The 60,870-nt window shown below is 43.7% G+C and overlaps 2 protein-coding genes across 4 annotated transcripts; both read right to left on the bottom strand.

The window, feature by feature from the left end:
• Nucleotides 1-4,435: 4,435 nt before the first annotated feature.
• Nucleotides 4,436-45,979, bottom strand: LOC120055035 (AP-1 complex subunit mu-2-like). The gene is made up of 12 exons (XM_039002887.1): nucleotides 45,851-45,979; nucleotides 36,716-36,872; nucleotides 36,323-36,390; nucleotides 32,926-33,056; nucleotides 25,943-26,090; nucleotides 16,451-16,577; nucleotides 12,493-12,635; nucleotides 12,230-12,301; nucleotides 11,796-11,954; nucleotides 8,953-9,078; nucleotides 5,892-5,967; nucleotides 4,436-5,426 (listed from the first exon to the last, which is right to left on the bottom strand). Exons 1-12 carry the CDS (start codon nucleotides 45,890-45,892, stop codon nucleotides 5,404-5,406), a joined length of 1,272 nt encoding a protein of 423 aa, XP_038858815.1. The 5' UTR covers nucleotides 45,893-45,979; the 3' UTR covers nucleotides 4,436-5,403.
• Nucleotides 45,980-46,273: 294 nt separating this feature from the next.
• On the bottom strand, nucleotides 46,274-52,400 carry LOC120055036 (leucine-rich repeat-containing protein 19-like). 3 transcript variants are annotated; one of them, XM_039002889.1, is made up of 4 exons: nucleotides 52,255-52,400; nucleotides 48,349-48,473; nucleotides 47,331-47,841; nucleotides 46,274-47,144 (listed from the first exon to the last, which is right to left on the bottom strand). In XM_039002889.1, the coding sequence occupies exons 2-4, from the start codon at nucleotides 48,457-48,459 to the stop codon at nucleotides 46,732-46,734; spliced, it is 1,035 nt and encodes a 344-aa protein (XP_038858817.1). In that variant the 5' UTR covers nucleotides 48,460-48,473; nucleotides 52,255-52,400; the 3' UTR covers nucleotides 46,274-46,731. The 3 variants fall into 3 exon arrangements, with proteins under 3 accessions (XP_038858817.1, XP_038858816.1, XP_038858818.1); XM_039002888.1 differs by lacking the exon at nucleotides 52,255-52,400 and adding an exon at nucleotides 51,901-52,086; XM_039002890.1 differs by lacking the exon at nucleotides 52,255-52,400 and adding an exon at nucleotides 51,782-51,888.
• Nucleotides 52,401-60,870: the final 8,470 nt, after the last annotated feature.

The following is a 60,870-nucleotide window of genomic DNA, read 5'->3' on the forward strand; positions in this document are numbered from 1 at the left end:
ATCTTTTTACGTTGCATGTTGGAATTTACAAGGCTTGAATTACTCTGCTTTTGGGCTAAAGAGCAGAAACCCAGATTTCCTGAAAGAAATTGATGATGTTGATATTCTAGTACTACAGGAAAATGGTGCAGAGGTGATGTTTCCACTGGCTGTCCACTAGGTTATAGGGAGATAATTGTACCATCCACCAACTTAAAAGGAATCACAGTGCAGAGACTCAGGGGGAATGCTAATATGGTATAAATCTGAACTAACTAATTCAATTGAATTGATCAAAACAGGAGAATTCTTATCTGGTTAAAAATCAACAAAGAGGCTATCTTAACAGATAAAAACGTCTTCCTCTGTGTCTCATATTTTCCCCTCAGTCACCTTACTTCAATGAAGAGAGTTTCTCCATTCTAGAGGGGGAGATTAGTCACGTTCAGGCCCAAGGCAACGTACTGGTCTGTGGAGACCTGAATGCTAGAACAGCAGAAGAACAAGACACGATTAACAGTCATGGGGACAAACACCTACCAGGAAGCAACAACCTTTCCCTCCCCACATACCCCCACAGAAACAACTATGACAAAGTGAAAAACAAAAATGGAGTACAGCTCCTGAAGCTCTGTAAATTACTGTGTCTGTACATAGTCAATGGTAGGCTAAGAGGGGACTCTTTTGGTAGGTACACCTACAGCTCATCCCTTGGCAGCAGTACTGTAGACTACTTCCTCACCGACCTAAATCCAGAGTCTCTCAGAGCCTTCACAGTCAGCCCACTAACACCTCTCTCAGACCACAGTAAAATCACAGTGTATCTGAGAAGAGCGAAACCCAACCATGAAGCATCACGGCCCAATAAATTACATGGTACTAAACAGGCCTATAGATGAAGTGCAAACAGTACAGAAATCTACCAAAAAGCAATTAGTAGCCAAAATGGCTAATCTAATGAAGCATAAGAGCAAACCAAAAAGAAAAGATCATGAAAATGGGTTGATAATGATTGGAGAAATCTCAGAAAGTTATTAAAAAAAACAGAATCAGACAACAAAAATATTCGCCGTCAATATGGGGAAACAGTGAAGCAATACAAACACACCCTAAGAACAAAAAAGGAACAGCACATTAGAAATCAGCTGGATGTAATTGAGGAATCCATAGAATCAAACCACTTCTGGGAGAATTGGAATAAATTAAACCTCCGAATAATTTTGGATAACCGAATTGGCTATCCAAAATGGGGATATGTGGAGAAATCACTTTGCCCAGAACAACAATATATACAAGAAAAATTACAAATCCTTGAATCAGCAGTCAGACTATCAGAATCCTGTGGATACCCCAATTACAGAAGACATTTTTGGGGGAAAACTATGCACTCTAACCCAAAAAGGCCTGTGGAGCTGACGGTACTTTAAATGAAATGATCAAATATACAGACCACAAATTCAAATTGTTATACTCAAACTCTTCAACATTATCCTCACTACAGGTATTTTCCCCAATATTTGGAACCAAGATCACACCAATCTATAAAAATGGAGACAAATTTGACCCAAATAATTACAGAGAAATTTGCATTAACAGCAACTTGGGGAAAATTTTCTGCAGTATCATAAATAGCAGACTACATAATTTCGTACAAATGTACAGCAGACCACATTTACACCCTCCACACTAATAGACAAACAAGTAAACCAAAACAAAGGCAAAATATACTTGTGTTTTGTAGACTTCAAGAAAGCATTTGATTCAGTTTGGCAGGAAGGTCATTTTTTATAAACTAATAGAAAGTGGTATTGGAGGGAGAACATGATGTTATTAAATCAATGTACACTAAAAACAAATGTGCGGTTAAAATTGGCAACAAGCAAACAGACTTCTTCTCTCAGGGACTTGGAGTGAAACAGGGCTGCCCAATAAGTCCAACACTATTTAACATCTACATTAATGAATTGGCAAAAACATTAGAAGAATCGGCAGCACCTGGTCTCACCCTCTACAACACTGAAATCAAGTGTCTACTGTATGTAGATGACCTGGTGCTGCTGTCTCCCACTAAGGAGGGTCTGCTGTACGCAGATGACCTGGTGCTACTGTCTCCCACTAAGGAGGGTCTGCTGTACGCAGATGACCTGGTGCTACTGTCTCCCACTAGGGAGGGGTTACAGCAGCATCTAGATCATATGCACAGGTTCTGTCGGACCTGGGCTCTGACCGTTAATCTAAAAAATAACTAATATAATGATATTCCAAAAAAGATCTGGAAATCAGGATGACAAATATAAATCCTATTAGGACACAGTTCTATTAGAACACACCAAAAACTACACGTATCTAGAACTAAATATCAGCAACACAGGTAGCTTTCACATGGCTGTGAATGAGCTGAGAGACAAAGCAAGAAGAGCATCCTATGCCATTGAAAGAAACATTAAAATTGAAATTCCAATTAGAATCTGGCTCAAAATGTTCCAATCAGTTATAGAACCAATTGCTCTATATGGCAGCGAAGTATGGGGTCCGCTGTCTAATAATGAATTTACTAAATGGGACAAACATCCAATCCAAATACTGCATGCTGAGTTTTGCAAGAATGTATTGCAAGTGCAAAGAAAACCTTCAAATAACGCATGTAGAGCAGAATTGGGCAAAAAAAAACTCCTTGCTCGAATAGATAAAGAGCCATCAAATTTTACAACTATTCCATCACACAGCTACAATGTCAAGAGATGAAAAAAGAGAAGAGTCCCCTCAGCCAGCTGGTTCTGAGGCTCAGTTCACAAACCCAAACCAACTCCATAGAGCCTGAAGACATCACTCAGAAAATCTGGCCCAACCAAATCATCACAAAGCAAAAATAAAAATATATCACCTATTGGAAAGACACCACAAAAAAATCTAAGTAAACTTCAATGCTATTTGGCTCTAAACAGACAGTACATGGTGGCAGACTTTCTGAACACTGTGACTGATAGAAAACTGAGGAAAACACTCACTAGGTACAGACTCAGTGAGCACAGTCTGGCTATAGAGACCGGTCGTCACAGACAAACCTGGCTGCCCAGAGAGGACAGGCTGTGCTCACTCTGCTCCAGGGGAGAGGTAGAGACAGAGCTGCATTTCCTATTACACTGTGACAAATACTCAGACCTAAAGATAATTTTTCTTTCCCAAAATTATCATTCAGTACAAAGAATTTGAAACTCTAAAAGATGAAGGAAAAATAAAAAATATTTATTGGGTGAAAAGCCAAAATGTGCAGTTTTGGCAGCCAAATATGTGTCCTCCTGCCACAACCTGTGAAAAGTGCAATGTAATGTCAATAATATTTCCAATTTAGTTTTGTTTTGGCTTTCATACCATGTCATGTGGCTTCTCAGTCATGTTGAGACTGGTCTACTACCATTGCTTTAATGTATTGTTATTCTCATTAATATTGTTGTTGTAGTTGCTGTTAATGGTAATCCCATTTCCACTACTACTATTATTATTGCTGTTGGTCCCACCCTTTTTGCTATATGTATACTTTGACAATGTAAGTCATTAATCTTGCCATGTCAATAAAGTCTATTGAATTGAATTGAGAGAGAGAGAGCCCTCAGGTCCAGTTCCCTGACTTTCATTTGATAACATCTCACTGATAGAGATGGAAATAACCAGTGAAGATAGTAAGGTACAAAGTTATTTATTTCTATCTAGATCCCTTTGTCCCCCATTGACATACAGAGGTTAATAAATAAGATATTAATAGATTGTGTTTTTCAATCATTAAAAACCCCACTGGAGAGAATATCTGGCAGAGTGTAGTCATATTTGTCCTGTTCCTCATAATCAACCATTTTACATGGATGGTTTAATATGAGATTATCAGACCTGGGTTCACATACTATTTAGTATTAAGTATTTAGATATGTTTTATTTGAAAAAACAAGTAGTTGAATATATTTGGAAATACACTTGGAAAGTATTTTAAAATATTCAAATAGACTGTCTCAAATATACTCCCATGCATCTATCCCAGGTATTTGAAAATAGTATTTTGAAAAAAAGTTTTGATTCACCACATTTGAAAATACTCAAATATACAGAAAATTTGTATTTAAATAACAAATACTCAAATAAACATGTATTTGAAACCAGGTCTGGATTTCATACAGTAGGCCTACAAACAGCAAACCAGAGCTATTCCCCTGGCAGAGAGAACCAGAGCTATTCCCCTGGCAGAGAGAACCAGAGCTATTCCCCTGGCAGAGAGAACCAGAGCTATTCCCCTGGCAGAGAGAGAACCAGAGCTATTCCCCTGGCAGAGAGAACCAGAGCTATTCCCCTGGCAGAGAGAACCAGAGCTATTCCCCTGGCAGAGAGAGAACCAGAGCTATTCCCCTGGCAGAGAGAGAACCAGAGCTATTCCCCTGGCAGAGAGAGAACCAGAGCTATTCCCCTGGCAGAGAGAGAACCAGAGCTATTCCCCTGGCAGAGAGAGAACCAGAGCTATTCCCCTGGCAGAGAGAGAACCAGAGCTATTCCCCTGGCAGAGAGAGAACCAGAACTGATATTGAGGGGTGGTGCATTGCACGCACAACAGACTACTGTAACCATACCAACCAATAGCTGCTTTGGAAAAGTTGGGTGTATGTTTGGTGGGGACACATTGACATAGATATGTCCACTTTGTTTCCTATCTAAACAACATTCTCTTCATTTCGGACCACCTGTATTATTGGTTTACTTATTTTGATCATGGCTTTTTCTCAAGGCGATAAATGTGTCTGTATCACAAGACTGTTAGAAACACTACATAATTGTAATTTGCACACAGAGAATTCCTTCAGTCTTTTCCTCGTAGTTGTCAGCTGAGTACAAGCACATGTCTAGGAACTGTGACGACAATATGGTAATACACAGCTGCTGATATTATGCAGGCCTATTCATTATCTTAGTGTTCATCTCATTGGACACAGTGGGGATTATATGCTTACAGCTGGCCCCAAGATAACATGAACTGCTAGCATCCACACCAACCAGATATCATTTTATATCAGTGCTGTACACAGGTTTCAACATTCACACTTCAGAGATCATAAATGTCCTGAATTCTTCCAGCTTTAAGAAGAAAATACAACTATACAAATGTTTACAATGTGACCAATAAGAAAACCACTAGGTTCATTATTCTAAAGAGATAAAACATGTTTCTCCAGATGATGTAACACAGCAAAGGTCAAAGGTGACAACAGTCGAGTTCTGAAGGGAAATTGAGTCTTGAAGGTCCTCATGTCTGCAAGATGACTACTTGGTCCTTTGAGAATTGACAGTGGTGAAAGTTGTTCCCCTTTCCTTGTCCTCTGTTGTCCCTCACTCCCAGAGAGAGGGAGAGAGTGACGATCTATTCGTCTAGCAGCAGGCTCGCCCTTAGTTTGTCCGGAGTTGATAATCTGCCAAGAAGAGAAGACGTAACAACAATACATTAACACTCTTCTAACCATCATCACATTACCCCTGTACTGTGGCGTCACATTAACATTCAAATTAGCATTGGGGCTCTGGGTGACTGAGATACACATTGGGGTCAGGGTAGTAGTTATTATGGCTTTACAATAACTTTAGTCTTTCACTTTTCCCCCCCCCCCCCCCCCCCCCTTATCAATAAGTCAACACTGCTCTCTCTCTCACTCTATTTCTCTACCTCTTTCCCTTCCTTTCACTCTCTCTCGTTCTCTCCCTACCTCTGCTGATCACAATGAAAAGGTGATAGCCACCTTGGCATGCAGAGCAGTGTCACAGAGAACCTAATGACAGTAAGGCATCATTCAAATCCCCCTTGCCCCAGCTTCAGGAGAGAGGTAATAGATATGATAGCTGGGTTCACTGCCGGGCCGAATGGTGTGTGTGTGTCTCACCTCCACTCTGCGTTATATAGCGTACCCATGGTAAGGCCTCATAGCCACTTTTCTCAATGATCTTCAGATAGCGTACCTGAGGAGGAGCAAATAACAGTTTCAGCACATACACCACACACACACACCAGGGCCGACGTTATGGGCAGGCCTTAGGGGCCCTGGCCCGCCCTACCGGGGCCCTGGCCCACCCTACCGGGGCCCTGGCCCGCCCTTTGAAGGAGACCCGCACCGACAGAAAGTTCTCTCTGAATTTTTTTTCCGTTAATTTAATCTAATTGTCATAAGGTTCCATGACTTTGTCCACACAGGGCATCTGGACACACAAAATACATTTTGATGATTTTCATTACATTTTGGGTGTTTTATTTAACTTTTGTACACCTGTGGTGTTCCCGGTCAAAAATGACAGGTCATTAAAAATGAATTGGTGAGACTACAATTAGTGTATAAAATTGAGTTCAGGCACATGCCCATTCATCAGATGGACACACTTCCTCTCCCAGACCCCCACATGCATGTGTGTTTGAGCACACACACACCCCCCCCCCCCTCTTCTTGGCTTCCATGGCAACCCCAAACGGGAACCTTTCCCAATAGAATCTTTCGACCACGGGAACCACACCTGTTGGCATTCTCACAAACAATCGCAACATTGTTTCAATAATATATAGAACTTTTCTAGCAGCTCTGGTATATAAAGCTTTTTTGAGGCCTTGCTCACAATTCATTCTGTGGCAGCAGAATTTTTTACTCAAAAACGAGTTGTATGAGCTCAGGTCAATGAGGCCTACAGGCCATAAATAGCAAATAGAAGTTCAAAACTTGTAATGTTCACAAGATCTTAAGTTGATAAAAAGATCGAACACAACATTAGTGATAATATATGTATTATTATGGATTTATAATCATCAATAATGGGGCGGTATTTTGGACCGGGAACACAGAATTAATTAACATGAAACGAACACAACAGGAGGGTTAAAGCATCCGAGCGAGCGAAACAGCGCCCCTCTGTCTCAGTATGTGTAGACCATGTATCTGATACTGTGTGGACCAAAAGAGTAAGGCATGTCATACTATTTCTGTCCAGACAGCATCAGACACATTTATTTTTATTTATTTTATTTTTTATTTCACCTTTATTTAACCAGGTAGGCTAGTTGAGATAAAATTCTAATTTACAACTGCGACCTGGCCAAGATAAAGCAAAGCAGTGCGGCACAAACAACACAGAGTTACACATGGAATAAACAAACATACAGTCAATAATACAATAGAAAGAAAAAAAACATGGTCTAAACATAATGAGACAGAGGGAAACCATGTGTTTGATGCATTTGATACCATTTCACTCCAGCCATTACCACGAGCCCGTTCTCCTTAATTAAGGTGCCAACCAACCTCCTGTGATGCAGACCTAAGCTTGTCATCTGCCTTCCCGCCTTTAGGACAAAGACTCCCATTGTTAGGGTGGAGACATCAGCATCTCCTCATTACATACAGATCTCAGGTTTCAGCCTCTTGCGAATTGGAAAGGAAAGTTGGCAGGTACACAGTGCCCTGTTAGGACGCTGGATTGCCCTAAAGTAAATTGATGTTTGGACAAAATTATGTATTTACACCTGTAAATAAAACCATTCATAATACTTCACCGGGGAGCATGACTTAGCCACAGAGGATCATTAGCTTATTTTAGAAAAATAGCTGTGGATTGTTTTAAAATCACCAGTGAGTTTGGGAAGGCCGCAATATGGCTAGTGAACGTAACAATAGATCTAGCTGACTGAGTTGCAGCTGTCAGTGAAAAGGGTCTAAAATATGTGTGAAAATAATGTGTCTTGAGTATAATAAAAAATGTTGCATCAATTGGCGCAGCGGTCAAAGGCACCTCAGTGCTAGAGGCGTCACTACAGACCCTGGTTCGATTCCAGGCTGTATCTCAACCGGCCGTGATTGGGAGTCACATAAGGCGGCGCACAATTTGCCCAGCGATTTGCCCGGGGTTAGGCCTTCATTGTAAATAAGAATGTGTTCTCAACTGACTTGCCTAGTTAAATAAAGGTTAAATTAAACAAATATAAAAGAAGTGGATGGGTGTGAGGCGAAGATATGGCGCTTCTCTCTCCATAATACATGCATATGTAGGAAAGTGCACATTTGGCAATGTTGATTTTCTGATTGTCTTAACTCACCACATACACCACTAACAAGCTGAGTTTCAAAGTAATGTTTTCTTTGCCTCACACAAGTCAACGAAGTCAGTTTTATTTAAGTTTTTTACATCCATTGCAATGATAATTCCTCAGTATTTGAAAAATCTTTCCAACACCTCGATAATTGCCAAGACTCGGTGTGAAAGAACAAAATATCATGATCTGATGATCCCATATATCCAGTGGAAATTTAATTTACATTTTTTTTTAAAAACAGCTTTAGGCCAATGCATTTTACTTAGTTGACGATGGACGTTAAAGGCCTACTGCTGCATTTGCCAATAAGCTATCCCTGATTTCTATGCTCTCATTTCTTTAGCCGCCAATTGATCACAGTATATTAAATGTGCCCATATGGCAGAGGCTAGTGCTCTCGCCATAGTTGAATTTGAAATTGTACATTTGTATCATTTTACTTCAGATTTTTATGATTAACCACCTGACTATGATATTGAGAAACAAAAAACTTTATTATTGCAATGAAACTGTTCCACGAAAATGTGCATATATAAAAATAATCATAACTGGCACCCAGATCGGTAAAAATGGTAGGATAAATTGTAAGCTTCCCCAAACTTTAAACTCACAAGCTGCCTATTGCATTTCCTATTACACCCCTTGAAAAAATGGTAAAACGCAAGCGCGTGCACACAGGGGTTCCCGTAAAAAAACATGCATGCCTATGGAAATCAAAGGCCCGTCCAACTGATTCGTTCTGGGGCACGCTCTGACACACGCACACGTGAGTCAGCTCCTTCCAGCCTATATGCACTATTCGATGGAACTCATACCTGGCTCTACAAGGCTCCACTTTGATAAACATAGATTTAAGGGATCGGTTAGCTTACCTGGATACCAGATACAGTGAAATAGGGGATCTCAAAGTTGACAGTGATGGGCCTTCTCCCCTCCAACTCAGTACTCTCCACACTAGGCAGACCAAAGTGAGCCCTCATCATGTACTCTTTCCCCCCCTGTTCAAACATAGAAACACACACAGGTATGAGGTTTATTGGAAAACTGGAGCATTTCTCTTCGTTAAGGTTCTTTGTTATGTTGTGAACTACACTACATTCCCCACTTTGCTGCTATAACAGCCTCCACTTTCTGGGAAGGCGTTCCACTAGATGTTTGAACATTGCTGCGGGGACTTGCTTCCATTCAGCCACAAGAGCATTAGTGAGGTCAGGCAATTAGGCCTGGCTCGCAGTCGGCGTTCCAATTCATCCCAAAGGTGTTCGATGGGGTTGAGGTCAGGGCTCTGTGCAGGCCAGTCAGTCAAGTTCTTCCACACCGATCTCAACAAAACAATTCTGTATGTACCTCGCTTTGTGCATGGGGGCATTGTCATGCTGAAACAGGAAAGGGCCTTCTCCAAACTGTTGCCACAAAGTTGGAAGCACAGAATTGTGTAGAATGTTATGTATGCTGTAGCGTTAAGATTTCCCTTCACTGGAACTAAGGGGCCCGAACCATGAAAAACAACCCAGACCATTATTCTTCCTCCACCAAACATTACAGTTGGCACTATGCATTCAGGCAGGTAGTGTTCTCCTGGCATCCGCCAAACCCAGATTCGTCTGTCAGACTGCCAGATGATGAAGCGTGAATCATCAATCCAGAGAACGCGTTTCCACTACTCCAGAGTCCAATGGCGGCGACCTTTGCACCACTCCAGCCGACGCTTGGCATTGCGCATGGTGATCTTAGGCTTGTGTGCGGCTGCTCGGCCATGGAAACCCATTTCATGAAACTCCTGATGAACAGTTATTGTGCTGACGTTACTTCCAGTGGCAGTTTGGAACACGGTAGTGAGTGTTGCTTCAGCACTCGGCGGTCCCGTTCTGTGAGATTGTGTAGCCTACCATTTCGCGGCTGAGCTGTTGTTGCTCCTAAACGTTTCCACTTCACAATAACAGCACTTACAGTTGACCAGGGCAGCTCTAGCAGGGCAGACATTTGATTAACTGACTTGTTGGAAAGGTTGCATCCTATGACGGTGCCACATTGAAAGTCACTGAGCTCTTCAGTAAGGCCATTCTACTGCCAAATGTTTGTCTGTGGAGATTGCATGGCTGTGTGCTCGATTTTATACACCTGTTAGCAACAGGTGTGCCTGAAGTAGCCGAGTCCACTAATTTGAAGGAGTGTCCACATACTTTTGTATATATAGTGTACTTTATAGTGCACTGTAAACCGAACAAATGGCCCGTTGAAGCCAAACCCCTCCCTACCTGATCTTATCACAATAAAGCTAGCCAGGCCATGCAGTCATATTAAAACACTCCTCACGTCTGTACTGGTGCAGGATACATCAACAGTGCACTTCCTTGTTAGGTAAACAACTACAAGATGACCTGAATGGAGGTACAAATCACATGATTGTGGGAGCACCTCCTCTAAGAGTATGAATTAGGCTGTTTGAGAAGGTTGGAATCCCAAGCAACCTGCCAACACACAGTTTGAAGTACAATATCAACACAGCTACTGTAGTAGGTCAAAGCTGTGTGGTGGAAAACCTTGGTAGAGCATGGTTGGAATAGTCATTGTGGTGCTCATGTGAATTTCCTTTCTTTTTCAGCTTCAGACCAATGCCTACTTCTCACTTAAAAAACATATTTTTTTGTTTTTAATAAACACAGTCTCCTGCGACACATCACCAATACCACCTCCACACACAGTTATTTGTTTAAACTGTCCATGCGGCTCTTTTGTTTCTCAGAGGCAGGAAGGATGTGGTTTTACAGCAGCAGAGAGAGTTGACAGAGTCATGCTGAATGTAATGTTAATATTTAGGCCATGGGGTTGAGTAAAGAATGCTTGTCAGTCTTTATCAATATGAAGTGTTTTCTCTAGCTGTTATCAGACATAACTCGTCTAACCTCCCCGGGATTCTTCTGGTGGCGGTGTAAAAACATCAGAAAATGTGCTGCTTCCTGTGAGAATACTGTAGCCTTCAGAATCTGTTAATGGATAAGACCGCATGTTTACCATTTAGTTACTATTTAGTCAATAACAGAGAAGGCTGGTGTGAGGAGCTATAGGAGGAAGACGGGCTCATTGTAATGGCTGGAATGGAATCAATGGAACGGCATATGGAAATCGCGTTTGACTCCATTCCATTTACTCCATTCCAGCTATTACAATGAGCTCGTCCTCCAATAGCTCCTCCCACCAGCCGCTCCTGGTCAATAATTACCATAGTATGGTTTTGAAGAGTACAACTGTGTGAGGGTGGATTGAACAAAATAGTATCTTAAACACATGGCTACTGTTACATGGGTGGTATGGGTGGTCCCAGCGGGAATCGAACCCACAACCCTTAGTATTTCAAGCGCCATGCTCTACCGACTAAGCCACACAGGACCTATGCTATGGATTTCACATGACTGCATCTGTTGGTCACAGATACCTTTAAAAAAAAATGGGCCTCACAATGGACCTCAGAAGTTGGTGGCAGCTTATGGTAGAGAAATTAACATTAAATTCTCTGGCAACAGCTCTGGTGGACATTCCTGGTGGACAGGGATGTAAACAAATTTGTGCACAAAATATGAGAGAAATTAGCTTTTTGTGGGAATGAAACATTTCTGGGATCTTTTATTTCACCTCATGAAACATGAGACCAACACTTTACATTTTTGTTCAGGGTAGTAATGTTTAGTTCATCTCAGTGACATTAGCTACTTACAGGGAAGGATTTGATGTTCCACTGCACCACGCTCTTCTCAGGAAGATACTTGCAGCTGCCTGTGCTCGTCTTGAATTTGGGCGAGTCGGCATCGCTGGGCACAGGTACCATGATGGCCACATTGTTGGCAGTGGAGCGACTCTTAAACTGACTCCTGGCCTGTAGGGTGGAGGTGAAAGGTCAAAAGGTCACAGGGTTACCAGCAGAGACGTGCAATGCTAGTGATGGAAAGAAAGGATACAGTCATCAAGAAGAAACACAGAGGTTATTGTATGAAGACTTCCTTGCTCAATGATTAACTCATAGCATCTAAAGTTAAAGGTTGAGGAAACAGTCCCAACCCAAACATTGTCCCACATTGCAGCCAGGGTTCATAGGAAAGCCAATGTTGGAGCCATGCTAAAACACAGCGGATGATGGTGGACATCCTTTACCTTAACCTTGATCTCCACTCGGCTGTGGGAGAACTTCTCAATCACACTCTCAATCCATATCAGAGGCTTCACCTGGCAGACAGAGAAGAGGAGAGAAGGTTAACATGGAGCAAAGGAGATGTGTGTGTGTGCGTGTGTGTGTGTGTGTGTGTGTGTGTGTGTGTGTGTGTGTGTGTGTGTGTGTGTGTGTGTGTGTGTGTGTGTGTGTGTGTGTGTGTGTGTGTGTGTGTGTGTGTGTGTGTGTGTGTGTGTGTTCTGCTGACCGTGGTGTTGAGGCGGTAGGACATGAGCTCGGACTCTCCGTCGGGGGGGATGAAGGAGATGGTGCGGTCGTTCTCGAAGCGGGACAGACGGACACATTGATGGAACTTGACATCCTCCAGCTCTACCGTCTTACATTTCTCTCCTGACAGGACAGGTAAGGGGGCGGGGTTATTGTAAAGGCTATGTCCTAATACACAACGCCTGACAGGTGCACAGGTGCAAAATATCCATAGCAGTCCATAGAAGTTTTCCAGTCTCAGTTCAAGTGCTGTACAGTCTTATTATCTCGGATACTAAATAGTGTCCTGTAGGTTCCATTGTCATCCTTCCTGATCAGAAAACACACAGTGACACTGTACACACCACTGTTTCTTCTGCGTAGGTACTTTATAAAGAGTTCAATCGATCATAGCTGTTATAAGAGAAAGTTTTGGAAGAACATCCACTTCAGGAGTGGGTTAGAAAACAATGACCTGGCAATGTGGCTGTGTACTGTGGTGAGCAAGCCTAATGTTCCCGTTGTTTTCCTGAATACATAGAAAAAGGCCCAGCAGAGCTGCTGTTAAAAGCTCTTCATGACTCTGGGCCCCACATGAACCCAGGTAGAATGAACCCTGTCCACACCAAGGTGACTGAGTTTGACCGAGTGTGTGTGTGTGTGTGTGTGTGTGTGTGTGTGTGTGTGTGTGTGTGTGTGTGTGTGTGTGTGTGTGTGTGTGTGTGTGTGTGTGTGTGTGTGTGTGTGTGTGTGTGTGTGGGTGGGTGTGTGTGTGTGTGTGTGGGTGGGTGTATGTGTGTGTGTGCGTGACATTTCAACGCACACAAAGCCCCATCCTCCAGGGAGAGCTAGCGTCTAGTCTTTGGAGATCAGAGACCTAGCAGGCCTATCAGATCATTACATCCCAGCAGGTTAGCCCTTTGGAGCGCTACTCTCCCCAATATACTGTAAGTGTGGTCCCCCTGGTAGCATCATTACTGAGAGATTGTGGAACGGTCAAAAAGGAGGCACAGTCGGTCATGTTCGGGCTCTAAGGGGGTGGAGGGAGAGAGAGATGCCAGACGTAGAAGGGTTTAGGTTATCACACTGTCCCCTGTGGTTCACAATCTCCCGAACATGGCAACAGAACAGTCATGTGTCCATATCACAGAAATTAATCCTGTGTTTTATTCGTTTTCACAATTTGATCTGTTTCAGCTCTCATATCTCTCAAAGCCTACTTCAAAACTCTCCCTGTAAGCTGTAAGCTCATGTGATTTTCTTTCCTTTATGTATCATTAGCATGATTTCCCTATACCCAGATTTGACTGCCCTGACTCTCCAACAGTATCTTCTTCATGTGTAGTGACATTAACAGGCTTTGACCAGAAGAGGGTGCTGTTTAACCCACACAAGGCTGTTTACATGTAGCAAGCCAGGACAGACACATTAATAAAGATGACTTCGTAATCAAAACACACCTTTATGGTTAGGAATTACTTGTCCCAAATTTAGATTTTAGTAGGATCCCTTGAGGGCATACATACATATGCATGTTATGCAAAAACAAAGTGCAATATACATTTTGGGAGAATAGTTAATGTCACTTCTTCCTCTGATTATGGGAAAGAGAAAGGGGGATACCTAGTCAGTTGTCCAACTGAATGTATTCAACTGAAATGTGTCTTCTGCATTTAACCCAAACCCTCTGAATCAGAGAGGTGCAGAGGTGCAGCCTTAATCCACATCCATGGTGCCCAGGGAACAGTGGGTTAACTGCCTTCCTCAGGGGCAGAATTACAGATTTTTACCTTGTCAGCTCGAGGATTCAACCCAGCAACCTTCCGGTTACTGGCCCAACACTCTAACCACTAAGCTACCTGCCGCAATTTTATTTATTTTTATTTATTTAACTAGGCAAGTCAGTTAAGAACAAATTCATATTTTCAATGACGGCCTAGGAACAGTGGGTTAACTGCCTTGTTCAGGGGCAGAATGACAGATTTTCACCTCGTCAGCTCGGGGATTCGATCTTGCAACCTTCCAACGCTCTAACCACTACGCTACCTGCCACCCCAATAGGGAGAGTGCAGAAGCCCATTTTGCATTCTCATGTTTATCTATCCATTATTTGTAGGAGTATTTTTATTTTCCAGACATGCCACTTCACTTCCAGGCCGTAGGCTGCATGTGAGGAGCCGTTCATCTTTCATCTGCCGAAAGCAGCAGTAGCCTGGGGGAGGGATTAGCACCGGGGCCAGACCAGGGAAGAGTAATCCACCAGACGCCCCACAACCAGGGCACATGAGGGGGGAGACCAGGGACGGAGAATGGGGGCAGTGGAGGCAGAGGGGTGGAGGTAGGGATGGGAGGCAGGAGGTATGGAGTTAGTTGGGCAGGATTGGGAACAAACTAAGATATTGAAGGGTGAGGATTTGGGCATGGAAGGTAATTGTCCATATTACCTGTGACCACATCTCTCCAGAGATGAAGAGTCCAATTATTTGGGTTGGGGACCTTGCACTGGCTATGATTGTCCTTACCTTTTGGTGTGTGTCTGTGTACTTGTGAGTCAGTTTGTGTGTATACTGTGTACAGCATAGCCACGGGAAGATATTGAGTTGGGTGTATAAAAATCCCTTTATAATAACGTATTCTATTATCCTATTTGCCTAGTGGCATACAGTTCAGAAGAAGACTTTTTAGGATGGGGCAAAAATCTTAGCAGGGTCCGGAAAATATGGCCTTTTATAAAAGCATTTCAAGAGACTTTTGTAACACTGCTAGCTTAGTTTAAAGTTTTTTAACTCCAAGCACAGATAGGACATTAATTATGCAAACACATCTCTTTTTTTATTGTGGCATGGCGTCAGTGAGATTCAAAACCTGATCTTCTGCTCTCTATACATGGAATTAGTCCACTGTGCCACTAGCATGGAGCTAGCCTGCCATGTTTTCTTAACTCATACATAGCTGTTAATTTTTGTCTATTCAAACAGACCCCATTTCAAAGGAAACAAGCACTCATTAAGATCAGGTGTGGCCAACACACATAGCATTCTTAGAACGTTCTTTGAATGTTACTAAAGTTTTCTTAATGTTCTGAGAACAGGACTTTAAATTGCACCGTGAAGAAACCTGCAGAAAATGTTATACTAAAATTCCAACAGAAGAACGTTTTTTCTTAACGTTCTCTGAACAGTTTGAGAACATTACTTTAAAACGAACCATGACAAAACCTGTAGGAAACGTTATGGGAAGGTTGTATGCAAAATAACCATTGGACAATCACGCTCTCACCAAGCTCTAAGAAACATATCGTTTTCAGAACGTTATGTGCTAGCTGGGTTCTATGGATTCTATTTCTATGGTCACAATGCAACAAACTGTTTATTTGAAATCAAAGACTCAATCATGGACACTCTTACTGACAGTTGTGGCTGCTTTGTGTGATGTATTGTTGTCTCTACCTTCTTGCCCTTTGTGCTGTTGTCTGTGCCCAATAATGTTTGTACCATGTTTTGTACTGCTAGCATGTTGTGTTGCTACCATGTTGTTATGTTGCTACCATGCTGTGTTGTTGTCTTAGGTCTCTCTTTATGTAGTGTTGTTGTCTCTCTTGTTGTGATGTGTTTTGTCCTATATTTATATTGTATTTATTTACATTTTTAATCCCAGGCCCCCGTCCCTGCAGGAGGCCTTTTGCCTTTTGGTAGTCTGTCATTGTAAATAAGAATTTGTTCTTTACTGACTTGCCTAGTTAAATAGATGTTAAATAAAATACAAAATAAATAAAATGTTGGTGCATGTGCTGCCCAGATTCAGTCAGTGTTCAGACAGGTGTAATTATTCAATTTTGAAAACATTATTTAAATGTATTGTGTGGGGGGGGGGGGGGGGGGGGGGGGGGGGATACTGCACCACCCCTACTGCCCACGGCTATGGTGTACAGACATTATACTGGAGGTGTTTATACTCACGTCCTGTGATTTCAAAGAGCACTTTGTCGTTGAGGCCCAGTCTGAGTTCAGGCATCCCAGACAGGACCACCTTGAGCTTGATGCTGCCAACGATCTCACTACGCAGGACACTGCCGGTAGCACTCACCTACAGAGATGGTTACAGACAGGGAAAAACGTGACAATATATTTTTCAACTCTAAACTAGCTGTTATTGGCAGAGAGTTTTGGAACTCTCTTTGTTAATAGAGTCTATTTACTAATTTACCACTGGTGATGTCACCAGGCAGGCCAAAACTTAATCCCACTAAAACAGGCTGAAAATGAAGGGGGTCTTTTCAAAGAGCTCTTCCACTAAAGGACATTATCATTATTTTCACAATTTCACAGTATTATTCCAACCTCATTGTTTGGAAATATACACTACCTTTCAAAAGTCTGGGGTCACTTAGAAATGTCTTTGTTTTTAAAAGAAAAGCACATTTTTTGTCCATTAAAATAACATCAAATTGATCAGAAATACAGTGTAGACATTGTAAATGTTATAAATGACTATTGTAGCTGGAAACGGCTGATTTTATTGCTTCTTTTAACAGTTTTCAGCTGTACTAACATACAGCAAAAGGGTTTTCTAATGATCAATTAGCCTTTTAAAATTATAAATTTGGATTAGCTAACACAACGTGCCATTGGAACACAGGAGTGATGGTTGCTGATAATGGGCCTGTCACGATCGTCTTGACTTTGTAGAGAGGACCAAAACGCAGCGTGTGAGAAATACATTCTTCTTTTATTTGAGAAGAGCAACGAACTAAACAAAACAACAAACTGACGACCGTGAAGCTATATAAACAGAAATGGTGCTTACACTGACCACTACACACTGACATAGACAATTACCCACAAATGCATGATGCCCATGGCTGCCTTAAATATGGCTCCCAATCAGAGACAAACGAAAGACATCTGTCTCTGATTGAGAACCACTCAGGCAACCATAGACATACCTAGACACATTCACTCAACCATAAACATACCTAGAAACATTAACTCAACCATAGACATATCTAGAAACATTCACTCAACACAAACTCATACACTACACCCAACACCCCCTTTACCATATAACCACCCAAAACGACAAAACACAAACATTCCCCATGTCACACCCTGACCTAACTAAAATAATAAAGAAAACAAAGAATACTAAGGCCAGGGCGTGACATAACCCCCCCCTTAAGGTGCGAACTCCGGGCGCACCAGCATAAAGTCTAAGGGAGGGTCTGGGTGGGCGTCTGTCCACGGTGGCGGCTCTGGCACTGGTCGTGGTCCCCACCCCACCATAGTCACTACCCGCTTTCGTAGCCTCCTCCAAATGGCCACCCTCCACATTAACCCCACTGGATTAAGGGGCAGCACCGGACTAAGGGGCAGCACCGGACTAAGGGGCAGCACCGGACTAAGGGGCAGCACCGGACAAAGGGGCAGCACCGGACTAAGGGGCAGCACCAGGATAAGGGGCAGCACCAGGATAAGGGGCAGCACCAGGATAAGGGGCAGCTCCGGACTGAGGGACGGCAGCTCCGGACTGAGGGACGGCAGCTCCGGACTGAGGGACGGATCCTGGCTGGATGACGGCTCTGGCGGATCCTGGCTGGACGGCTCTGGCGGATCCTGGCTGGACGGCTCATGGCTGGCTGACGGATCTGGCTGCTCATGGCTGGCTGACGGATCTGGCTGCTCATGGCTGGCTGACGGATCTGGCTGCTCATGGCTGGCTGACGGATCTGGCTGCTCATGGCTGGCTGACGGATCTGGCCGCTCATGGCTGGCTGACGGATCTGGCCGCTCATGGCTGGCTGACGGATCTGGCCGCTCATGGCTGGCTGACGGATCTGGCCGCTCATGGCTGGCTGACGGATCTGGACGCTCATAGCTGGCTGACGGATCTGGACGCTCATGGCTGGCTGACGGCTCTGGACGCTCATGGCTGGCTGACGGCTCTGGCAGATCCTGTCTGGCTGGCGGCTCTGGCAGATCCTGTCTGGTTGGCGGCTCTGGCAGATCCTGTCTGGTTGGCGGCTCTGGCAGATCCTGTCTGGTTGGCGGCTCTGGCAGATCCTGTCTGGTTGGCGGCTCTGGCAGATCCTGTCTGGTTGGCGGCTCTGGCAGATCCTGTCTGGTTGGCGGCTCTGGCAGATCCTGTCTGGTTGGCGGCTCTGGCAGATCCTGACTGACGAACGGCTCTAGCGGCTCCTGACTGACTAACGGCTCTGACGGCTCGGGACAGACGGGCGGCTCTAATGGCTCGGGACAGACGGATGGCTCAGACGGCGCTGGGCAGACGGATGGCTCAGACGGCGCTGGGGAGACGGATGGCTCAGACGGCGCTGGGGAGACGGATGGCTCAGACGGCGCTGGGGAGACGGATGGCTCAGACGGCGCTGGGGAGACGGATGGCTCAGACGGCGCTGGGGAGACGGATGGCTCAGACGGCGCTGGGGAGACGGATGGCTCAGACGGCGCTGGGGAGACGGATGGCTCAGACGGCGCTGGGGAGACGGATGGCTCAGATGGCGCTGGGCAGACGGATGGCTCTGGCCGGATGAGGCGCACTGTAGGCCTGGTGCATGGTGCCGGAACTGGAGGCACCGGGCTAAGGACACGCACCTTCAGGCTAGTGCGGGGAGAAGGAACAGGGCATACTGGACCCTGGGGACGCACATTAGGCCTAGTGCGTGGTGCCGGAACTGGTGGTACCGGGCTGGGGACACGCATCTCAGGGCTAGTGTGGGGAGCAGCAACAGGATGCACAGGACTCTGGAGACGCACAGGAGGCTTGGTGCGTGGTGCCGGAATTGGTGGTACCGGGCTGGAGACACGCACCATAGGGCGAGTGCGTGGAGGAGGAACAGGGCTCTGGAGACACACTGGAAGCCTGTTGCGTGGTGTAGGCACTGGTGGAACTGGACTGGGGCGGGGAGGTGGCGCCGGAAATACCGGACCGTGCAGGCGTACTGGCTCCCTTGAGCACCGAGCCTGCCCAACCTTACCTGGTTGAATGCTCCCCGTCGCCCGACCAGTGCGGGGAGGTGGAATAACCCGCACCGGGCTGTGTAGGCGAACCGAGAACACCATGCGTAAGGCTGGTGCCATGTATGCCGGCCCGAGGAGACGCACTGGAGACCAGACGCGTTGAGCCGGCTTCATGGCACCTGGCTCAATGCCCAATCTAGCCCTACCAGTGCGGGGAGGTGGAATAACCCGCACCGGGCTATGAACACGTACAGGAGACACCGTGCGCTCTACTGCGTAACACGGTGTTCGCCCGTACTCCCGCTCTCCACGGTTAGCCTGGGAAGTGGGCGCAGGTCTCCTACCTGCCCTCGGCCCACTACCTCTAAGCCCCCCCCCAAGAATTTTTTTGGGCTGACTCACAGGCTTCCTACCGCGTCGTCGTGCTGCCTCCATTCGCCGGTATCCCTCCTCGCACTGCGCCAGAGAATCCGGCACTCGCCCTGGGTCGATCGCCCACCTGTCGATCTCCTCCCACGTAGTGTAGTCCAGATTACGCTCCCATTGCCATTCCTCCTTGCGCTGCTCCTGTTGCCGCTTATCACGCTGCTTGATCCCGCATTGGTGGGTAATTCTGTCACGATCGTCTTGACTTTGTAGAGAGGACCAAAACGCAGCGTGTGAGAAATACATTCTTCTTTTATTTGAGAAGAGCAACGAACGAAACAAAACAACAAACTGACGACCGTGAAGCTATATAAACAGAAATGGTGCTTACACTGACCACTACACACTGACATAGACAATTACCCACAAATGCATGATGCCCATGGCTGCCTTAAATATGGCTCCCAATCAGAGACAAATTTTATTTATTTTTTTATTTTTTATTTCACCTTTATTTAACCAGGTAGGCAAATTGAGAACACGTTCTCATTTACAATTGCGACCTGGCCAAGATAAAGCAAAGCAGTTCGATACATACAACAACACATAGTTACACATGGAGTAGAACAAACATACAGTCAATAATACAGTGAAAAAATAAGTCTATATACAATGTGAGCAAGTGAGGTGAGATAAGGGAGGTGAAGGCAAACAAAATATATATAAAAATAAATAAAAATATAAAAAGGCCATGGTGGCGAAGTAAATACAATATAGCAAGTTAAAAAAACACTGGAATGGTTGGTTTGCAGTGGAAGAAAGTGCAAAGTAGAGATAGAAATAATGGGGTGCAAAGGAGCAAAAATAAATAAATGAATACAGTAGGTAAAGAGGTAGTTGTTTGGGCTAAATTATAGATAGGCTATGTACAGGTGCAGTAATCTATGAGCTGCTCTGACAGCTGGTGCTTAAAGCTAGTGAGGGAGATAAGTGTTTCCAATTTCAGAGATTTTTGTAGTTCGTTCCAGTCATTGGCAGCAGAGAACTGGAATGAGAGGCGGCCAAAGGAAGAATTGGTTTTGGGGGTGACCAGAGAGATATACCTGCTGGAGCGCGTGCTACATGTAGGTGCTGCTATGGTGACCAGCGAGCTGAGATAAGGGGGGACTTTACCTAGCAGGGTCTTGTAGATGACCTGGAGCCAGTGGGTTTGGCGACGAGTATGAAGCGAGGGCCAGCCAACGAGAGTGTACAGGTCGCAGTGGTGGGTAGTGTAAGGGGCTTTGGTGACAAAACGGATGGCACTGTGATAGACTGCATCCAATTTATTGAGTAGGGTATTGGAGGCTATTTTGTAAATGACATCACCGAAGTCGAGGATTGGTAGGATGGTCAGTTTTACAAGGGTATGTTTGGCAGCATGAGTGAAGGATGCTTTGTTGCGGAATAGGAAGCCAATTCTAGATTTAACTTTGGATTGGAGATGTTTGATGTGAGTCTGGAAGGAGAGTTTACAGTCTAACCAGACACCTAGGTATTTGTAGTTGTCCACATATTCTAAGTCAAAGCCGTCTAGAGTAGTGATGTTGGACAGGCGGGCAGGTGCAGGCAGCGATCGGTTGAAGAGCATGCATTTAGTTTTACTTGTATTTAAGAGCAATTGGAGGCCACGGAAGGAGAGTTGTATGGCATTGAAGCTCGCCTGGAGGGTTGTTAACACAGTGTCAAAAGAAGGGCCAGAAGTATACAGAATAGTGTCGTCTGCGTAGAGGTGGATCAGAGACTCACCAGCAGCAAGAGCGACATCATTGATGTATACAGAGAAGAGAGTCGGTCCAAGAATTGAACCCTGTGGCACCCCCATAGAGACTGCCAGAGGCCCGGACAACAGACCCTCCGATTTGACACACTGAACTCGATCAGAGAAGTAGTTGGTGAACCAGGCGAGGCAATCATTAGAGAAACCAAGGCTGTCGAGTCTGCCGATGAGGATGTGGTGATTGACAGAGTCAAAAGCCTTGGCCAGGTCAATGAATACGGCTGCACAGTATTGTTTCCTATCGATGGCGGTTAAGATATCGTTTATGACCTTGAGCGTGGCTGAGGTGCACCCATGACCAGCTCTGAAACCAGATTGCATAGCGGAGAAGGTATGGTGGGATTCGAAATGGTCGGTAATCTGTTTGTTAACTTGGCTTTCGAAGACCTTAGAAAGGCAGGGTAGGATAGATATGGGTCTGTAGCTGTTTGGGTTAAGAGTGTCCCCCCCTTTGAAGAGGGGGATAACCGCAGCTGCTTTCCAATCTTTGGGAATCTCAGACGACACGAAAGAGAGGTTGAAAAGGCTAGTAATAGGGGTGGCAACAATTTCAGCAGATAGTTTTAGAAAGAAAGGGTCCAGATTATCTAGCCCAGCTGATTTGTAAGGGTCCAGATTTTGCAGCTCTTTCAGAACATCAGCTGACTGTATTTGGGAGAAAGAGAAATGGGGAAGGCTTGGGCGAGTTGCTGTGGGGGGTGCAGTGCTGTTGACCGGGGTAGGGGTAGCCAGGTGGAAAGCATGACCAGCCGTAGAAAAATGCTTATTGAAATTCTCAATTATAGTGGATTTGTCGGTGGTGACAGTGTTTCCTATCTTCAGTGCAGTTGGAAGCTGGGAGGAGGTGTTCTTATTCTCCATGGACTTTACAGTGTCCCAGAACTTTTTTGAGTTTGTGTTGCAGGAAGCAAATTTCTGCTTGAAAAAGCTAGCCTTGGCTTTTCTAACTGCCTGTGTATATTGGTTCCTAGCTTCCCTGAAAAGTTGCATATCACGGGGGCTGTTCGATGCTAATGCAGAACGCCATAGGATGTTTTTCTGTTGGTTAAGGGCAGTCAGGTCAGGAGAGAACCAAGGGCTATATCTGTTCCTGGTTCTAAATTTCTTGAATGGGGCATGCTTATTCAAGATGGTGAGGAAGGCATTTAAAAAAAATATCCAGGCATCCTCTACTGACGGGATAAGATCAATATCCTTCCAGGATACCTCGGCCAGGTCGATTAGAAAGGCCTGCTCGCTGAAGTGTTTCAGGGAGCGTTTGACAGTGATGAGTGGAGGTCGTTTGACCGCTGACCCATTACGGATGCAGGCAATGAGGCAGTGATCGCTGAGATCTTGGTTGAAAACAGCAGAGGTGTATTTGGAGGGCAAGTTGGTTAGGATGATATCTATGAGGGTACCCGTGTTTACGGAATTGGGGTGGTACCTGGTAGGTTCATTGATAATTTGTGTGAGATTGAGGGCATCAAGCTTAGATTGTAGGATGGCTGGGGTGTTAAGCATGTTCCAATTTAGGTCGCCTAGCAGCACGAGCTCTGAAGATAGATGGGGGGCAATCAGTTCACATATGGTGTCCAGAGCACAGCTGGGGGCAGAGGGTGGTCTATAGCAGGCGGCAACGGTGAGAGACTTGTTTTTAGAGAGGTGGATTTTTAAAAGTAGAAGTTCAAATTGTTTGGGAACAGACCTGGATAGTAAAACAGAACTCTGCAGGCAATCTTTGCAGTAGATTGCAACACCGCCCCCTTTGGCCGTTCTATCTTGTCTGAAAATGTTGTAATTAGGGATGAAAATGTCAGAATTTTTGGTGGTCTTCCTAAGCCAGGATTCAGACACGGCTAAAACATCCGGGTTGGCAGAGTGTGCTAAAGCAGTGAACAAAACAAACTTAGGGAGGAGGCTTCTAATGTTAACATGCATGAAACCAAGGCTATTACGGTTACAGAAGTCATCAAAAGAGAGCGCCTGGGGAATAGGAGTGGAGCTAGGTACTGCAGGGCCTGGGTTCACCTCTACATCACCAGAGGAACAGAGGAGAAGTAGGATAAGGGTACGGCTAAAAGCTATGAGAATTGGTCGTCTAGAACGTCTAGAACAGAGAGTAAAAGGAAGTTTCTGGGGGCGATAAAATAGCTTCAAGGAATAATGTACAGACAAAGGTATGGCAGGATGTGAATACAGTGGAGGTAAACCTAGGTATTGAGTGATGATGAGAGAGATATTGTCTCTAGAAACATCATTGAAACCAGGTGATGTCATCGCATATGTGGGTGGTGGAACTGAAAGGTTGGATATGGTATAGTGAACAGGGCTAGAGGCTCTACAGTGAAATAAGCCAATAAACACTAAACAGAACAGCAATGGACAAGGCATATTTACATTAAGGAGAGGCATGCTTAATCGAGTGATCATAAGGGTCCAGTGAGTAGAGGTTGGTTGGGGTCACGGCGATCCAGACAGCTGGCCGGGTAGATGGCTATCGGTAGTAAGATAGCATAGGATGGAAGTCTATTTTTTTAATTTTTTTTTAGACACCTCGTGCGTTTCCGTCGGTAGATTAGTGGGGTTCCGTGTAGTAGAGGGGATCAATCCAATTGGCAAAATAGATATAGTGACCCAAGAAAAATTGTCCGATATACTTATTCAGATAGCAGCCGATAAGACAGCTAACGATTAGCGGGCCCCAGATGAGCGTTCAGGTAACGTTGCGATGGAGGTGCCAGTTGGATAACTCCCTCGGGCAGATAATGTCGGCAGTCAGTCGTGAAGGCCCGATGGGGCTCCGCATCTGCAGCAACAACAACAACAAAAAAAACGGGTCCGGATAGGTGACTGTAGCCCAGGAATGGCTGATGGAACTCCTCAGCTGGCTAGCTTCGGAATAATTTAAGTTTGCTCCGGGATCGACGTAAGCCAATAGTCACACGGTTTGCAGCTAGCTAGCTGCGAAATCAAGGTGCAAACGTCCAGAGCCTGCGGCTGAAATCCGGGGACACTGAGAAAAATAGGCCCGGTATGCTCCGGTCCGAGTCGCGTTGCACAAAAGTGTCGATAGATTATCGAGCTGAAGGAATAGCTGAAGACCACAACGTGGGCAGCTGAAACACCAACGCTAGCCAGCAAACCGGCTAACTTCTGGGCAGCTTCAGATCAGCTACTGGCTAGCTTCTAGTTAGCTTCTGGGTAGCTTCCGGCTAGCTTCTGGCTAGTTTCGGCCGGCTTCTGGTTAGCCTCTGGCTAGCTACCACTGTGGATTTTCAGATTTGAGGTAAATAATACTTTTTTTTGTAATTGGTGAGGCGGGTTGCAGGAAAGCTTTTGTAGTTGAGTTCTTGGATAATAAAATATATAAAGATATGCGAAGAAAGGTGTAAATATATATGTATACAGGACACGACAATACGAGGACAAAAAAAGACGTCTGAACTGCTATGCCATCTTGGAACGGATGAAAGACATCTGTCTCTGATTGAGAACCACTCAGGCAACCATAGACATACCTAGACACATTCACTCAACCATAGACATACCTAGAAACATTAACTCAACCATAGACATATCTAGAAACATTCACTCAACACAAACTCATACACTACACCCAACACCCCCTTTACCATATAACCACCCAAAACGACAAAACACAAACATTCCCCATGTCACACCCTGACCTAACTAAAATAATAAAGAAAACAAAGAATACTAAGGCCAGGGCGTGACAGGGCCTCTGTATGCCTATGTAGATATTCCATAAAAAATCAGCCGTTTACAGCTGCAATAGTCATTTACAACATTAACAATGTCTACACTGTATTTCTGATCAATTCAATGTTATTTTAATGGACAAAAAAATGTGCTTTTCTTTCAAAAACAAGGACATTTCTAAGTGACCCCAAACTTTTGAAAGGTAGTGTATATAAAACACAGGGAATTCTAGTTTTTGACTGGACTGGGCCTTTAATCTATTGTATGTTCGTCTTACCCTGCACACAAATCAGTTATGCCACACAAAGCCAGACCAGCTGTTTTATAATCATACTACTGTCCCAACTAGTCACTCTCATTTGTTACCTGTCATCAGTACTCTATACAGTTAGATCACACATTCAAAGGGTTAAAAGATGTGTGGAAACTTATGGCTTGGCTAGTGTTCTTTAATAATTATTGTTTACTAGAGGTGTCCCCTGTTGTTTTTCTATTTAGCAGTTTGTTACTTTGGAGTTGCCATGACTTTATCTTCACAGTGAACAGGTAGAATAGTAACAAAACGAGATCCCATTAAAGAGGCTTCTTACCAGTAGGTTGACGGACTCGATGACGTCCATGAACACCTCGTTCTTCCTGTACTTGATGCCCTCCGACCTCCAGGACACAGCGTTGGTGACGGTGGCGGGGGGTCGAGGGGCGCCCACATCCAGTTTGTGACCCTGTTGGGTGATGTACCTGCAGAGAGGGGGACAGGAGAGGAGAGAGGGACAGAGGGACCGGGGAAAGCAGAGAGGGGACAGAAGAGAGGGGGAGAGAGATGACAGATACCATGTAGGCTTGTTCAGAGGGGGACAAATACCGGCATCACCACCTCACTTTCCACCTATGTGCAAAAACAGAGGAGCAAGCACAAGATGAAAAGGAACTCTAGGAAGGACAGTGGAAGTTATTTTATGAAGATATTTGTTTTCTAGGTGATATCATACCTTGTATTTATTCATTATTGATGAAAGAGCTTATGATACCCCAGAATAGAAAGTTAATTTTATTAAACCTCTTGACTGGAGTAGATAGATTATTGAAAGGATTTGTCTTGGGTTGTGAGCTTGGTAACCATGGTTGTAATTGGAACAAGGGGGTTTACATTGTAATTGTAACCAAAAGACTCAGACTGCGCTAAACTAAACTCTGAGCTCAAATCATTATTTTGTACCTATAGTACATCTTGTGTGCTCATTAAATCGGTACAATCTACAATTGCTAAAAGCAATCAAGTTGACCTCATAGACTGTCAGGCCTTGCACCCATAGCTCCGCGAGAGTGGTTACATGTCACTAGCCCGATCCCATTGTGCCTTTAAACACAGCAGACCTTGTATGACTATCGTCTACTACTGGCTGTACTATCAGTACCGTATGCTGCAGTGCTGAGTTGTACAACAGGCAGAGATATATGTATGTGTAATGTTTACTGTTAATTTTTATTGTTTATTTCACTTTTGTATATTATCTACCTCACTTGCTTTGGCAATGTTAACACATGTTTCCCATGCCAATAAAGCCCCTTGAATTGAATTGATATACTGTCCTGAGAGAGGCTTGTTGTCCTCCAGGGAGGACTGGGTGTCTGAAGGGAGGATGTGATGAGATGGGGTGTGGGTAGGAGGGAGATGATGTACCTCCAGTATGCAAACGTGACCATCTGTGGGACACCTGCCCTTGCCTCTCTTTATATCTCACTGACAAACAACCAGGTGACAGACAGCAACACCATCTACTTCCTCAAATACACACACACACACACACACACACACACACACACACACACACACACACACACACACACACACACACACACACACACACACACACACACACACACACACACACACACACACACACCTGTAATCCCCCCTGATAGATCTCTTCTGCCTGCATCTCTCCATGCTCCCCCTGGGGTAATGAGACAGATTGATCCATTCTCCACCATGGACCCTTCTTTTTTTTTTTTTTTTTTTTTTTTTTTTTACCCCATTTTCTCCCCAATTTTCGTGGTATCCAATCGCTAGTAATTACTATCTTGTCTCATCGCTACAACTCCCGTACGGGCTCGGGAGAGACGAAGGTCGAAAGCCATGCGTCCTCCGAAGCACAACCCAACCAAGCCGCACTGCTTCTTAACACAGCGCGCCTCCAACCCGGAAGCCAGCCGCACCAATGTGTCGGAGGAAACACCGTGTACCTGGCCCCCTTGGTTAGCGCGCACTGCGCCCGGCCCGCCACAGGAGTCGCTGGAGCGCGATGAGACAAGGATATCCCTACCGGCCAAACCCTCCCTAACCCGGACGACGCTATGCCAATTGTGCGTCGCCCCACGGACCTCCCGGTCGCGGCCGGCTGCGACAGAGCCTGGGCGCGAACCCAGAGACTCTGGTGGCGCAGTTAGCACTGCGATGCAGTGCCCTAGACCACTGCGCCACCCGGGAGGCCTACCATGGACCCTTCTGATGCTTGCCGACCTTTTCTCCTCCACTAAACCTTCTCTGGGCTCGTCTGAGAAACCCCCTCTCCTTTACTAAACCGTCTCTGGGCTCGTCTGAGAAACCCCCTCTCCTTTACTAAACCTTCTCTGGGCTCGTCTGACAAACCCCCTCTCCTTTACTATGTCCCTCCTAAACCTTCTCTGGGCTCGTCTGAGAAACCCCCTCTCCTTTACTAAACCTTCTCTGGGCTCGTCTGACAAACCCCCTCTCCTTTACTAAACCGTCTCTGGGCTCGTCTGAGAAACCCCCTCTCCTTTACTAAACCTTCTCTGGGCTCGTCTGACAAACCCCCTCTCCTTTACTAAACCTTCTCTGGGCTCATCTGAGAAACCCCCTCTCCTCCACTAAACCTTCTCTGGGCTCATCTGAGAAACCCCCTCTCCTCCACTAAACCTTCTCTGGGCTCGTCTGAGAAACCCCCTCTCCTTTACTAAACCTTCTCTGGGCTCGTCTGACAAACCCCCTCTCCTTTACTAAACCGTCTCTGGGCTCGTCTGAGAAACCCCCTCTCCTTTACTAAACCTTCTCTGGGCTCGTCTGACAAACCCCCTCTCCTTTACTAAACCTTCTCTGGGCTCGTCTGAGAAACCCCCTCTCCTTTACTAAACCTTCTCTGGGCTCGTCTGACAAACCCCCTCTCCTTTACTAAACCGTCTCTGGGCTCGTCTGAGAAACCCCCTCTCCTTTACTAAACCTTCTCTGGGCTCGTCTGACAAACCCCCTCTCCTTTACTAAACCTTCTCTGGGCTCATCTGAGAAACCCCCTCTCCTCCACTAAACCTTCTCTGGGCTCATCTGAGAAACCCCCTCTCCTCCACTAAACCTTCTCTGGGCTCGTCTGAGAAACCCCCTCTCCTTTACTAAACCTTCTCTGGGCTCAGGCACCGAAAGATGACCCCCAAAATTGACCAAGAAATGACAAAACACTGGTTTGATTTCACCACCACACTGTGTTTTACGATAACCCCTCCTCATGCAGGGAGATCATTTCATCTCAACACCTCATCTCAACGCCTCATCACGACTCACAGAGAGTGGAAAGAGATGAAAGACAAGTGGGCTTGTTTTGTTTGGTCCTGATTCTTCTCAGAAATGCTAATGAGTCTATCCGAGAGCAGAGTTGGCGGCAAATCGACAGATTAGCATAAGAATGTCATGTCAGTCATACTACGAAACAACACACACAAACACACTCATTGTCTCACACACACGCAGGGGAAGAAAAGGGAATGGTTGGCAGGTCAGGTGGGTAGTGTTTTAAGGGGGGGAGGTTGTGGAAGAGCCTGATTGGGGGGAGAACAGGGCGAGGATGGAAGAACGCCGGGATGAGGTGGGGCGGGGGGTCTCCTTGGTAAAACGAGGATCGGAACAGAGCTCGTCTGTCTGGAGTGTCGAGTGCAGCCAGCTGACGGTGGTATTGTGTGTGTATGTGTGTGTGTGTGTGTGTGTGTGTGTGTGTGTGTGTGTGTGTGTGTGTGTGTGTGTGTGTGTGTGTGTGTGTGTGTGTGTGTCAATGGAAGACGGTCTAGCGATGATCAGCCCTATTCAGGCCCATGGACACAGACAACACAGACATCACACTGATAAAGGCCTCATCAAACCTCAGGGCAAAATCTTCACATGTCTACATCAGACAGTCACCATATTATCACAGTAAACAGTCTGTTTGAGCAATTATAAAAAAAATACTAAATTATAGTATGATGTTACAAGCAGGCTTTCAATTGTAAGTGTAAGAAGATGTAACTCTTGAAGCTAGGGGGCAGAATTTTTATGTTTGGAAAAATAACGTTCCCATTGTAAGCTGCCTATTTCTCAGGTCCAGATGCTAGAATATGCATATAATTGACAGAGTAGGATAGAAAACACTAAAGTTTCCAAAACTGTCAAAATATTGTCTGTGAGTATAACAGAACTGATTTTGCAGGCGAAAACCTGAGGAAATCCAACCCGGAAGTGACTTCTATTTTGAAAAATCACTGTTCCATTACCTGCCTTTCATCAATTTAAAGGGGTATCAACCAGATTCCTTTTCCTGTGGCTTCCTCAGGGTGTGAACAGTCTTTAGACATAGTTTCAAGCTTTTATTTTGAAAAATGAGCGAGATTTATCAAAACGCGTCAGTGGATACACGTATGTCCCTCCTAAACCTTCTCTGGGCTCGTCTGAGAAACCCCCTCTCCTTTACTAAACCTTCTCTGGGCTCGTCTGACAAACCCCCTCTCCTTTACTAAACCGTCTCTGGGCTCGTCTGAGAAACCCCCTCTCCTTTACTAAACCTTCTCTGGGCTCGTCTGACAAACCCCCTCTCCTTTACTAAACCTTCTCTGGGCTCATCTGCTCATCTGCTAGAATATGCATATAATTGACAGAGTAGGATAGAAAACACTAAAGTTTCCAAAACTGTCAAAATATTGTCTGTGAGTATAACAGAACTGATTTTGCAGGCGAAAACCTGAGGAAATCCAACCCGGAAGTGACTTCTATTTTGAAAAATCACTGTTCCATTACCTGCCTTTCATCAATTTAAAGGGGTATCAACCAGATTCCTTTTCCTGTGGCTTCCTCAGGGTGTGAACAGTCTTTAGACATAGTTTCAAGCTTTTATTTTGAAAAATGAGCGAGATTTATCAAAACGCGTCAGTGGATACACGTATGTCCCTCCATTAGTTGTTGCTCGTTCCTCTACATTTTCTTTCTCTCCAGTATTGAATAGTTTACAGTCCGGTTGAAATATTATCGATTATTGATGTTAAAAACAACCTGAGGATTGATTATTAAAAACGTTTGACATGTTTCTACGACCTTTACGGATACTATATGGAATTTTCGTCAAGCCTTGATGACTTGCCTAAGGCTGTGAAATACTGAACATAACACGCCAAACAAATGGAGGTATTTTGATATTTAAAAAATCTTTATCGAACAAAAGGAACATTTATTGTGTAACTGGGAGTCTAGTGAGTGCAAACATCCGAAGATCATCAAAGGTAAGCGATTAATTGTATTGCTTTTCTGGCTTTCGTGACCAATCTACATGGCTGCTAGGTGTTCTTACTGTTTTGTCTAGTGATCGATAAACTCACAAACGCTTGGATTGCTTTCGCTGTAAAGCATATTTTCAAAATCTGACACGATAGGTGGATTAACAACAAGCTAAACTGTGTTTTGGTATATTTCACTTGTGATTTCATGAAAATAAATATTTTTAGTATTTTTTTTAAAAATTTGGCGCTCTGCAATTCAGCGGTTGTTTCCCGCTAAAGGGATCCGTGCGTCAAGAAGTTAAGGAGACATATTTAGCCCGTAGCCGTGGTAGCCTGGCCCTAATTAAGTTAATGCTGAACCTTCTGCCAGAACATGGCACCTTTCCCAGGAGCAAAACAGGAAAACAAATTCCTGTTAACGAGCTAAACCCTCTGAATCCTGTAGGCTATTGTATACTGTCACTAGCCTGGATGCAAGTATGCTGGCAAGCCATCTATTAGAAAGGTGTGCAGACAGAGGTGTTGACTAACTGACTCCACTCACTCTTTAGCAGAGAAGAAAACACAAAAATAAAGTATTGTTAACAAGCTAAAGCATTTGGACCCTATATACTGTAGTTTACGTAGCACTGTGGTAGTATGTTGGATATCAGTCTGTTGCATATCATTCTGTTGGATATCAGTCTGTTGAATATCAGTAAGTTTAGTAGTCTGTTGGATATCAGTCAGCTGGATATTAGTCAGCTGGATATCAGTCAGTTTGGTACTATGTTGGATATCAGTCTGTTGGATATCAGTCTGTTGGATATCAGTCTGCAGGATATCAGTAAGTTTGGTAGTCTGTTGGATATTAGTCTGTTGGATATCAGTCTGTTGGATATCAGTCAGCTGGATATCAGTCAGTTTGGTAGTAAGTTGAATTTCAGTCAGTTGGATATCAGTCTGTTTGGTAGTCAGTTGGATATCAGTAAGTTTGGTAGTCTGCTGGATATCAATCAGTATGGTAGTATGTTAAAGAAAACACAAAAATGAAGTATTGTTAACAAGCTAAAGCGTTTGTACCCTATATACTGTAGTTTACATAGCACTGTGGTAGTCTGTTGGATATCAGTCAGCTGGATATCAGTCAGTTTGGTACTATGTTGGATATCAGTCTGTTGGATATCAGTCTGTTGGATATCAGTCAGTTTGGTACTATGTTGGATATCAGTCTGTTGGATATCAGTCTGTTGGATATCAGTCAGTTTGGTAGTAAGTTGGATATCAGTCTGTTGGATATCAATCTGTTGGATATCAGTCTGTTGGATATCAGTCAGTTTGGTAGTAAGTTGGATTTCAGTCAGTTGGATATCAGTATGTTGGATATCAATATGTTTGGTAGTCTGTTGGATATCAGTCTGCAGGCCATCAGTCTGCAGGTCATCAGTCTGCAGGTCATCAGTCTGCAGGTCATCAGTCTGCAGGTCATCAGTCTGCAGGTCATCAGTCAGTTTGGTAGTATGTTGAAGAAAACACAAAAATAAAGTATTGTTAACAAGCTAAAGCATTTGTACCCTATATACTGTAGTTTACATAGCACTGTGGTAGTCTGTTGGATATCAGTCAGTTTGGTAGTAAGTTGGATTTCAGTATGTTGGATATCAGTACGTTTGGTAGTCTGCTGAATATCAGTCTGTTGGATATCAGTCTGTTGAATATCAGTCTGTTGGATATCAGTCTGTTGAATATCAGTCTGTTGAATTTCAGTCTGTTTGGTGGTCTGTTGAATATCAGTCTGTTGGATTTCAGTACGTTTGGTAGTCTGTTGAATATCAGTCTGTTGGATTTCAGTAAGTTTGGTGGTCTGTTGGATATCAGTAAGTTGAATATCAGTCTGTTGAATATATGTAAGTTTGGTAGTCTGTGGATATCAGTCTGTTGGATATCAGTCAGTTTGGTAGTCTGTTTTAGTATTACCACTGTATTACAGTCTGAAATGTCAAGCCAATCCTACCAAGACAGACTGCAGTATTGATTGACTGGTACTCAGTCCAATACTCACTCTTGCAGGATCTTGCTGTCTGTGGTCTGAGGGAAGCCAAAGTCCATGACCTCGTCCATCAGCTCATACACCGTCACAAAGTTGTCACGGATACTCTCCTCCTCCAGCTCCTTAAAGTACTCCTTAAACACCTACAGATGGGCACACAGACAGACAACTTATTACATGATCAATACAATACAATAGGATTGCATTCAATTGGTTGAATACAAGCAGTGTACTCCAGTAGGTACAGTTGAAGTCGGAGGTTTACATTCACCTTAGCCAAATACATTTAAACTCAGTTTAAAGGATCACCACTTTATTTTAAGAATGTGAAATGTCAGAATAATAGTAGAGAATTATTTATTTCAGCTTTTGTGTCTTTCATTACATTCCCAGTGGGTCAAAAGTTGACATACACTCAATTGCTGTTAAATTGTTTAACTTGGGTCAAACGTTTCAGGTAGCCTTCCACAAGCTTCCCACAATAAGTTGGGTGAATTTTGGCCCATTCCTCCTGACAGAGCTGGTGTAACTGAGTCAGGTTTGTAGGCCTCCTTGCTTGCACATGCTTTTTCAGATCTGCCCACAAATGTTCTATAGGATGAGGTCAGTGCTTTGTGAGGGCCACTCCAATACCTTGACTTTGTTGTCCTTAAGCCATTTTCCACAACTTTGGAAGTATGCTTGGGGTCATTGTCCATTTGGAAGACCCATTTGATCCAAGCTTCAACTTCCTGACTGATGTCTTGAGATGTTGCTTCAATATATCCACATAATTTTCCTCCCTCATGATGCCATCTATTTTGTGAAGTGCACCAGTCCCTCCTGCAGCAAAGCACCCCCATAACATGATGTTGCCACCCCCGTGCTTCACGGTTGGGATGGTGTTCTTCGGCTTGCAAGCATCCCCCTTTTTTCTCCAAACATAACCATGGTCATTATGGCCAAACAGTTATATTTTTGTTTCACCAGACCAGAGGACATTTCTCCAAAAAGTATGATGTTTGTCCCCATGTGCAGTTGCAAACTGTAGTCTGGCTTTATATGGCGGTTTTGGAGCAGTGGCTTCTTCCTTGCTGAGCGGACTTTCGGACTATGTCGATATAGGACTCGTTTTACTGTGGGTATAGATACTTTTGTACCCGTTTCCTCCAGCATCTTCACAAGGTCCTTTGCTGTTGTTCTGGGATTGATTTGCACTTTTCACACCAAAGTACGTTCATCTCTAGGAGACAGAACGCGTCTCCTTCCTGCGCGGTATGACGGCTGTGTGGTCCCATGGTGTTTATACTTGCGTACTATTGTTTGTACAGATGAACGTGGTACCTTCAGGCGTTTGGAAATTGCTCCCAAGGATGAACCAGACTTGTGGAGGTCTACAACTTTTTTTCTGAGGTCTTGGCTGATTTCTTTTGATTTTCCCATGATGTCAAGCAAAGAGGCACTGAGTTTGAAGGTAGGTCTTGAAATACATCAACAGGTATACCTCCAATTGACTCAAATTATGTCAATTAGCCTATCAGAAGCTTCTAAAGCCATGACATAATATTCTGTAATTTTCCAAGCTTTTTAAAGGCACAGTCAACTTAGTGTATGTACACTTCTGACCCACTGGAATTGTGATACAGTGAATTCTAATTGAAATAATCTGTCTGTAAACAACTGTTGGAAAAATTACTTGTGTCATGCACAAAGTAGATGTCCTAACCGACTTGCCAATACTATAGTTTGTTAACAAGAAATTTGTGGAGTGGTTGAAAAACTACTTTAATGACTCCAACCTAAGTGTATGTAAACTTCCGACTTCAACTGTACTGTACAGTCGTGGCCAAAAGTTGAGAATTACACAAATATTAATTTCCACAAAGTTTGCTGCTTCAGTGTCTTTAGATAGTTTTGTCAGATGTTACTATGGAATACTGAAGTATAATTACAAGCTTTTCATAGGTGTCAAAGGCTTTTATTGACAATTACATGAAGTTGATGCAAGGAGTGAATATTTGCAGTGTTGACCCTTCTTTTTCAAGACCTCTGCAATCCGCCCTGGCATGCTGTCAATTAACTTCTGGGCCACCGCCTGACTGATGGCAGCCCATTCTTGCATAATCAATGCTTGGAATTTTGCAGAATTTGTGGGGTTTTGTTTGTCCACCCGCCTCTTGAGGGTTGACCACAAGTTCTCAATGGGATTAAGGTCTGGGGAGTTTCCTGGCCATGGACCCAAAGTATCGATGTTTTGTTCCCCGAGCCACTTAGTTAACCCTTTTGCCTTATGGCAAGGTGCTCCATCATGCTGGAAAATGCCATTTTCATCACCAAACTGTTCCTGGATGGTTGGGAGAAGTTGCTCTCGAAGGATGTGTTGGTACCATTCTTTATTCATGGCTGTGTTCTTAGGCAAAATTGTGAGTGAGCCGACTCCCTTGGCTGAGAAGAAACCCCACACATGAATGGTCTCAGGATGCTTTACTGTTGGCATGACACAGGACTGATGGTAGCGCTCACCTTGTCTTCTCCGGACAAGCTTTTTTCCGGATGCCGCAAACAATCGGAAAGGGGATTCATCAGAGAAAATGACTTTAACCTAGTCCTCAGCAGTCCAATCTCTGTACCTTTTGCAGAATATCAGTCTGTCCCTGATGTTTTTCCTGGAGAGAAGTGGCTTCTTTGCTGCCCTTCTTGAAACCAGGCCATCCTCCAAAAGTCTTCGCCTAACTGTGCGTGCAGATGCACACCTGCCTGCTGCCATTCCTGAGCAAGCTCTGTACTAGTGGTGCCCCGGTCCCGCAGCTGAATCAACTTTAGGAGACGGTCCTGGCGTTTGCTGGACTTTCTTGGCCGCCGTGAAGCCTTCTTCACAACAATTGAACCGCTCTCCTTGAAGTTCTTGATGATCCGATAAATGGTTGAGTTAGTTGCAATCTTACTGGCAATATCCTTGCATGTGAAGCCCTTTTTGTGCAAAGCAATGATGACGGCACGTGTTTCCATGCAGGTAACCATGTTTGACAGAGGAAGAACAATGATTACAAGCACCACCTTCCTTTTGAAGCTTCCAGTCTTTTATTTGAACTCAATCAGCATGACAGAGTGATCTCCAACCTTGTCCTAGTCAACACTCACACCTGTGTTAACGAGAGATTCACTGACATGATGTCAGCTGGTCCTTTTGTGGCAGGGCTGAAATGTAGTGGAAATGTTTGGGGGGGGGGGGGGGGGGGGATTTAGTTCATTTGCATGGCAAAGAGGGACTTTGCAATTAATTGCAATTCATCTGATCACTCTTCATAACATCCTGGAGTATATGCAAATTGCCATCATACAAACTGAGGCAGCACTTTGTGAAAATTAATATTTGTGTCATTCTCAAAACTTTTGGCCACGACTGTATATCAGTAAAGCACACACTCACCTCCACCATTTTGTAGAGGAAGGAGTAGACCAGGGCTGCATTGGCATTCTTCTTGGTCATTGCCACCACTGAAGAATAACTTAAGAATATACTAAAACTGTTGAACAGAAAAGTAACTGGGCCACTGCTGTTTTAAAATATTTTTCACATGGAACTTTTACAACCACAACTGAGATGGTTGACTCATAAGATTAGTTGTTCCCAGCATTTCCCTCTAGTTCAGAATAACATGAGATGTACAGATAAAGGACATGCAGTGAGGGTGTGAACTGTGAATTGTGTGATGTGTCAGAAGCAGAGACAGTCGTCCTGAGCATGGTAAGAGAGACAGAAGCTTGGTAACCAAGACGGCCTGACTGAGCAGTAACAGGAATTCCTGTTTGGACAGGATACGGTAGAGGTTTCTGTGTTTGATCCACAGGAAGTGGGCGGAGCCGTGTGTCACCAGGGGCGAGGAGTCTGCATCCTCCTCCATCCTCATCATAATGGGCATGAAGTGGTCGACCTCATTCATGTCCATGTTTCCCATGTAGTTACGACTGATCAACACCTACAGGGAAAACATATAACAGGGTGAAGATTTGTAAATAGGGTAAAGCGTTGCACACCCATATAGTTATGGCATATCAACACCTGAAACCACACGACACAGAGGGCATTGTAACACATTAATGAAATTCATTTTCATTTTCAATTCAATTCATCTTTATCTAGATAGGATAGTTCACTCGGCACTGTCGGCAGCAATTCTCACTGTTATCCAGGGAGTCCATAGAGGCAGTTATGCAACGGAAGAAATTCCAAAAGATCAAACATGGAGCATATGCCCTTCCCCTTGTTGTGAAGGCTCAGCAGTAAGCTGTGGAAGATGTACAGTAAATGAAAGGAGCAACAGCCTCTGCTGGGAGGCCTCTGTTTAGAAACATAAAATAACTGACAACTAATCTGGGATCACAATGTCCAATGACAGCATTGTGCAAAATAAATATATCTCTCTCACACACCACAAGATACACTGGAGTGGCCTGAGGGAACTCTCACTCACACACACCCTTTCATTTCAACACCAATAACAAGATGAGTCAGCATTGAGAGTCGCTGGGCTGGACCCCTCACACTCTGATAGATCAAAGCATATGTTTGAAGGATCTCACACACTGAAGCAGACCTGGGATAACTAGTTTTAGCTATGCTTTTCTGGAGAAACAAAGGATGTGACCAGAACTATTTGAATACAGATCCCAAGAAACTACTTATTTTTAAAACTATTTCAATACAGACCTGAGAAAGCAACTACATGTTTAAACTACTTGAATACAGACCTGAGAAAGCAACTACATGTTTAAACTTTTTGAATACAGACCTGAGAATGTAACTAAACTCAGCAAAAAAAGAAACGTCCCTTTTTCAGGACCCTGTCTTTCAAAGATAATTTGTAAAAAAATCCACAGATCTTCATTGTAAAGAGTTTAAACACTGTTTCCCATGCTTGTTCAATGAACCATAAACAATTAATGAACATGCACCTGTGGAACGGTCGTTAAGACACTAACAGCTTACAGACGGTAGGCAATTAAGGTCACAGTTGTGAAAACTTACGACACTAAAGAGGCCTTTCTACTGACTCTGAAAAACACCAAAAGAAAGATGCCCAGGGTCCCTGCTCATCTGCGTGAACGTGCCTTAGGCATGCTGCAAGGACGCATGAGGACTATAGATGTGGCCAGGGCAATAAATTGCAATGTCCGTACTGTAAGACGCCTAAGACAGCACTACAGGGAGACAGGACGGACAGCTGATCATCCTCACAGTGGCAGACCACATGTAACAACACCTGCACAGGATCGGTACATCCGAACATCACACCTGCGGGACAGGTATAGGATGGCAACAACAACTGCCCAAGTTACACCAGGAACGCACAATCCCTCCAACAGTGCTCCGACTGTCCGCAATAGGCTGAGAGAGGCTGGACTGAGGGCTTGTAGGCCTGTCGTAAGGCAGGTCCTCACCAGACATCACCGGCAACAACGTCCCCTTTGGGCACAAACCCACCACTGCTGGAACAGACAGGACTGGCAAAAAGTGCTCTTCACTGACGAGTCACGGTTTTGTCTCACCAGGGGTGATGGTCGGATTCACGTTTATCGTCGAAGGAATGAGCGTTACACCGAGGCCTGTACTCTGGAGCGGGATCGATTTGGAGGTGGAGGGTCCGTCATAGTCTGGGGCGGTATGTCACAGCATCATCGGACTGAGCTTGTTGTCATTGCAGGCAATCTCAACGCTGTGCGTTACAGGGAAGACATCCTCCTCCCTCATGTGGTACCCTTCCTGCAGGCTCATCCTGACATGACCCTCCAGCATGACAATGCCACCAGCCATACTGCTCGTTCTGTGCGTGATTTCCTGCAAGACAGGAATGTCCGTGTTCTGCCATGGCCAGCGAAGAGCCCAGATCTCAATCCCATTGAGCACGTCTGGGACCTGTTGGATCAGAGGGTGAGTGCTAGGGCCATTCCCCCCAGAAATGTCCTGGAACTTGCAGGTGCCTTGGTGGAAGAGTGGGGTAACATCTCACAGCAAGAACTGGCAAATCTGGTGCAGTCCATGAGGAGGAGATACACTGCAGTACTTAATGCAGCTGGTGGCCACACCAGATACTGACTGTTACTCTTGATTTTGACCCACCCTTTGTTCAGGGACACGTTATTCCATTTCTGTTAGTCACATGTCTGTGGAACTTGTTCAGTTTATGTCTCAGTTGTTGAATCTTGTTATGTTCATACAAATATTTACATGTGTTAAGTTTGCTGAAAATAAACGCAGTTGACAGTGAGAGGACGTTTCTTTTTTTTCTGAGTTTACATGTTTAAACTATTTGAATACCGATCTGAGAAAGCAACGATTTGAAACAAGTATGTGAATACAGATGTTAAGAAGTGACTACTTTTCTGAAACTATTGGATTGGTTGCCTTCAATTTTTAGCAGGGCTGTTTCTTGAACTGCATGTTGAAGATAGAAACAGAATAAATAGAGCACACACAATCTACTATACTATTCCAATCTATCTGACAGTCATATTTGATCTACACAATACATTTCTATCTGAACATTTTGCTCCAGGTGTACATAATCAATTCAAACCAATTATATTTTGTACAGAAACTAATTATATTTCGTACAGATAAGTATAAACAAGTTGTGACGCTCAACTACTGTATGAATCTTTCAACATGCCACTGGAAAGGTAGAAAAAGCTGCAATTGATTTTATGATACCTGAAAATACTGCAGCGTAATACAAATCCATTTGCAAATAGCAAGTTGGATGCTTAGCAAAAACAACTTCAAACCTCTTTGTCGATCTGAGGGTAAGTGTTCTTGTTTCAAACAAACACTATACCATCTTTAAAGGGATAGTTTGTATTCTGAACAAACCATTATTTTCCATCTACCTTGGCTGTAGTTGATTTCAAGAAGGCAGTTTTGGGATATTTAGTTTCCTTTCGACACTTATTAGCCGTATTCTGTTACTGTTTTGAAGCTGCATAAATGATCTACTCTAATGTTGAGGTGATTACAAAACCTCATTACATTCTGGGCTATATTAAGATTCATATCTAAGAGCCCTCCAAACCATGTGCTTATGATCATATATTTCAACTAACTCAACAGGTGTAGTTTTTGATTCTTCAAATATTTGGTAGCCATCAAATACATATTTTGGGGTTTTCAAATAACTTGCATATATCCAAATACCTTTTCAAATATTATGTTTTTCTGTATTTGAATATCAAAGAAAATAGTTGCCTTTTTAGTTGACTTCCTTGAGTATTTGAAAAGTTGATATTTTCATATAAAATACAATGTTCTTTCCAGGTCTGCACTGAAGATGGCCCTCTGTCACACAGGAAACTCCTCACACAGTGAAAGGATATGGACAGGCTCTTCCTCTTTCTTTAGCTATAAAAGGATGGTGGAATCCCAGACAGACCAACAGACAGTTCAAAGCTTGTTGCATTTAAAGAGGAGTCTTGACGCACATGCAGGAAACACCAAAGCTACCTGACTGTTAAGAATGTAGAGGTCAGTGTTCAACTAATACCATTTTGAGAATTAAAAATAACATGTTTGGCTACTGATTAAAATGTACAGTAAACTGCCATGAAGGTTCAAGGAAATGAAAAAGTAAAAATATTGTTCAAACCCATTGTCACTATCCCTTCATCAACACCTCCCCCTCTGTGTTAATCAAAAGCATGTATCAGAACATGCCATGGCAAGTTCATCATTCCATGTTTAAATCCCCAGACACTTTGTGCAGTCATCATGAGCTAGCAGACCTCACTCCAGCCACCTTTTTTTGTTTTTTTTCATTAAACCACTTTAAATGAGGAATTATTTGATAATTTCCTCTCGTATTTGATTTACTGTAACTAAGTACTGATGTTCTACCTTTGACCTGTTTAACTGCCAGTATCAAATGTCTGCCAGTGTTGACTTATGTGGTTAAAGTTTGACGCCACACTAATGTAGCTATGATTCTGTAGCCTCTGATGTAGTCTTCCTATCTTCTCGGGCTGGTGTTTACAGATCATTCTCCCTGTTGCAACTTGTAATTAAACCAGATTGACTATATCTGTGACCTCTCTTTTATTCCCCTTAAAATCCCCTTTGCACAGTTTCTCTGAAACATGACATTTGTGTTATGCTAGCCTAGACTCCAGCCATTATAGGACGTTGGTCTGGTGGCGTGAGACTATTCTGCTAACTTTAAATGTGAACCTACAGACACACAGCAACTCTCATAGTTAGGCAGTGCCTCCTGCTACAGTGAAACAGATCTGAGAGACTGCTGCAGTGATGCTGTTACCGTTTGAGATTGAACGAGAGACATGTCTGGAAAGCTGAAATCAAGCTTGGTTCACCTTCAGTCCCACTGTTGGCTGACAAACGGTAAAACACACTGACTGGCTGTAATGAGGGCCCTTAGGCCTGCTTCACACACACATCCCCTTAACTATAGGACAATTCTGCCAGGGGAAGATTGTTTGGTAACAGGATACTGGTCATTGTTAATGAGGTATTGTTTACAATCGATATGAACTACTGTCTGTATGATCTTCAGAGGCTGACGACACATCTCAATTAAGATAAACAGACTAGCGATCGCTTAGGGTCAGTCTCAAAGGGCACTCTTCCTATGTGACTCACTACTTTTGACCAGAGTCTACATAAGGAATAGGGTGCCGTTTGGGAAAACCAGCTCAGTCATTTGGAGGTAAACAACCATGGAGTATCTACCAAGCTACCAGAGGGTCTCCAAAAAACTTGCCTTTTACCTCTGAGAAGGACAGGGTTTGACAATCAAGCACACATGGCAACTCAATATTTAATCCTGAGAGATCTACAGTATCTATACATCGTGTAGTTTCACACATATTGAGACAGAAAATGTGCACTTTAAAAGTAGTGTACACTCATCCAGAATTGCAGGTGCAGGGTATACAAAGTAAAGAATAGACACTGCACCCCGATGAATGCTCCCGCTGTTTAAATTTGCGAGCTGGGGAGAATTCATCAGGGTGCTGGTGGCCATTCTTTAACTTTCCAGTGAAGTCAGAGTACTAAACAAAGCAGCCATTTATCAGCATAACAATATATTTCAAAGACAGAGATTGTGAAACATTTACTTGAACAGTACAGCATAAAGCTACATTCATAACATCTCACTACTACAAACAAGTGTGTTGATACACTGCCTGTATACAGCCACCCTAGTCTCCAAGAGACAGACAACCAATGAAACAGCTACATTGGAAGCATGTCTGTTTGCCCTCCAGCCAGGGAGCAGCTGGGGCTTCCAGTACAGTCCAGCCTGGGTCAGAGGTATTGGATTGCTCCCAGGGCAAAGAGAGAAAGGCTTTAATCAGCACTATCAGGGATGCAGGCAGGGGCCTATGAGATGGTAATCTTTCCCCCTGGGGCCTATGAGATGGTAATCTTTCCCCCTGGGGCCTATGAGATGGTAATCTTTCCCCCTGACACCTTCAGGCACTGGTGGGGCCTTTTGTCCTTTCTCCAAAATATTATTAACATGACCATCCAAATAAGGAAAGTCAGGTTTGGTGTGATAAGACTATACTCTGAGGTCCGTTCAGTTCGCCTGAACGTTTGCTACGCTATGGAATGGTTTGTACTGAATGACATGTTTCTCCAAAACATTCTTGTAAGTTTGAACAGACTTTGAGGTATGTTTTCTCCTGTTTGGTGGGTGTGGCGCGGTGTGGCTTTAAGCAATGAGTGACTTATTTAAAGGACAGTGGCCATGCTGACAGCGTCCAACAACCCAACCGTTTACGTTCAGTTGAACGTTCCAGAACATAAAAACGTACTGAACGCAGCCCTGCTGTCTGAGCTGGCTTGAGGTACTCCAGACTTTATTAATGGTTTGTTTGTATGCAAACAACTCTCCATGAATAAGCCAATGAATGTAGGCTATTATTACATGTTAATGATATATTTGTTAGTAAATTACACAGTTAGCAACTTTGTAAACATACTGTAAGTTTAATAAGAAATATGAGCACAGAACAAGAGAAAACGTTGCCTGACCAGTCTGGCAGGTAAAGCCTAATATTGAATAGGCATGGTGCACTTTGGTGTTGCAGAACAAGTTTGACCAGGAATGTTTCTATTCACAACACCGGCGCCACATTCATTAGGTCTTCCAAACGAAACGAGGAGGTTCCCTACCGGAATTTGTCCAACTGAAACGTTTTGCAACAGATTCGGGGTAATGAATACACCTCAGCGATGTCTTCACTACGAACCAAACATATCCAAACGGAACTAAACGGGGAGGGACCTACCTACATTTGTCCAATAGAAACTCACATTTTCGGACTACTGACTGCACTGCTGCTACACTGTAACCTCCCCGACAACAGTCCATCGTCTGCTGTGAATGGTTGTTTGTGAATGCGCTATAATTTGACAATAAATTATTTCCAATTTTAGAAGAGGCACATATAAACCATCTGGGGTTCAGAGATCGCTGCAGTAGATTGCTATTTCTCTGACAACAAACGTGAAATATATAATTGATCCGATCACAAAGTGGAATGCCAATGTGGTCAATGCCTACTGTGGTATGAGGGCAGGTTTCCCAGGTGTATAAGCACAAAAGCAAGGTCGCGAATGTTTCTGAAGATCAACAATATTTGTATGGGTTTGAAATGGGGTGGATTTTGGTCACTGAACAAAAATATAAAAGTGTCAAGTGTTGGTTGCATGTTTCATGAGCTGAAATAAAATATCCCAGAAATTGTCCACACACACAAAACGCTTATTTCTCTGAAAGTTTGTGCACACATTTGTTTACATCCCTGTTAGTGAGCATTTATCCTTCTCCATGATAATCCAGCCACCTGACAGTTATGGCATATCAAGAGGCTTACTAAGCATGGTCATTACATAAGTGCACCTTGTGCTGGGGACAATAAAAGGCAACTCTAAAATGTGCAGTTTTGTCACAACACAATGCCACAGTTGTACAATTGGCATGCTGACTGCAGGAATGTCCACCAGACCTGTTGCCAGAGAATTGAATGTTAATTTCTCTACCATAACGTTGTTTTAGAGAATTTGGCAGTATGTCCAACCGGCCTCACAACTGCAGACCATGTGTTTCCACACCAGCCCAGGACCTCCACATCTGTCTTCTTCACCTGCGAGATCGTCTGAGACCAGCCACCCGGAAAGCTGATGAAACTGGGTTTCCACAACCAAAGAATTTCTGCACAAATTGTCAGAAACCTTCTCTGGAAAGCTTGTCTGCATGCTCATCGTCCTCACTAAGGTCTTGACCTGACTGCATTTCGGCATCGTAACCGACTTCTGTGGGTAAATACTCACCTTCGATGGCCACTGGCACACTGTAGAAGTGTGCTTTTCACGGATTAATCACAGTTTCAACTGTACCAGGCAGACGTCAGCTAGTGTTTATGGCGTCGTGTGGGTGAGCGGTTTGCTGTTTGTCAATGTTGTGAACAGAGAGTCCCATGCTGTCGGTGGGGTTATGGTATGGGCAGGCATAAGCTACGGACAACGGACACAATTGCATTTTATCGATGGCAATTTGAATGCACAGAGAAACCGTGATGAAATCCTGAGGCCCATTGTCGTGCCATTCATTCGCCGCCATCACTTCATGTTTCAGTACAGCCCCATGTCGCAAGGATCTGTACACAATTCCTGGAAGCTGAAAATGAAATGTCCCAGTTCTTCCATGGCCTACATTCTCACCAGACATGTCACCCATTGAGCATGTGTGGGATGCTCTGGATCGACGTGTACGACGACGTGTACGACATCGTGTTCCAGTTCCCTCCAATATCCAGCAACTTCGCACAGCCATTGAAGAGAAGTGGGACAACATTCCACAGACCACAATCAACAGCCTGATCAACTCTATGCGAAGGAGATTTGTCACGCTGAATGAGGCAAATGGTGGTCACACCAGATACTGACTGGTTTTCTGATCCACGCACCTATCTTATTTTTCTTTAGGTATCTGTGACCAACGGATGCATATCTGTATTCCCAGTCATGTGAAATCCATAGATTAGGGTCTAATGAATTTATTTAAATTGACTGATTTCATTATATGAACTGTAACTCAGTAAAATATTTGAAATTGTTGCATGTTGTGTTTATATTTTTGTTTAGTATATAAGCTCCACTCCACATTTAATTCTAAATTTCTACTGCTTGCTAAATATTTTGTTTCAACAAAAAATGTATTTGCAGGATAAGGATTGGCCTGACTTTCAAGAATGCCTAAATTGCTATGCCTCGATTTCCTGGTTGGTTGGCAAGTTTCTCCATCCAATTATTTCAGATCTAAAAGAGTGCAACTTTCACCATGGTCAATTATTGTATTCTATCCATTCGGGCTTTCGCGGGCTACCTGAGACATTAAACGGATAGGGAGGGCATACAGGCTGTCGCCCATGTATTAATGCGCAATTTGCCTAAATGGGTAATCAAAACACATCAATCACTACATTTTTTTGTCGATTTCTTTTTTTAGGTGTGACGTCATTACGTCCAGCTGTTTTCATCGACACAAGATAGTTCAATAGAAACACCTTAGCAGACAATTGTAGAATCTATTTTCTATGCGAACTTTCTTAAATGTCTACAAAAAAAAATCACTGGACAAGCTATTGGAAACATAGCTAGTGACGAATTCTGAGAAACAAATACATTTAGTTGTAAATATTAAAAGATAAACAAGTATGTAATTTTACTATAGCCTTCCCTACCGCGCTTTCATTTTCTTATGTGCGCTTTTACGCATGGATTTCTGCGCTACACTGGCAGATGCAGGCGCTGTTGATCGATGCCTAGCCTCGTCGCGAACTAGTCTTCCTTAAAACCGCAACAGCAACTCAAGACTAATCGATGTCAAACTATAAACTTATCCGCCAGTGCCACGTAGACTGTCAAGTCTCAGCTTACCTTTCCTTTAAGGTCCAGGATGAATATAGCAGACGCCGACATCCTGATAAACTAATAGCACAAAAAATATAAATGTTTTGACGTTGAATATCCCTTATAACATTTCATTCAGTGCATCTCCCATCGCGCGCTGTTGTCTAATGCACGCCACTGCTCTTTCCGGGTAGTATTTCGTCGTCAGACCTGTCAAGCAGCTTTCAACGCAACAGAGCATGCAAAACCAATCCTACATCAACTATTAGGTCTACATATGGTATCGATTCTCTTCTATTCTGCTTAAGTTATGCATAGGCTACTATCAGGCGTGTTTGTCTATTGTATTATATAAAGCATTGCTATACATTATCATAGATCGACGCATATGCCTAACTGTTTCAAGATAATTGTATGTATTTTTCTACAGAAAGAAAAACAGGTACGCTATTGAATTTGAAAACGTTTTATTTTATCTACAAATGTAACAAAATGGAGTGCAGGCACACCCAAACAACATCAAATTCATTGGTAAAACTGAGTTGGAACTTAGAAAAATCTAACTCAAAAACAAATTGATTGATTGATTATTTGACCCACATTAAATAATAATTTTCTAACAAATTTCTAACAAAGTCCGTACAAACAGCCAGCCCAATTTTGAAATCCATTGAAAGACACAGGCAAAGGTGCACTATTGCGGAGCTAAATTGAGTTATTGCTTATGTCAGTTTTGTATTAATCTGTCTCTGTGACTGTTTTTTCCCTCTAAAGATGATGGAAATAGACATGCTTATGTTTAATATCTGCATTGGCCCCAATCAGTGTCCAAATAGGCTAGTGACCTCTCTCTCGCTCTCTTCCCTCTCTCATTCTCTCCCCTCTCTTTCCACCTTCTCCCTTTCTTCCTAGCCAATGGTAAAGTCCATCCCATCCTCTTCCTCCTCTTCCTCCACTTCAAGTGCCCTCTTAGCCCTCTCCCTCTCGCTGGCTTGTATGTAGTTATCCTCTATGAAGCCATCATCATCTTCCTCATCCTCTATGTCCATCTCTCCCTGGGGGACAGGAGCAGGGTGGGGGCTCTGTGCCTGTCCCCCATGGTTGTACATAGAGAAGCCCACCTCCAGACTGTTGGGGTCACACTGGCTGGCTGTGTCCTGCTCGGTCAGACGGGTGTGGCGATAGCTGGCTAGGTAGCGGCGGACCAGCTGGCATTTGGCCAGGCTGGCGATGAGGAGGGAGAGGGAGATGGCCGTCACAAGGACTGCCACCATATATTGCCAACTGTGGGAGGGGCGGCTCTGACCAGGCGACTCTGTGCCTGTTAGGCGAGAGGGGAATAGGTTTTACTGTTCAAATCACTATTATGAATTACATCACAGCTATAACCGCCAAGACCGCTTGAGTAAGCATCAAAGCTGCTATGACAGCTGATAATTATATGATGACTTAACTACATATAAATTAGATGATATGAGGCAGAAGTAAATTGTTATGAGATCCTTACCATTAGCTGTAGTCATTGTGTTAGTTGGAGTTGTGGTGGGATGTTCACGGTCATTTGTCAACAGTTTTCTATGAGATGGTCTTCTGATTCCTGTCGACAAATCATCAGAGCCACGCTCAAGCTCTTGGTTCCCATGGAGATCCAGGATGGATATAGTTACTATATCTCGAGTGGAGACAGACAGGGGGACTTGCAGTCTGTTGTGCCCCAAAAACAGCTTCCCTAAACTGGGTAAACCCTGCAGAGCTCCAGCCTCTATGGAAGTCAATTGGCAGCCACTGAGGTCTAGTGTATGCAGGGAGGGGAGGCTGCAGAGGTTGTCTTTCCCCAGCAGAGGGAGGTAGTTGCCTGAGAGATTGAGGGTAACCAGCTGATCCAACCTCTGTAGTTGTCTGAGGTGTTGAGGGTTAGTTAAGTTGAGGTGGTTCTGGGAGAGGTCCAGTGTGGTTGCATTGTCCCATATCTCTGTTGGAATATGAGCCAGTTTCCTCCAACTGCAGTTAAATGATGCCTTGGGGAAGAGATGGACAAGATTGGTCAAGCCAACCCTTCCCATATTGTGGTTGCCATTTAGCAAGAATCAAGAGGTGTAAAATGAACTTTATGATTTTTGGAAGTTTCTCCCTAAAGCCATTATATGGGTGAATAAAAAAATGTGGTGTTAATGAATTAATTAGGAGTCTTTGCAACTGTCTGGTGCTGATAAATAAATATTCCATGTAACTTTAAAACGAAAGATAAAGAAAACCATCTCATATATAACAAATAAAGTTGTGAACAACAAATCAATTCGCTCAAAGAGAGCCTTAATCTTGACATAATTCTTATGTTGATATCCTGTAACGAATCAGACTTCACTCCCAGAGGTAACATTATCTTATGATCAACAACAGGAAAAATGTCTCAAACAGGAAATTCCCCATAGTGTTTTCCTCACGTGACTGCTTGGAACTGAACAACGGCAAGAAAAAGAGGAGAAGAAAACGGGGAGAAGAAGAAAGCTGTGTGTCTTTCTTACCGTGCCAGTATTGACAGTACACGGGCCAACAGTGCGACTCTGAAGCATGCTCCCGCTAACTGTTCCCCAGAAACACAAAACCACACACAGGCCGTGGCCCCAGGACCCCATGGTTCCCCCGCTTCCTGTAGGAATCACAGATGGACAGACAAAGACTAAGTATTAATCAGACTGACAAATGAGTCACAACTAAGTATTAATCAAACTGACAAATGAATCACAACTAGAACTGCATTGAAAAATGATAACCAGATAACCAGAACTCAATTGAAAAATAATAACCAGATAACCAGAACTGCATTGAGAAATAATAACCAGATAACCAGAACTGAATTGAGAAATAATAACCAGATAACCAGAACTGAATTGAAAAATAATAACCAGATAACCAGAACTGAATTGAAAAATAATAACCAGATAACCAGAACTGCATTGAGAAATAATAACCAGAACTGAATTGAGAAATAATAACCAGATAACCAGAACTGAATTGAGAAATAATAACCATAACTGCATTGAGAAATAATAACCATAACTGAATTGAGAAATAATAACCAGATAACCAGAACTGAATTGAGAAATGATAACCAGATAACCAGAACTGCATTGAGAAATAATAACCAGAACTGCATTGATAAATAATAACCAGATAACCAGAACTTAATTGAGACAAGTGTTTTAATTGATACTTTATCCTCTGGGAATTCTTTCTACATCTTGTTTTATATGTTTATAACCCCAAATAAATTAAAATGTATTCACTATGCCCTGACTCATAGGGCCTGTGACCTTACTGACATAGGCCCCCAACAAGGTATAGTTATGTGACCTGCCCAGGAAAATGACTGGCCCTAAAACACACCAGAATCGTGTTGAAAACATAAACAGTTTTTTGACATAACTAAAACCAGTGACCTCTTATGCTCTTCTTTAAGCAAATGTGCTAAATTTACATTTGTTTGCATGCAGTGTTGACTCATTATGTTATATACAGATCCGCGGACTCATTGCACATTCTGAAGATTGTCTATTGGCATGTTCTCACAAAGACAAGAGTACCAGTTTAGTGTTCCCACATGTATTGTACATTTTCTATGCAGTTGTGTGTACAAACTTTCTAGACAATAAAAAGTCGATTTAAAGCATTTAGTTAAAGACTGAAGAGCTCTTTCACACACTTTAACAATATATTTTGTTCTGCAGATTGCTCTTATGTTGTTCTTCTCACATCTGTGACTGTGTATCTTTCTTCTCTCTTTGTTTTTTAATCTGATCCCGGCCTGTTTGTAGAGTCCTCTTGGCACCAAAGAGATTTTTCACAGAGGGGGCCTACTGGCTGGTCGCTCTGCCATTAGGCTTCTTCTCCTGTCCTCCTTCTGCTATTAAGCTCAGCATGGTTGGCTGTAAAGACCCGAGTGGGGATCTCTTAATCTCTTCCTGTCCTCGCACAGTAAAGGCACAACGACACCACGCCTGGGAGCTATGGGAAGCCCAGGAGCCCACAAGAGGCTATGTGTGTAGTAGCCCACTGGACACAGACGTCAGTTCAAAGTCTTGTTTTAATTTACATTAGGTTGAGTTGTCAACAAACGTGAATTCAACATAAAATCAACAAAACATTTCACAATGTCATTGGATTTAGGTTAAAAATACGAAATTCTCTTATGTTGATTACTTTTTCAAATCCAATCAGTTTTCCATGTTGATTCAACGTCATCACATTGAATGTTTTGGTTGAAATTACGTAGAAACAATGTTGATTCAACCAGTTTTTGCCCTGTGTGTGTGTGTGTGTGCATGCATCTGCATGAGTGTGTGTACTTTATGTTTAAGGGTACGCTTTGAAAGGGGCTCCTTGACCAGCCCGCCACACACTCCCGTCCTTGCAGCCCAATGCCACATCTTTCTGTTCTGTAATGGGTTGCCCGGGTCCTGTCCCTTTTCTCCCTCTCCTTCCCCACTCCTCGTTCTCCTCTCTGGATACGGAAGTGACACACAAAGCAGTCCTTCGTCTGACCTCCTGGTGACACTCTGTGGTGCCAGTGAGGTGAGGAAGCCTTCTTCCCCCTCCTCAGTCCTCATCCATGGTTCAAGATAGATATCTTTGTCATTGGTTTCAGCGAATATTTTGCGCGGGAGCTAAGTGATGCCATTGTTTGTCAAGAATAAAGGATATGGTTTGATCATACAGGGATTTGAAAACAGCTGGCAGAGAGGGAGGTTGTTTGAGGGAGATGTTTTAGACACATGCAATGGGTACCTGCTACTCGGGATAGGGTGGTATACACAAACATGTTTTTTCTAAGTTGTTCTTTACTTTTAAACCCTCTTGAGTCGATGTCCGTGCCCCCGTGGAAATCTAATTATCATAATAATAAAAAACATAAATATGTGCCAGTTTAAGCTAGAGATATCTGTTTTGTTGCATTTGATGCGTCTCAATGACATTCTATACGATTCTGTGCTTCCAACTTTGTGGCTACAGTTTGGGGAAGGTCCTTTCCTGTTTCAGCATGGCAATGCCCCCGTGCACAAAGCGAGGTCCATACAGAAATGGTTTGTCGAGATTGGTGTGGAAGAACTTGACTGGCCTGCACAGAGCTCTGACCTCAACCCCATCAAACACCTTTGGGATGAATTGGAACGCCGACTGCGAGCCAGGCCTAATTGCCCAACATCAGCGCACAACCTCACTAATGCTCTTGTCGCTGAATGGAAGCAAGTCCCCACAGCAATGTCCCAACATCTAGTGAAAAGCTGTTATAGCAGCAACAGGGGAACCAACTCCATATTAATACCCATGATTTTGGAATGAAATGTTCGACGAGCAGGTGTCCACATACTTTGGGCCATGTAGTGTATATGTGGAGACTGTTTCATGACAAAAATAAGGGGTTAAAATGCATGTACAAATTTAAATAAAACGTTTCTGAGAGACATAGGACAGATACTTCAGAACAAACTTCCTTTAGATTCTTTGGTGCACTATCTGTTTTTCCATGTGGTGAATGTGTTATTCAATTTGTTAATAATTCCGGGCTAATACCAGGAAGGTCAAATTAACATTTTCATCACATAATGTTTTAATACTGTATTATTTTTTATACTTCAAGTGGTCTCAAAATCAAATAGCTAATGATCCTTGGTATGACCTTCTTAAAACAATTCCATATAGCTTACTAGAACCCTCCCCCGGCTTAGACAGGGCTTAGACTGTTGTGGGTTAATGAGTTTCACATCTGCAACTCTGTTAATCCCACTGCAAGTCATAAACAAAGCAACTGGCAATAGGCACAATCCTTTCTAACATTTGTTTAAAAGCCTACACAGTGTCAGCAATAGAGCAAAGCAACTTCTAGAAACAAATACACCAGAAACTAATATCTTTAGCTTTAGAGGTTAGTGGGATCAAAGAGTAATGCATTTGACAGACCTTTAGCTTCCTGCGTCTCCTTGTTAATGTAACTAGACCTCACCACATCATCCTCCCCGAATGAACAATGTTTTACATTATTATCAAGACGTTGGCTGTCAAAGGTTTATTAGCCTTACTTGATGAAAACAGCGAACGGCGGGTATCAACATGTGGGCACGACTGCCTGGCTGAGCAACTTGCATCTAATATCCATTTCTCGCTCATTCATCCACTTTCATGGTATTATATCTCGTAATAGTCGTCAAAACATAATTACTGATATACTGTAGTTGAGATTGATCAAAAGGTTGTTTGCATTTGGTTATTATACTAGTATGTCATAGAAATATACCAACATACTGTATTACCGTAACCACAGTACTAAATGATCAATAAGAGAATCGGGAGGTCATATGATCTCAATGTTGACAAATGGAAACAGCCCAAAAGGTTAACATTTAGAGAAAATCCGCTCATTAGAAGTGTCCTACCTGGTCAGCCTGGTCCGTATGTACCTGAAACCCAGGTAACAATATGTCCTCTTCCTTATAGCTCACATTAATGCAGCATTGTCACTGTAAGTTTGTATTTCGCCTTTGCTATAAAATGGAGGCATGTTGTGCAAAGGTTGAAAGGGGTGCGTTCACCTCAGTCGTGTTCTGAAGGACTTAGGTTAATGAGTAACTTTGTAACTACATAGGTGTGCTCGCCTCTCCCTCCTACTTTCCCTTGCCTTTATCCAATGGTACTACACGAGACCTGATCAGAGTCGTTAGTCAATTCAATAACAAGGTGGTTGCTATAAAATGACATGCTTTGTCCTCCCTTATGTCAGAATGTTTATACACAATAGTAGTCAGTATCACACAGAACACTGTTCCTGTTATCTGGGTTCACAGCTGAGAACCCATGTTATTTACACGTCACTACACATTCACATTTACACATCACATAAGCTTACTTTTACACGGACATAGTCTATCCACAGTCAGGATATGATATAGCACAGATGCTACTGCACATTTAATAAAGCGCACCCCACAGACACATTTTGCTTTGTTCTTATAAAACCACCCTATCTCTCAAAACGTCTGGATCTGAGAGAGGGAAACAGACAAGATACATGTGAAGCGTTTTTTGTTTACTTAAGATGTTCGGGCCTTGAGGGAGAGAGAGCGGCCTTCTGCAACCCTGGAAGGAAAAGAGGGGGATCCAGAAAACAATAGGGCCACATCCTGTCCTGCTCCCTGCGCCGAACCTGCAGTATGCACTCCAGGCCTCCAATCCTCTTGTGCTTCTAGCACGTTCCTAAGAGGCCTCGGCTCGTTAGGGGAGGCAGATGGCAGGACAGCAGGGTCATATTCATTAGGCGCCAAACGGAGGGACTACCTGAACTGGTCTAATAATAAATGCTTGCTTTTGTCTTCTATTGCAAAACAATTTGCTACTGTGTGCCCTAATGAACATGACCCTGCAAACTGGCCACTCAGCAGTAAAGGAGTCGTGGGGTTTCCCACCCGTACCTCCAGGGACTCCTGCTGTTTGTCCCAGTGGTATGGTAGTTGAGGTCAGTGGTCAAGCTCCCTCTGTAAGACAGCTGTGATGGCCTCACTGCCTCTGTAAAGCAGGGGAAATAACAACACGTGTATACAGTACAGTACATTACAATGGAGAGGGGGACAGGGAGAGGCTAGGACACAAACAATCCAGCAGACAGTCTGGGCTGTTTTTTATTGGCACTTAGAATGTCATTAAGAGACTTCTGTTTGTCACTGTTCAGCCTGGTCTCATAGACTAGATGTAACATAGTAAAAGTAAATCCGGGACACTGAAATTAGTTTGATATGTTACTGTTGGTATGGTTACAAGCCAAAAACAAAAGGAGGATGGTATGCCACGGTGCATTGGTGGGTGTGTAACGCAAACGTCCAGCAACCCAAAGGTTGCGTGTTTGAATCTCATCACAGACAACTTCAGCATTTTAACTAATTAGCAACTTTGCTTATACTTTTTAGCTACTCTGCACCTACTAGCATGTTAGCTAACCCTTCCTCTAACATTATCCCCTAGCCTAGCTAACGTTAGCCACCTAGCTGCCTAGCTGCCTAGCTAACGTTAACGTTAGCCACAGCAAATTGGAATTTGTAACATATCATACAAAATGGAGGGAGACTGATTTAAATTTACCACGCTACGTCCAGGTTGCGCTGTCTGGATATTACATTGGCTCCCACATATTACACAATAGGTGAAGACACATAATGTTCTTTATTTTCTTTATTTTAGGTGCCTAAGGTCATAACTGCTAGTTTTGTTACATTTCAATTGCTTGAATTCATTATCCAAAAGCTAGTCTGGAGTTTGGAAAGACGAATTTAGAACTTTGACCTTTGTATTCAATTGCAAGAACATGCACTTTCTTTTTGAGGTGGAAACTGTGGGCTCTGTGAGGAAAGTGATTTGTCCAAGTGATGTGTTAATAAATTATTTATATCACTTCAGTGTTTGGCTTAGGTTCTTCACCTAGTGTGTGAACTAGCAGGCTATAACAATAGTCTGATGCAGAGTAGAAACCCACTGGGAAGCATTGTGGGACACAACAGTACCCACACATAGGATTGAGTGGACTCACGCTTCATAGGACTGGGTGGCCCTCAGATATAAAAGAGCTTTAATCACCCTTCTGCGTAGTTACACAATAGGAAAAGAGATCTGTATCTGCATCCCTGTAGTAAACCCCACAGCAGGTGTTCATGTACTGTAAATATACAAGGTGAAGGGTATACTTTAGGGGTGTGCCCTTGAACCGTTGGGAATTGAACCTGAGCTACCTCATACATCCTGATGATACACATCTAGGTAGCTTGTCAAACAGTGAAACACAAGGCACATCAGGACATCAAACAGGCTTCTGCAGAAAACTGCCCATTAGATTAGATACCAGAGCAAGGACTGTCTGTGCATCAGCACGTGTCACTATTAATACAACACACTCTCCTCAGATCGCTGGCTTGGTTGGAAGCACTCCATGCTGGGTCGGTGGCGACCGTCCACAGCTCCAGCTGTTTTCCCCCAATGGCTGATGAGAACTATAGTCCCTGCTCCAGCTGTTTCCCCCCACTGGCTGATGGGAACTATAGTCCCTGCTCCAGCTGTTTCCCCCCACTGGCTGATGGGAACTATAGTCCCTGCTCCAGCTGTTTTCCCCCACTGGCTGATGAGAACTACATAGTCCCTGCTCCAGCTGCTTTCCCCCACTGGCTGATGGGAACTATAGTCCCTGCTCCCTGGGCCGTGGGCAGAGGGCTGAGCAAATACCCCGAAGGCAGACAGGAGACACATAGGCTTTCCTGTCTATGCCTTTGCTCCAGGCTGCCTCTGCCTGACAAGGCTGCACGCTGGGTGATTCCTGCCCCACGCTCCAGCCACTTCCTGAACACATATCAGCTCCAGCAGCACCACTTCCTGTGCTCAAGCTGACGAACAGAGCTCATGGTTTTGTCTCTCTCACTCTCATTCTTTAGCTCTTTGTCACTCTCACTTGCTTGCTGCTCATTTCATCTCCCTCGTGGGAACATCAGACATGCTTTTCTCTCCCGTTTTAATCTTCTCAGTCTTTGTTTTGTGTCCTTGGAATACGTCTGTGTTTTCTTGATAAAAGAATCATGCTCTGTCTTTGTCTTCTTCTCTGGTTTGTGTATATACTGTACCTCCTCCTAAATGTATATACCGTACCTCCTCCTATATTTATATACTGTACCTCCTCCTATATTTATATACTGTACCTCCTCCTATATTTATATACAGTACCTTCTCCTGTATTTATATACCGTACCTCCTCCTATATTTATATACCGTACCTTCTCCTATATTTATATACCGTACCTCCTCCTATATTTATATACCGTACCTCCTCCTATATTTATATACCGTACCTTCTCCTATATTTATATACCGTACCTTCTCCTATATTTATATACTGTACCTTCTCCTATATTTATATACCGTACCTTATCCTATATTTATATACTGTACCTTCTCCTATATTTATATACCGTACCTTATCCTATATTTATATACCGTACCCTTTCCTATATTTATATACAGTACCTTCTCCTATATTTATATACCGTACCTTCTCCTATATTTATATACTGTACCTTCTCCTATATTTATATACTGTACCTTCTCCTATATTTATATACCGTACCTTCTCCTATATTTATATACCGTACCTTCTCCTATATTTATATACTGTACCTTCTCCTATATTTATATACCGTACCTTCTCCTATATTTATATACTGTACCTTCTCCTATATTTATATAAAATTATGTGGATATATTGAAGAAACATCTCAAGACATCAGTCAGGAAGTTAAAATTTGGTCGCAAATGGGTCTTCCAAATGGACAATGACCCCAAGCATACTTCCAAAGTTGTGGAAAATGGCTTAAGGACAACAAAGTCAAGGTATTGGAGTGATCGTCACAAAGCCCTGACCTCATCCTATAGAAAATTTGTAGGCAGAACGGAAAAAGCTTGTGCGAGCAAGGAGGCCTACAAACCTGACTCAGTTACACCAGCTCTGTCAGGAGGAATGGGCCAAAATTCACCCAACTTATTGTGGGAAGCTTGTGGAAGGCTACCTGAAACGTTTGACCCAAGTTAAACAATTTAAAGGCAATGCTACCAAATTCTATTTAAGTGTATGTAAACTTCTGACCCACTAGGAATGTGATGAAAGATATAAAAGCTGAAATAAATCATTCTCTCTACTATTATTCTGACATTTCACATTCTTAAAATAAAGTGGTGATCCTAACTGACCTAAGACATGGAATTTTTACGAGGATTAATGTCAGGAATTGTGAAGAACTGAGTTTAAATGTATTTGGCTAAGGTGTATGTAAACTTTCGACCTCAACTGTAGATGCAACGTGTAAGGTGAAATAAAAGATCCCAGAAATGTTCCACACACACAAAAAGCTTATTTCTCTCAAATGTTGTGCATGTTGACTGCAGGAATGTTCACCAGAGCTGTTGGTAGAGAATTGAATGTTGATTTCTCTACCATAAGCCACCTACAACATCGTTTTAGAGAATTTGGCAGTATGACCAACTGGCCTCACAACCGCAGACCACGAGTAACCACACCAGCCCAAGACCTCCACATCTGGCTTCTTCACCTGCGGGATCGTCAGAGAGGGGGGGAGGGGTCTGAGGACTATTTCCATCTTTAATAAAGCCCTTTTGTAGGTTAAAACTCATTCTAAATGGCTGGGCCTGGCTTCCAAGTGAGTGGACCTTTACCCTCCCATGCCCACCCATGGCTGCACCCCTGCCCACCCATGGCTGCACCCCTGCCCAGTCATGTGAAATCCATAGATTAGGGCCTAATTAATTAATGATTTCCTTATATGAACTGTAACTCAGTAAAATCTTTGAAATTGTTAAATGTTGTGTTTCTATTTGCACCTCAACTTTCATAGTTTGATCTGTTGATTTTCCATAATGTCAACAGGGGAGTTCTGGGTGGTGTGTGTGTGTGTGTGTGTGTGTGTGTGTGTGTGTGTGTGTGTGTGTGTGTGTGTGTGTGTGTGTGTGTGTGTGTGTGTGTGTGTGTGTGTGTGTGTGTGTGTGTGTGTGTGTGTGTGTGTGTGTGTGTGTCTGCATGTTTTTGAAAGTTTGTGCGTGTTCCTGAAAGTACATGCTTTTGAGCGTGTATCAGCCTCCTGAGGTTGAAGAGGCGCTGTTGTGCCTTGTTCACCACACTGTCTGTGTGGGTGGACCATTTCAGTTTGTCAGTGATGTGTACGCCGAGGAACTTTCCACCTTCTCCACTGCTGTCCCGTCGATGTGGATAGGGGGGTGCTCCCTCTGCTGTTTCCTGAAGTCCACGATAATCTCCTTTGTTTTGTTGACGTTTGAGTGAGAGGTTATTTTCCTGACATTTTTTTGTATATGCAGACATGAGTGTATGGTCTGTGTAGATTCAGGTATGTACAGCAGGAACGACCGACCTCTGTGCCCTGCTCCACAGGGAAGCCCCTGTTTGGTGCTCTTTTGCCCTGGAACTATGGGTCAACCCTGTTCGAGAGCTGGTGCAAGACCAATGGCTACCCATCTTCCCCTGCGCCATCCTCCCCCCTTCCTCATCCTCACTCTCATCCAATCATCTCCCCTGCCCTACCCTCAAACCATTCTCCCCCTCTGCTTCACCCTCAACTGGGGCAGCAGCTGGGGGCTGCCACAGGCTTTATGAGGACCATGTTGTCTTTCCAGATCAGGACAGACAAAGGGAATGAGGGTACGGCTGGAAACATGGCACTCAGTTCCAAGCACATGGACCAATAATGTCGGGCCAATTTCCACTCAACTGACACACATGGAGAGGGTGTAGAAGGGTTTATTATGGAGAGAAGCCAGTATGAATCCATTGTACTGTGTCAGTCCTTTTAGAGATCACTGAACTGAAGATATACACTTTCATATTGATTGATTGTATCAATTATTACTAATGCGTGGGTGGCAATGGGTTGTGGAGTAAATGTACTGCCAATTACTTAATTGGAAACATTTGAAACAAGTTAAATAAGCTGTCTAGTAAATCAAGCGGAAGAAAAACACGAATACATCTTGTGTTTCTACAGCAGGGAAAGACTAGGTTTGTGTATCAGATGGCCATAGAAGGGATACAGCTTTAGTCAAATTAATGTCAATTTTTTTTGCATTTTAGCTAACCCTAACCCCTTTCCTAACCTAATTCTCCTAACCTGCTATGTTAATTCTCCTAACCTGCTACGTTAATTCTCCTAACCTGCTCCGAAAAGTAAAATCTGACGTTAATTTGACCGAAAGCTGGAGGAGCCCTTCTAGCCATGACCATACCAGACAGGATAGCGTGCCAAGCTGTATCTGCAGGACTCAATACATTTGTGTGGCGAGAAGAAGACTGCTGAGGAACAGAGGAAATGGGAAGGATGGAACATGGCAGAGCATTGTTTCCATGGGGACTTCACTTGATTCTGGTATTTATTGTTATTTATTAGCATCTCCAACAGCCACTGCAAAAGCATCAGCTACTCTGATGACATAATACAGAGTACAGAGCATTACTAGTCAAGGACTGAAATACATCAATTTAAAACGTCACATATAGCTTATATATCATCATACACACAATATCTAGGTCCTATACATAGTACAGTGCAAATTACAATACAAGATATATAAAATGGCTGTGTGATTCATGAGGAGTGTGGAGTGTTTCAATTGAATGTTAACTGTTTTATCACTGCACTTTATTTTAAGGTTGTCACACTGACAGGATCATGGTGTGTGTGTGTGTGCGTGTGTACGTGTGTTTACGTCCATGCAAACACAGTGGTGTTTTCTGGGCTCATAGTAGCCAACATAAATGAATTCATATGATTTTAGGCCTTGAGGCTGACATGTGCTACAAACTAGCAAGCTGCTATGCACTTCCTCTTATGATAACCCTGTATCCTCCTCCCAGAATCCCAGCGGCACTTGCTGACCTGACCTCATATCCCTCTGCTGACTGTCACACATCACTTCACTCAGTGTCGTCCCATCTGACTAACTCTAAACACAGCACCATTTTCATCTCTGATGATGGCGACGGCCGGGTGGATGCTGTTTATTATTACATAGAGCTGTGGCAGGCGTGGGATTTGCTGAGCGGCTTATTCCACTGACCGCCCGGAGGAGGGAATGGTGACAAGGCGTGCGAGATGACAAGTGTCTGGACCTGGCTGTCACCAAGCACCAGGACACACACAGATATGCACGTATGCACGCACGCACACACACACACACACACACCCCACTAGAAGTCTTCTTGGCTTGTTGTTCAGCCATACAGATGACAGACAGCGTTCTGACTCTGAGAGCAGACACATGTTTCCGTAGTTTTCACCTCGTTATCTCTGGGGAAGTTAACACATTATATTACACATCGAAGGGGGTTTAACATAAGGTAATCACACTGATTGCCCTCTGACCCACTCCACTCACCTCTCAAGAGTCTGGACCCTGTAATGTATTCACTGGCTGCCCTGGAGCCCCCAGGGGTCTGGATTTGGGTCCCATGGGTGGGTTTCCTCCACAGACAGGGGAGGAGGGAAGGGGGGTAGGGGGTCTCAAGGGGCCAGAGAGGTGTACACTGCATCCCTAACCCGGCTCACATGGGCTTGCAGGAGTGGGTCAGTGTTTATGGAATTCTGCCAGCTCCTCACACAATGGGTGGAAATGGGAATTTAATACAAACTTTCTCACAAAGTCTCACTTCCAGGCCCACTCCCAACACCCACCACCGCCACCCCACTCCACACCAGGCACGGACTGGGACCAGAAATCGGTCCTGGAATTTCTAACACACCTGCAATTTTTTTGCCTTTTTTCCAACCATACCGGCCCATGTTTTTCCTTGAGGCAACCATACCGGCCCATGTTTTTCTTTGAGGCAACCATACCGGCCCATGTTTTTCCTTGAGGCAACCATACCGGCCCATGTTTTTCCTTGAGGCAACCATACCGGCCCATGTTTTTCCTTGAGGCAACCATACCGGCCCATGTTTTTCCTTGAGGCAACCATACCGGCCCATGTTTTTCCTTGAGGCAACCATACCGGCCCATGTTTTTCCTTGAGGCAACCATACCGGCCCATGTTTTTCCTTGAGGCAACCATACCGGCCCATGTTTTTCCTTGAGGCAACCATACCGGCCCATGTTTTTCCTTGAGGCAACCGTACCGGCCCATGTTTTTCCTTGAGGCAACCGTACCGGCCCATGTTTTTCCTTGAGGCAACCATACCGGCCCATGTTTTTCCTTGAGGCCCCAAGTATTAGCCAGATAACAATCGTTTTGCAAAAATTATATATATACTAATAATTAGGTGCCCACTAGGGTAAAAATGGACCAGACCATCTGGCATTTTGCCCGAAATGCCAGATGACCAGTCCGCCCATACCCGACATCCAACAACACCACCTCTAAAACCACAACAAAATGTCCAAAAAGTACTAAAACACGGAGGGGAGTGTGCAGCTGTAAATTCACCTCTACTGTTTGACATTTTCCC

This window comes from Salvelinus namaycush, chromosome 10 (assembly GCF_016432855.1).
Source record: "Salvelinus namaycush isolate Seneca chromosome 10, SaNama_1.0, whole genome shotgun sequence".
In the NCBI taxonomy this organism is placed as follows: domain Eukaryota; kingdom Metazoa; phylum Chordata; class Actinopteri; order Salmoniformes; family Salmonidae; genus Salvelinus; species Salvelinus namaycush.

Coding starts and splice junctions, on each gene's coding strand:
- LOC120055036 (XM_039002888.1), bottom strand. CDS start 51,988: ATGAGCGAGAAATGGATATTAGATGCAAGTTGCTCAGCCAGGCAGTCG. Junction 48,474..51,900: donor CCGTTCGCTGTTTTCATCAA/GTAAGGCTAATA, acceptor TGATTCCTACAG/GAAGCGGGGGAACCATGGGG. Junction 47,842..48,348: donor GTACTGTCAATACTGGCACG/GTAAGAAAGACA, acceptor CTCTTCCCCAAG/GCATCATTTAACTGCAGTTG.
- LOC120055035 (XM_039002887.1), bottom strand. CDS start 45,892: ATGTCGGCGTCTGCTATATTCATCCTGGACCTTAAAGGAAAG. Junction 36,391..36,715: donor CAAACACAGAAACCTCTACC/GTATCCTGTCCA, acceptor GTTATTCTTCAG/TGGTGGCAATGACCAAGAAG. Junction 9,079..11,795: donor GGAACATCAAATCCTTCCCT/GTAAGTAGCTAA, acceptor ATGTTTGAACAG/GGGGGGAAAGAGTACATGAT.